Source organism: Salvelinus fontinalis, unplaced genomic scaffold, assembly GCF_029448725.1.
Source record: "Salvelinus fontinalis isolate EN_2023a unplaced genomic scaffold, ASM2944872v1 scaffold_0213, whole genome shotgun sequence".
Classification (NCBI taxonomy): Eukaryota; Metazoa; Chordata; class Actinopteri; order Salmoniformes; family Salmonidae; genus Salvelinus; species Salvelinus fontinalis.
In genome coordinates, this window is record NW_026600422.1 from 1 (window position 1) to 72089 (window position 72089).

At 47.0% G+C, this 72089-nt stretch overlaps 2 protein-coding genes across 9 annotated transcripts in view; one reads left to right on the top strand and one right to left on the bottom strand.

Moving 5' to 3' along the window:
- Positions 1 to 1196: 1196 nt before the first annotated feature.
- Positions 1197 to 41387, bottom strand: LOC129844730 (condensin complex subunit 3-like). Of its 5 annotated transcripts, none has more exons than XM_055912792.1 (12): positions 41281 to 41387; positions 40488 to 40604; positions 39917 to 40135; positions 27804 to 28032; positions 16897 to 17042; positions 15443 to 15527; positions 13551 to 13743; positions 13145 to 13294; positions 7077 to 7130; positions 4359 to 4499; positions 3502 to 3625; positions 1197 to 1499 (listed from the first exon to the last, which is right to left on the bottom strand). In XM_055912792.1, the coding sequence occupies exons 2-12, from the start codon at positions 40593 to 40595 to the stop codon at positions 1212 to 1214; spliced, it is 1737 nt and encodes a 578-aa protein (XP_055768767.1). In that variant the 5' UTR covers positions 40596 to 40604; positions 41281 to 41387; the 3' UTR covers positions 1197 to 1211. The 5 variants fall into 5 exon arrangements, with proteins under 5 accessions (XP_055768767.1, XP_055768768.1, XP_055768765.1 ...); XM_055912793.1 differs by lacking the exon at positions 41281 to 41387 and adding an exon at positions 40990 to 41115; XM_055912790.1 differs by lacking the exon at positions 41281 to 41387 and adding an exon at positions 40850 to 40953.
- Positions 41388 to 55197: 13810 nt separating this feature from the next.
- fam184b (family with sequence similarity 184 member B) overlaps positions 55198 to 72089 on the top strand; it is a 36074-nt gene continuing 19182 nt past the window's right edge. For 2 of the 4 annotated variants that reach the window (XM_055912779.1, XM_055912782.1), the window contains exons 1-10: positions 55198 to 55907; positions 59482 to 59652; positions 59753 to 60529; positions 62309 to 62444; positions 62767 to 62912; positions 63120 to 63653; positions 66008 to 66118; positions 66269 to 66385; positions 66581 to 66855; positions 70363 to 70480. In XM_055912779.1, the coding sequence (XP_055768754.1) occupies positions 55752 to 55907; positions 59482 to 59652; positions 59753 to 60529; positions 62309 to 62444; positions 62767 to 62912; positions 63120 to 63653; positions 66008 to 66118; positions 66269 to 66385; positions 66581 to 66855; positions 70363 to 70480 (2541 nt within the window). In that variant the 5' untranslated portion in view covers positions 55198 to 55751. The remainder of the gene's footprint in view (positions 55908 to 59481; positions 59653 to 59752; positions 60530 to 62308; positions 62445 to 62766; positions 62913 to 63119; positions 63654 to 66007; positions 66119 to 66268; positions 66386 to 66580; positions 66856 to 70362; positions 70481 to 72089) is intronic. The other 2 variants (XM_055912783.1, XM_055912781.1) reach the window with 2 other exon arrangements.

A 72089-nucleotide genomic window follows, 5' to 3' on the forward strand; every position in this document is an offset into this window, starting at 1 on the left:
AACGGCATCGTCGGTGAAGCTCAGAGGAGTGCGTCTATAATATCAAGTAAGTCATGAGGTTCTGCTCTCCGGAGGTAGAATACCTCATGATAAGCTATAGACCATATTATTTACCAAGAGTTTATATCTGCTCTCCGGAGGTAGAATACCTCATGATAAGCTATAGACCATATTATTTACCAGCAGAGTTTATATCTGCTCTCCGGAGGTAGAATACCTCATGATAAGCTATAGACCATATTATTTACCAAGAGAGTTTATATCTGCTCTCCGGAGGTAGAATACCTCGTAATAAGCTATAGACCATATTATTTACCAAGAGAGTTTATATCTGCTCTCCGGAGGTAGAATACCTCGTAATAAGCTATAGACCATATTATTTACCAAGAGAGTTTTATATCTGCTCTCCGGAGGTAGAATACCTCATGATAAGCTATAGACCATATTATTTACCAAGAGAGTTTATATCTGCTCTCCGGAGGTAGAATACCTCATGATAAGCTATAGACCATATTATTTACCAGCAGAGTTTATATCTGCTCTCCGGAGGTAGAATACCTCATGAAAAGCTATAGACCATATTATTTACCAAGAGTTTATATCTGCTCTCCGGAGGTAGAATACCTCATGATAAGCTATAGACCATATTATTTACCAAGAGAGTTTATATCTGCTCTCCGGAGGTAGAATACCTCGTAATAAGCTATAGACCATATTATTTACCAAGAGAGTTTTATATCTGCTCTCCGGAGGTAGATTACCTCATGATAAGCTATAGACCATATTATTTACCAACAGAGTTTATATCTGCTCTCCGGAGGTAGAATACCTCATGATAAGCTATAGACCATATTATTTACCAAGAGAGTTTTATATCTGCTCTCCGGAGGTAGATTACCTCATGATAAGCTATAGACCATATTATTTACCAACAGAGTTTATATCTGCTCTCCGGAGGTAGAATACCTCATGATAAGCTATAGACCATATTATTTACCAAGAGAGTTTTATATCTGCTCTCCGGAGGTAGATTACCTCATGATAAGCTATAGACCATATTATTTACCAACAGAGTTTATATCTGCTCTCCGGAGGTAGAATACCTCATGATAAGCTATAGACCATATTATTTACCAAGAGAGTTTATATCTGCTCTCCGGAGGTAGAATACCTCATAATAAGCTATAGACCATATTATTTACCAAGAGAGTTTATATCTGCTCTCCTGAGGTAGAATACCTCATGATAAGGATATTCTTTTGTAGAGAGAGGGAGAGGTAAAGGAGAGGGAATAGGAGAGAGGGGTAGAGGATGGAAAGAGGGAGGATTAGAGAGAGAAGAGAGAGGGAGAGGATGGAAAGAGGGAGGATTAGAGAGAGAATAAAGGAGAGATACAGCAGAGTGATTACCTTAACTTGTTTCCTGCGGTTCTCGTTCTCATCCAGCGGCTGTCTGACGACTACGATGGGCTCACGCACCTCCGAGATCGCCTCCGCCACCTGGCGCACACACACACACACACACACACACACACACACAAACACACACACAGGTTAACACTTTCACTACACCTTTATCTATTGTGAGAATGGGTTGAACCTGCAGTGAGTCTGTGGTCGTCAGATATTAGGGAAGTACTCGACTTGGGCAGGACTTTACCGGAGCTAAGAACCGAAACTTATTTTATTTCACCGTTATTTAACCAGGTAGGCTAGTTGAGAACAAGTTCTCATTTACAACTGCGACCTGGCCAAGATAAAGCAAAGCAGTGCGACACAAACAACAACACAGAGTTACACATGGAATAAACAAACGTACAGTCAATAACACAATAGAAAAATCTATATACAGTGTGTGCAAATGAGGTGAGATCAGGGAGGGTAAGGCAATAAAATAGGCCGTAGTGGGAAAATAACTACAATTTAGCATTTAAACACTGGAGTGATAGATGTGCAGAAGATGAGTGTGCAAGTAGAGATACTGGGGTGCGAAAGGAGAAAAAAAACAATATGGGGATGAGGTAGTTGGATGGGCTGTTTAGAGATGGGCTGTGTACAGCTGTAATGATCTGTAATCTGCTCTGACAGCTGATGCTTAAAGTCAGTGAGGGAGACTGGATGGGCTGTATAGAGATGGGCTGTGTACAGCTGTAATGATCTGTAATCTGCTCTGACAGCTGATGCTTAAAGTCAGTGAGGGAGACTGGATGGGCTGTATAGAGATGGGCTGTGTACAGCTGTAATGATCTGTAATCTGCTCTGACAGCTGATGCTTAAAGTCAGTGAGGGAGACTGGATGGGCTGTATAGAGATGGGCTGTGTACAGCTGTAATGATCTGTAATCTGCTCTGACAGCTGATGCTTAAAGTCAGTGAGGGAGACTGGATGGGCTGTATAGAGATGGGCTGTGTACAGCTGCAATGATCTGCTCTGACAGCTGATGCTTAAAGTCAGTGAGGGAGACTTTAAAATGGTTTTACTGCTACAACTCCTGTTACTCGTATAGAATATCAGCTCAAAGTTATTGTGGAGCTCCGCCCCCTAAATATAAACAGGACCAGCACCCAGAATGAGTACCGGTACCCATTTCAGTCCAAATCAAGTACCCCTAAAGTACCAGCACCCAACATGACTACCGGTACCCATTTCAGTCCAAATCAAGTACCCCTAAAGTACCAGCACCCAACATGACTACCGGTACCCATTTCAGTCCAAATCAAGTACCCCTAAAGTACCAGCACCCAACATGACTACCGGTACCCATTTCAGTCCAAAATCAAGCACCCCTAAAGTACCAGCACCCAACATGACTACCGGTACCCATTTCAGTCCAAATCAAGCACCCCTAAAGTACCAGCACCCAACATGACTACCGGTACCCATTTCAGTCCAAAATCAAGCACCCCTAAAGTACCAGCACCCAACATGACTACCGGTACCCATTTCAGTCCAAATCAAGCACCCCTAAAGTACCAGCACCCAACATGACTACCGGTACCCATTTCAGTCCAAATCAAGCACCCCTAAAGTACCAGCACCCAACATGACTACCGGTACCCATTTCAGTCCAAATCAAGCACCTCTAAAGTACCAGCACCCAACATGACTACCGGTACCCATTTCAGTCCAAATCAAGTACCCCTAAAGTACCAGCACCCAGAATGACTACCGGTACCCATTTCAGTCCAAATCAAGTACCCCTAAAGTACCAGCACCCAACATGACTACCGGTACCCATTTCAGTCCAAATCAAGTACCCCTAAAGTACCAGCACCCAGAATGACTACCGGTACCCATTTCAGTCCAAATCAAGTACCCCTAAAGTACCAGCACCCATCATGACTACCGGTACCCATTTCAGTCCAAATCAAGTACCCCTAAAGTACCAGCACCCAGAAGGACTACCGGTACCCATTTCAGTCCAAATCAAGCACTATATTAGGGTCAGTAGTTTCTCTGTGGTGTGTGTGTGTGTGTGTGTGTGTGTGTGTGTGTAACCTACGGTCTGAGTGCGTCTGTGATCGTCAGGTATCAGGGTCAGTAGTTTCTCCGTCAGCAGAGAGACCAGAGAGGCAGGAGTCTGAGGTAGGACCAGCATCTCCTGTAACACAGCCACCACACGCTTCCTATACACACACACACACACACATAAACACTTTCTGTAGCACCATATAAAAACAGACAGATAAGCCTGATTGACTTCCTGCCGGACTAGATGCACTGTCATTGAATCAACCAATGGTTGTGTACCTCGTTATCGACTGATACGTTAAATAGATCAGATTTACTAGATCATGTGATGTGGTTAGTTAATAGATCAGATTTACTAGATCATGTGATGTGGTTAGTTAATAGATCAGATTTACTAGATCATGTGATGTGGTTAGTTAATAGATCAGATTTACTAGATCATGTGATGTGGTTAGTTAATAGATCAGATTTACTAGATCATGTGATGTGGTTAGTTAATAGATCAGATTTACTAGATCATGTGATGTGATTAGTTAATAGATCAGATTTACTAGATCACGTGATGTATCTGATATGTTAATAGATCAGATTTACCAGGTCATCTGATATGTTAAATATATATCCAGGCGTCTGTAATGTGGTCAGGCAGGAACTCAACCACTGATGGCTACATTACCTCCCCCAAGCACCACCCATCACCTCCTCCACCCCCCCCCCCCCTCCTCCACCCATCCCCTACCCATAACCCCCTCCCCCCCCTCCTCCCCTACCCATACCCCCCCCCCCTCCTCCACCCACCCCCCCCTCCTCCACCCATCCCCTACCCATAACCCCCTCCCCCCCATCCCCTACCCATAACCCCCCCCCCTCCTCCCCCCATCCTCTCACCTTCCTCCCTCTTCATTGGTATCCAGACAGCCAGTGAGGTGGATGAGTTGTTGAGAGATAAATTCTTTAGTCATCACCTCCTCCAGCTGAGCAAAGTCTCCTTTCTGCTCTTCAGACAGCACCGGGACACGCTTCACATACCTGGTATTAAACAGTAATAACAGTTATAACGCTTCATATACCTGGTATAACACAGTAATAAGTTATAATACACTTCATATACCTGGTATTACACAGTAATAACAGTTATAACACTTCATATACCTGGTATTACACAGTAATAATAGTTATAACACACTTCATATACCTGGTATTACACATTAATAATAGTTATCACTTCATATACCTGGTATTACACAGTAATAACAGTTATAACGCTTCATATACCTGGTATAACACAGTAATAAGTTATAATACACTTCATATACCTGGTATTACAGTAATACTAGTTATAACACTTCATATACCTGGTATAACACAGTAATAAGTTATAATACACTTCATATACCTGGTATTACAGTAATACTAGTTATAACACTTCATATACCTGGTATAACACAGTAATAAGTTATAATACACTTCATATACCTGGTATTACACATTAATAACAGTTATAACACTTCATATACCTGGTATTACACATTACTAAGTTATAACACACTTCATATACCTGGTATTACAGTAATACTAGTTATAACACACTTCATATACCTGGTATTACACATGAATAATAGTTAACACTTCATATACCTGGTATAACACAGTAATAATAGTTAACACTTCATATACCTGGTATTACACAGTAATAATAGTTAACACTTCATACCTGGTATTACAGTAATACTAGTTATATAACACACTTCATATACCTGGTATTACACAGTAAAAAGTTATAACACTTCATATACCTGGTATTACACAGTAATAAGTTACAACACACTTCATAAACCTGATATTACACATTACTAGTTATAACACTTCATATACCTGGTATTACACAGTAATAATAGTTATAACACTTCACACTCACTGTCATGCCATGAAATGGGTTGAGGTTAGGGCTCTGTGCAGTTAAGTTCTTCCACACCGATGTCTACAAACCATCTCTGTATGGACCTCGCTTTGTGCACCGGGGCATTGTCATGCTGAAACAGGAAAGGGCCTTCCCCAGACTGTTGCCACAAAGTTGGAAGCACAGAATAGTCTAGAATGTCATTATATGCTGTAGCGTTAAGATTTCCCTTCACTGGAACTAAGGGGCCCGAACCATGAAAAACAGCCCCAGACCATTATTCTTCCTCCACCAAACTTTACAGTTGTCACTACGCATTCGGGCAGGTAGTTCTCCTGGCATCCACCAAACCCAGATTCGTCCCAAAAGACTGACAGATGGTGAAGCGTGATTAATCACTCCAGAGAACGTGTTTCCACTGCTCCAGAATCCAACGGCGGCCAGCTTTACACCACTCCATCCGACGCTTGGTATTGCTCATGGTGATCTTAGGCTTGTGTGCGGCTGCTCGGGCCATGGAAACCCATTTCATGAAGCTCCAAACTAACAGTTATTGTGCTGACGTTGCTTCCTGAGGCTGTTTGGAACTCGGTTGTAAGTGTTGCAACCGAGGACAGACGATTTTTACGAGCTTCGGCACTCAGTGTTCCCGTTCTGCGAGCTTGTGTGGTCTGCCACTTCGCGGTTGAGCCGTTGTTGCTCCTAGATGTCTCCACTTCACAATAACACCACTTACAGTTGACCAGGGCAGCTCTAGCAGGGCAGACATTTGACAAAGTGACTTGTTGGAAAGGTGGCATCCTATGACAGCGCCACGTTGAAAGTCACTGAGCTCTTCAGTAAGGCCATTCTACCACCAGTGTTTGTCTGTGGAGATTGCATGGCTGTGTGCTCGATTTTATACATCTGTCAGCAACAGGTGTGGCTGAACTAGCCAAATCCACCAATTTGAAGGGGTGTCCATTTACTACATAGTTAAATATCAGTTATACATTGAGTGTACAAAACATACATCAGTTATAACATGTTAACACCACTACACTGCCTTCATAGACCTGTTATAACATGTTAATCATGTAGGTATACATCAGTTATAACATGGTAACACCACTACACTGCCTTCATATACCTGTTATAACATGTTAACACTACACTGTCTTCATATACCAATTATAATATGTTAAAGTAGGTATACATCAGTTATAACCTGTTATAATATGTTAAAGTAGGTATACATCAGTTATAATATATTAAAGTAGGTATACATCAGTTATAACATGGTAACACCACTACACTGCCTTCATATACCTGTTATAACATGTTAACACTACACTGTCTTCATATACCAATTATAATATGTTAAAGTAGGTATACATCAGTTATAACCTGTTATAATATGTTAAAGTAGGTATACATCAGTTATAACCTGTTATAATATGTTAAAGTAGGTATACATCAGTTATAATATGGTAAAGTAGGTATACATCAGTTATAACATGTTAACACTACTACACTGCCTTCATATACCTGTTATAACATGTTAAAGTAGGTATACATCAGTTATAACATGTTATAATATGGTAAAGTAGGTATACATCAGTTATAACATGTTAACACTACTACACTGCCTTCATATACCTGTTATAACATGTTAAAGTAGGTATACATCAGTTATAACCTGTTAACACTACACTGCCTGGACAAACCTAGTAGTAATGCTTCTCTGGTTTGCAGACAGCACTGGCAGGCCCTTCACATATCTAGAGAGAACAGACGGGAGACAACGGACTGTATTCACAAAGATGCTCAGAGGAGGAGTATCTAGTCCATATCACTAGAATCTAACAGGCCAAAACTGATCCTGGATCAGAACTCCTACCCTGAGACAGGGGCCTGTCAGAGCCCTGATCCGGTCCATATCACTAGACTCTAACAGGCCAAAACTGATCCTAGATCAGAACTACTACCCTGAGACAGGGGCCTGTCAGAGCCCTGATCCGGTCCATATCACTAGAATCTAACAGGCCAAAACTGACGGTACTCTGATCCCACTCGGAGCCTCTTTGTGACCACAGGTCCAGCGGACGGTTGAAACATTGAACACGGTAACAATCTTCCCCTTTTCTCAGAGCTAGTTTGAGTTCTGCTAGTTACAGTCTTCAGACATCTCCCATCAGTCTGTCCTTAACATCTCTCCAGTCTACCTACATGCCTACCAGTCTAGTTTGAGTTCTGCTAGTTACAGTCTTCCTCTCCCATCAGTCTGTCCTTAACATCTCTCCAGTCTACCTACATGCCTACCAGTCTAGTTTGAGTCCTGCTAGTTACAGTCTTCATCTCCCATCAGTCTGTCCTTAACATCTCTCCAGTCTACCTACATGCCTACCAGTCTAGTTTGAGTCCTGCTAGTTACAGTCTTCCTCTCCCATCAGTCTGTCCTTAACATCTCTCCAGTCTACCTACATGCCTACCAGTCTAGTTTGAGTTCTGCTAGTTACAGTCTTCCTCTCCCATCAGTCTGTCCTTAACATCTCTCCAGTCTACCTACATGCCTACCAGTCTAGTTTGAGTTCTGCTAGTTACAGTCTTCCTCTCCCATCAGTCTGTCCTTAACATCTCTCCAGTCTACCTACATGCCTACCAGTCTAGTTTGAGTCCTGCTAGTTACAGTCTTCCTCTCCCATCAGTCTGTCCTTAACATCTCTCCAGTCTACCTACATGCCTACCAGTCTAGTTTGAGTTCTGCTAGTTACAGTCTTCCTCTCCCATCAGTCTGTCCTTAACATCTCTCCAGTCTACCTACATGCCTACCAGTCTAGTTTGAGTTCTGCTAGTTACAGTCTTCCTCTCCCATCAGTCTGTCCTTAACATCTCTCCAGTCTACCTACATGCCTACCAGTCTAGTTTGAGTCCTGCTAGTTACAGTCTTCCTCTCCCATCAGTCTGTCCTTAACATCTCTCCAGTCTACCTACATGCCTACCAGTCTAGTTTGAGTTCTGCTAGTTACAGTCTTCCTCTCCCATCAGTCTGTCCTTAACATCTCTCCAGTCTACCTACATGCCTACCAGTCTAGTTTGAGTTCTGCTAGTTACAGTCTTCCTCTCCCATCAGTCTGTCCTTAACATCTCTCCAGTCTACCTACATGCCTACCAGTCTAGTTTGAGTTCTGCTAGTTACAGTCTTCCTCTCCCATCAGTCTGTCCTTAACATCTCTCCAGTCTACCTACATGCCTACCAGTCTAGTTTGAGTTCTGCTAGTTACAGTCTTCCTCTCCCATCAGTCTGTCCTTAACATCTCTCCAGTCTACCTACATGCCTTCCAGTCTAGTTATCACTGGGACTAGCCTTAAAATACTGGTCCTATAGACCGACGATAGACTTGAGTCAGTGTTTCCCCAAACCTCTCCTCCAATAAACCCCCCGGGCCTGTCCAAGTATTTGATGTATTCCACGACTAGCAAAGCTGAGGTGGTCTGGGAAAGGGTTGTGGGGGGTACTGGCTGGAGGAACATCCAGGAGAGGGTAGGGAAAGTTGACATATGTGATGTGTTATATGGGATGTAGTGGTAGTCTTACCCGTAGTCAGGGTGATGTAGTGGTAGTCTTACCCGTAGTCAGGGTGATGTAGTGGTGGTCTTACCCGTAGTCAGGGTGATGTAGTGGTAGTCTTACCCGTAGTCAGGGTGATGTAGTGGTGGTCTTACCCGTAGTCAGGGTAATGTAGTGGTAGTCTTACCCGTAGTCAGGGTGATGTAGTGGTGGTCTTACCCGTAGCCAGGGTGATGTAGTGGTGGTCTTACCCGTAGCCAGGGTGATGTAGTGGTGGTCTTACCCGTAGTCAGGGTGATGTAGTGGTAGTCTTACCCGTAGTCAGGGTGATGTATGGGATGTAGTGGTGGTCTTACCCGTAGTCAGGGTGATGTAGTGGTAGTCTTACCCGTAGTCAGGGTGATGTAGTGGTAGTCTTACCCGTAGTCAGGGTGATGTAGTGGTAGTCTTACCCGTAGTCAGGGTGATGTAGTGGTGGTCTTACCCGTAGTCAGGGTGATGTAGTGGTAGTCTTACCCGTAGTCAGGGTGATGTAGTGGTAGTCTTACCCGTAGTCAGGGTGATGTAGTGGTAGTCTTACCCGTAGTCAGGGTGATGTAGTGGTGGTCTTACCCGTAGTCAGGGTGATGTAGTGGTGGTCTTACCCGTAGTCAGGGTGATGTATGGGATGTAGTGGTGGTCTTACCCGTAGTCAGGGTGATGTAGTGGTGGTCTTACCCGTAGTCAGGGTGATGTATGGGATGTAGTGGTAGTCTTACCCGTAGTCAGGGTGATGTAGTAGTAGTCTTACCCGTAGTCAGGGTGATGTATGGGATGTAGTGGTGGTCTTACCCGTAGTCAGGGTGATGTGGTAGTAGTCTTACCCGTAGTCAGGGTGATGTATGGGATGTAGTGGTGGTCTTACCCGTAGTCAGGGTGATGTGGTAGTAGTCTTACCCGTAGACAGGGTGATGTATGGGATGTAGTGGTGGTCTTACCCGTAGTCAGGGTGATGTGGTAGTAGTCTTACCCGTAGTCAGGGTGATGTATGGGATGTAGTGGTGGTCTTACCCGTAGTCAGGGTGATGTATGGGATGTAGTGGTGGTCTTACCCGTAGTCAGGGTGATGTAGTAGTAGTCTTACCCGTAGTCAGGGTGATGTGGTAGTAGTCTTACCCGTAGTCAGGGTGATGTATGGGATGTAGTGGTGGTCTTACCCGTAGTCAGGGTGATGTATGGGATGTAGTGGTGGTCTTACCCGTAGTCAGGGTGATGTATGGGATGTAGTGGTGGTCTTACCCGTAGTCAGGGTGATGTAGTGGTGGTCTTACCCGTAGTCAGGGTGATGTAGTAGTAGTCTTACCCGTAGTCAGGGTGATGTATGGGATGTAGTGGTGGTCTTACCCGTAGTCAGGGTGATGTAGTGGTAGTCTTACCCGTAGTCAGGGTGATGTAGTGGTGGTCTTACCCGTAGTCAGGGTGATGTAGTGGTGGTCTTACCCGTAGTCAGGGTGATGTAGTGGTGGTCTTACCCGTAGTCAGGGTGATGTAGTGGTAGTCTTACCCGTAGTCAGGGTGATGTAGTGGTGGTCTTACCCGTAGTCAGGGTGATGTATGGGATGTAGTGGTAGTCTTACCCGTAGTCAGGGTGATGTATGGGATGTAGTGGTAGTCTTACCCGTAGTCAGGGTGATGTAGTGGTAGTCTTACCCGTAGTCAGGGTGATGTAGTGGTGGTCTTACCCGTAGTCAGGGTGATGTAGTGGCGGTCTTACCCGTAGTCAGGGTGATGTAGTGGCGGTCTTACCCGTAGTCAGGGTGATGTAGTAGTAGTCTTACCCGTAGTCAGGGTGATGTATGGGATGTAGTGGTGGTCTTACCCGTAGTCAGGGTGATGTATGGGATGTAGTGGTGGTCTTACCCGTAGTCAGGGTGATGTATGGGATGTAGTGGTGGTCTTACCCGTAGTCAGGGTGATGTATGGGATGTAGTGGTGGTCTTACCCGTAGTCAGGGTGATGTAGTGGTGGTCTTACCCGTAGTCAGGGTGATGTAGTAGTAGTCTTACCCGTAGTCAGGGTGATGTATGGGATGTAGTGGTGGTCTTACCCGTAGTCAGGGTGATGTAGTGGTAGTCTTACCCGTAGTCAGGGTGATGTAGTGGTGGTCTTACCCGTAGTCAGGGTGATGTAGTGGTGGTCTTACCCGTAGTCAGGGTGATGTAGTGGTGGTCTTACCCGTAGTCAGGGTGATGTAGTGGTAGTCTTACCCGTAGTCAGGGTGATGTAGTGGTGGTCTTACCCGTAGTCAGGGTGATGTATGGGATGTAGTGGTAGTCTTACCCGTAGTCAGGGTGATGTATGGGATGTAGTGGTAGTCTTACCCGTAGTCAGGGTGATGTAGTGGTAGTCTTACCCGTAGTCAGGGTGATGTAGTGGTGGTCTTACCCGTAGTCAGGGTGATGTAGTGGCGGTCTTACCCGTAGTCAGGGTGATGTAGTGGCGGTCTTACCCGTAGTCAGGGTGATGTAGTAGTAGTCTTACCCGTAGTCAGGGTGATGTATGGGATGTAGTGGTGGTCTTACCCGTAGTCAGGGTGATGTAGTGGTGGTCTTACCCGTAGTCAGGGTGATGTAGTGGTAGTCTTACCCGTAGTCAGGGTGATGTAGTGGTAGTCTTACCCGTAGTCAGGGTGATGTAGTGGTGGTCTTACCCGTAGTCAGGGTGATGTATGGGATGTAGTGGTGGTCTTACCCGTAGTCAGGGTGATGTAGTGGTGGTCTTACCCGTAGCCAGGGTGATGTAGTGGTGGTCTTACCCGTAGCCAGGGTGATGTAGTGGAAGTCTTACCCGTAGTCAGGGTGATGTAGTGGTAGTCTTACCCGTAGTCAGGGTGATGTAGTGGTAGTCTTACCCGTAGTCAGGGTGATGTAGTGGTAGTCTTACCCGTAGTCAGGGTGATGTAGTGGTGGTCTTACCCGTAGTCAGGGTGATGTATGGGATGTAGTGGTGGTCTTACCCGTAGTCAGGGTGATGTAGTGGTGGTCTTACCCGTAGCCAGGGTGATGTAGTGGAAGTCTTACCCGTAGTCAGGGTGATGTAGTGGTAGTCTTACCCGTAGTCAGGGTGATGTAGTGGTAGTCTTACCCGTAGTCAGGGTGATGTAGTGGTGGTCTTACCCGTAGTCAGGGTGATGTATGGGATGTAGTGGTGGTCTTACCCGTAGTCAGGGTGATGTAGTGGTAGTCTTACCCGTAGTCAGGGTGATGTAGTGGTGGTCTTACCCGTAGTCAGGGTGATGTATGGGATGTAGTGGTGGTCTTACCCGTAGTCAGGGTGATGTAGTGGTGGTCTTACCCGTAGTCAGGGTGATGTAGTGGTGGTCTTACCCGTAGTCAGGGTGATGTAGTGGTGGTCTTACCCGTAGTCAGGGTGATGTAGTGGTAGTCTTACCCGTAGTCAGGGTGATGTATGGGATGTAGTGGTGGTCTTACCCGTAGTCAGGGTGATGTATGGGATGTAGTGGTGGTCTTACCCGTAGTCAGGGTGATGTATGGGATGTAGTGGTGGTCTTACCCGTAGTCAGGGTAATGTAGTGGAGGTCTTACCCGTAGTCAGGGTGATGTAGTGGTAGTCTTACCCGTAGTCAGGGTGATGTAGTGGTAGTCTTACCCGTAGTCAGGGTGATGTAGTGGTGGTCTTACCCGTAGTCAGGGTGATGTAGTGGTGGTCTTACCCGTAGTCAGGGTGATGTAGTGGTGGTCTTACCCGTAGTCAGGGTGATGTAGTGGTGGTCTTACCCGTAGTCAGGGTGATGTAGTGGTGGTCTTACCCGTAGTCAGGGTGATGTAGTGGTGGTCTTACCCGTAGTCAGGGTGATGTAGTGGTGGTCTTACCCGTAGTCAGGGTGATGTAGTGGTGGTCTTACCCGTAGCCAGGGTGATGTAGTGGTGGTCTTACCCGTAGTCAGGATGATGTAGTGGTGGTCTTACCCGTAGTCAGGGTGATGTAGTGGTGGTCTTACCCGTAGTCAGGGTGATGTAGTGGTGGTCTTACCCGTAGTCAGGGTGATGTAGTGGTGGTCTTACCCGTAGTCAGGGTGATGTAGTGGTGGTCTTACCCGTAGTCAGGGTGATGTAGTGGTGGTCTTACCCGTAGTCAGGGTGATGTAGTGGTGGTCTTACCCGTAGTCAGGGTGATGTAGTGGTGGTCTTACCCGTAGTCAGGGTGATGTAGTGGTGGTCTTACCCGTAGAGGTAGTCAGAGAAGATAGCAGCCTCTGGCAGCAGCTTCTCCAACATCTCCTCTCCTTCATCTCCTTTAGTCTTAATGAACTCACACAGAGCTCTCCAGTACAACACGCCCTCACAGGACAGAGACCCAGCCGGGACCAGCATCCTACAGAGACACACAGTCAGTGTGTGAGAGTCAGCCAGCCAGTCAGCCAGCCAGCCAGCCAGTCAGTCAGTCAGTCAGCCGGTCAGTCAGCGTGTGTGAATGAGTGAGCGAGCAGGGCGGTGGTGCAGCAGCTGGTCCTGAGGGGGGTGTGTGTGTGTGTGTGTGTGTGTGTGTGTGTGTGTGTGTGTGTGTGTGTGTGTGTGTGTGTGTGTGTGTGTGTGTGTGTGTGTGTGTGTGTGTGTGTGTGTGTGTGTACCTGTTGTCCAGCTGGAGGCGGTGGTCCAGCAGCTGGTCCTGAGGTGTGTGTGTGAACAGAGCGGTCAGTGTGTCCAGGGCGGTCTGAGAGCAGTTCTCTACATCCAGTTTGTGTAACAGCTCCAACACGTCACCCTGGAGCAGATTCAGCCAGGCTGGGAGGAGACGGACCTGCACCACCTCCCTCACCGAGTCTACAACACAGACAGACACACAACGAAAATGTATAGCGGGCGGGTGGGTTTAAGAGGGGGTCTGTTTACCTCGTCGTAAACAGACCAATTGGCCGACGAGGTAAACGGACCAATTGGCCGACGAGGTAAACGGACCAATTGGCCGACGAGGTAAACGGACCAATTGGCCGACGAGGTAAACGGACCAATTGGCCGACGAGGTAAACGGACCAATTGGCCGACGAGGTAAACGGACCAACTGGCCGACGAGGTAAACGGACCAACTGGCCGACGAGGTAAACGGATCCACAAGCCGACGAGGTAAACGGATCCACAAGCCGACGAGGTAAACGGATCCACAAGCCGACGAGGTAAACGGATCCACAAGCCGACGAGGTAAACGGATCCACAAGCCGACGAGGTAAACGGATCCACAAGCCGACGAGGTAAACGGATCCACAAGCCGACGAGGTAAACGGATCCACTAGCCGACGAGGTAAACGGATCCACTAGCCGACGAGGTAAACGGATCCACTAGCCGACGAGGTAAACGGATCCACTAGCCGACGAGGTAAACGGATCCACTAGCCGACGAGGTAAACGGATCCACTAGCCGACGAGGTAAACGGATCCACTAGCCGACGAGGTAAACGGATCCACTAGCCGACGAGGTAAACGGATCCACTAGCCGACGAGGTAAACGGATCCACTAGCCGACGAGGTAAACGGATCCACTAGCCGACGAGGTAAACGGATCCACTAGCCGACGAGGTAAACGGATCCACTAGCCGACGAGGTAAACGGATCCACTAGCCGACGAGGTAAACGGATCCACTAGCCGACGAGGTAAACGGACCAACAAGCCGACGAGGTAAACGGACCAACTAGCCGACGAGGTAAACGGACCAACTAGCCGACGAGGTAAACGGATCAACTAGCCGACGAGGTAAACGGATCAACTAGCCGACGAGGTAAACAGATCAACTAGCCGACGAGGTAAACAGATCAACTAGCCGACGAGGTAAACAGATCAACTAGCCGACGAGGTAAACAGATCAACTAGCCGACGAGGTAAACAGATCAACTAGCCGACGAGGTAAACAGATCAACTAGCCGACGAGGTAAACAGATCAACAAGCCGACGAGGTAAACAGATCAACTAGCCGACGAGGTAAACAGATCAACTAGCCGACGAGGTAAACAGATCAACTAGCCGACGAGGTAAACAGACCAACTAGCCGACGAGGTAAACAGACCAACTAGCCGACGAGGTAAACAGACCAACTAGCCGACGAGGTAAACAGACCAACTAGCCGACGAGGTAAACAGACCAACTAGCCGACGAGGTAAACAGACCAACTAGCCGACGAGGTAAACAGACCAACTAGCCGACGAGGTAAACAGACCAACTAGCCGACGAGGTAAACAGACCAACTAGCCGACGAGGTAAACAGATCAACAAGCAGACGAGGTAAACAGATCTATTCTACGGGCTTGTCAAGTTGTTCTAGTCATTAGTCCTTTTGTTTGCAGAGGAAAAGTCCATGGAACGGTTCTAGCATCTTCAAAGTGCGCCTCGGGAAGAAATATTATTTCATGGTCCATCTTTTTTTTTTTGCGTGGACGCAATGATTTTCCCGCGGTACAGCGCCACAGCCAAATGATTGCAGCGGAAACACTGACACACAGAGTTGTAGACAGAGTGACAGTGTGTGTGTACCTGCGGCATCGTGGAGACCCTGCTGCAGCAGACTGACCCTCTGGGCGATACTCAGAGCTCTGATGTGGACCTTGTCTGCCAGAACCTGAAACACACACAGTCATTAACAACTTTACATTTAAACTGGGTTCAGGTCTGTAAGGCCCGTTTAGTGTGTGTTTAAACTGGGTTCAGGTCTGTAAGGCCAGTTTAGTGTGTGTTTAAGCTGGGTTCAGGTCTGTAAGGCCAGTTTAGTGTGTGTTTAAGCTGGGTTCAGGTCTGTAAGGCCAGTTTAGTGTGTTTAAACCGGGTTCAGGTCTATAAGGCCAGTTTAGTGTGTGTTTAAACTGGGTTCAGGTCTGTAAGGCCAGTTTAGTGTGTGTTTAAACTGGGTTCAGGTCTGTAAGGCCAGTTTAGTGTGTGTTTAAACTGGGTTCAGGTCTGCAAGGCCAGTTTAGTGTGTGTTTAAACTGGGTTCAGGTCTGTAAGGCCAGTTTAGTGTGTGTTTAAACTGGGTTCAGGTCTGTAAGGCCAGTTTAGTGTGTGTTTAAGCTGGGTTCAGGTCTGTAAGGCCCGTTTAGTGTGTTTAAACTGGGTTCAGGTCTGTAAGGCCAGTTTAGTGTGTGTTTAAGCTGGGTTCAGGTCTGTAAGGCCAGTTTAGTGTGTTTAAGCTGGGTTCAGGTCTGTAAGGCCAGTTTAGTGTGTTTAAGCTGGGTTCAGGTCTGTAAGGCCAGTTTAGTGTGTGTTTAAACTGGGTTCAGGTCTGTAAGGCCAGTTTAGTGTGTGTTTAAACTGGGTTCAGGTCTGTAAGGCCAGTTTAGTGTGTGTTTAAACTGGGTTCAGGTCTGTAAGGCCAGTTTAGTGTGTGTTTAAGCTGGGTTCAGGTCTGTAAGGCCAGTTTAGTGTGTTTAAGCCGGGTTCAGGTCTGTAAGGCCAGTTTAGTGTGTGTTTAAGCTGGGTTCAGGTCTGTAAGGCCAGTTTAGTGTGTGTTTAAGCCGGGTTCAGGTCTGTAAGGCCAGTTTAGTGTGTGTTTAAACTGGGTTCAGGTCTGTAAGGCCAGTTTAGTGTGTGTTTAAACTGGGTTCAGGTCTAAGGCCAGTTTAGTGTGTGTGTGTACCTGGTAAGCCAGTTTAGTGTGTGTGTGTACCTGGTAAGCCAGTTTAGTGTGTGTGTGTGTGTGTGTGTGTGTGTGTGTGTGTGTGTGTGTGTGTGTGTGTGTGTGTGTGTGTGTGTGTGTGTGTGTGTGTACGTGTGTGTGTGTGTGTGTGTGTACGTGTGTGTGTACGTGTGTGTGTACGTGTGTGTGTACGTGTGTGTGTACGTGTGTGTGTACGTGTGTGTGTACGTGTGTGTGTACGTGTGTGTGTGTGTGTGTGTGTGTGTGTGTGTGTGTGTGTGTGTGTGTGTGTGTGTGTGTGTGTGTGTGTGTGTGTGTGTGTGTGTGTGTGTGTGTGTGTGTGTGTGTGTGTGTGTACCTGGTAAGCCAGTTTGCGGACACTCTCCTTGACGTCTCTGGTGCGTTTCAGTATCTTGGGGAGGGTGAGAGAGGAGGGGGCGATGCAGGACAGAACGGCTCGACGAACCTCCGGGTTGGAATCATTCTCCAAGATCAACAGATAGGCTGGACGAGAGGAGAACGAGAGACAGAGAGAGAGACAGAGAGAGAAACAGAGAGAGAAGAGAGGAGAAGAGAGGAGAACGAGAGGAGAAGAGAGGAGAAGAGAGGAGAAGAGAGGAGAAGAGAGAGGAGAGGAGAACGAGAGACAGAGAGAGAGACAGAGAGAGGAGAACGAGAGGAGAGGAGAGGAGAGGAGAAGAGAGGAGAAGAGAGGAGAAGAGAGGAGAACGAGAGGAGAACGAGAGGAGAACGAGAGGAGAACGAGAGGAGAACGAGAGGAGAACGAGAGGAGAACGAGAGGAGAGGAGAACGAGAGACAGAGAGAGAGACAGAGAGAGGAGAAGAGAGGAGAACGAGAGGAGAGGAGAGGAGAACGAGAGACAGAGAGAGACAGATTGTGAGTGACCGGACCCAGACAGTGTGTTGTAGTAGTACCAGTACCATTAACAGTGGTGGTTCTGTAGTCTAGTCGTGACCAGAGAGGTCTGGACCCAGTGTGTTGTAGTAGTACCAGTACCATTAACAGTGGTGGTTCTGTAGTCTAGTCGTGACCAGAGAGGTCTGGACCCAGTGTGTTGTAGTAGTACCAGTACCATTAACAGTGGTGGTTCTGTAGTCTAGTCGTGACCAGAGAGGTCTGGACCCAGTGTGTTGTAGTAGTACCAGTACCATTAACAGTGGTGGTTCTGTAGTCTAGTCGTGACCAGAGAGGTCTGGACCCAGTGTGTTGTAGTAGTACCGGTACCATTAACAGTGGTGGTTCTGTAGTCTAGTCGTGACCAGAGAGGTCTGGACCCAGTGTGTTGTAGTAGTACCAGTACCATTAACAGTGGTGGTTCTGTAGTCTAGTCGTGACCAGAGAGGTCTGGACCCAGTGTGTTGTAGTAGTACCAGTACCATTAACAGTGGTGGTTCTGTAGTCTAGTCGTGACCAGAGAGGTCTGGACCCAGTGTGTTGTAGTAGTACCAGTACCATTAACAGTGGTGGTTCTGTAGTCTAGTCGTGACCAAAGAGGTCTGGACCCAGTGTGTTGTAGTAGTACCGGTACCATTAACAGTGGTGGTTCTGTAGTCTAGTCGTGACCAGAGAGGTCTGGACCCAGTGTGTTGTAGTAGTACCAGTACCATTAACAGTGGTGGTTCTGTAGTCTAGTCGTGACCAGAGAGGTCTGGACCCAGTGTGTTGTAGTAGTACCAGTACCATTAACAGTGGTGGTTCTGTAGTCTAGTCGTGACCAGAGAGGTCTGGACCCAGACAGTGTGTTGTAGTAGTACCAGTACCATTAACAGTGGTGGTTCTGTAGTCTAGTCGTGACCAGAGAGGTCTGGACCCAGTGTGTTGTAGTAGTACCGGTACCATTAACAGTGGTGGTTCTGTAGTCTAGTCGTGACCAGAGAGGTCTGGACCCAGTGTGTTGTAGTAGTACCAGTACCATTAACAGTGGTGGTTCTGTAGTCTAGTCGTGACCAGAGAGGTCTGGACCCAGTGTGTTGTAGTAGTACCGGTACCATTAACAGTGGTGGTTCTGTAGTCTAGTCGTGACCAGAGAGGTCTGGACCCAGTGTGTTGTAGTAGTACCGGTACCATTAACAGTGGTGGTTCTGTAGTCTAGTCGTGACCAGAGAGGTCTGGACCCAGTGTGTTGTAGTAGTACCAGTACCATTAACAGTGGTGGTTCTGTAGTCTAGTCGTGACCAGAGAGGTCTGGACCCAGTGTGTTGTAGTAGTACCAGTACCATTAACAGTGGTGGTTCTGTAGTCTAGTCGTGACCACAGAGGTCTGGACCCAGTGTGTTGTAGTAGTACCAGTACCATTAACAGTGGTGGTTCTGTAGTCTAGTCGTGACCAGAGAGGTCTGGACCCAGTGTGTTGTAGTAGTACCGGTACCATTAACAGTGGTGGTTCTGTAGTCTAGTCGTGACCAGAGAGGTCTGGACCCAGTGTGTTGTAGTAGTACCAGTACCATTAACAGTGGTGGTTCTGTAGTCTAGTCGTGACCAGAGAGGTCTGGACCCAGTGTGTTGTAGTAGTACCGGTACCATTAACAGTGGTGGTTCTGTAGTCTAGTCGTGACCAGAGAGGTCTGGACCCAGTGTGTTGTAGTAGTACCGGTACCATTAACAGTGGTGGTTCTGTAGTCTAGTCGTGACCAGAGAGGTCTGGACCCAGTGTGTTGTAGTAGTACCAGTACCATTAACAGTGGTGGTTCTGTAGTCTAGTCGTGACCAGAGAGGTCTGGACCCAGTGTGTTGTAGTAGTACCAGTACCATTAACAGTGGTGGTTCTGTAGTCTAGTCGTGACCAGAGAGGTCTGGACCCAGTGTGTTGTAGTAGTACCAGTACCATTAACAGTGGTGGTTCTGTAGTCTAGTCGTGACCAGAGAGGTCTGGACCCAGTGTGTTGTAGTAGTACCAGTACCATTAACAGTGGTGGTTCTGTAGTCTAGTCGTGACCAGAGAGGTCTGGACCCAGTGTGTTGTAGTAGTACCAGTACCATTAACAGTGGTGGTTCTGTAGTCTAGTCGTGACCAGAGAGGTCTGGACCCAGACAGTGTGTTGTAGTAGTACCAGTACCATTAACAGTGGTGGTTCTGTAGTCTAGTCGTGACCAGAGAGGTCTGGACCCAGTGTGTTTGTAGTAGTACCGGTACCATTAACAGTGGTGGTTCTGTAGTCTAGTCGTGACCAGAGAGGTCTGGACCCAGTGTGTTGTAGTAGTACCAGTACCATTAACAGTGGTGGTTCTGTAGTCTAGTCGTGACCAGAGAGGTCTGGACCCAGACAGTGTGTTTGTAGTAGTACCGGTACCATTAACAGTGGTGGTTCTGTAGTCTAGTCGTGACCAGAGAGGTCTGGACCCAGTGTGTTGTAGTAGTACCAGTACCATTAACAGTGGTGGTTCTGTAGTCTAGTCGTGACCAGAGAGGTCTGGACCCAGTGTGTTGTAGTAGTACCAGTACCATTAACAGTGGTGGTTCTGTAGTCTAGTCGTGACCAAAGAGGTCTGGACCCAGACAGTGTGTTTGTAGTAGTACCGGTACCATTAACAGTGGTGGTTCTGTAGTCTAGTCGTGACCAGAGAGGTCTGGACCCAGTGTGTTGTAGTAGTACCAGTACCATTAACAGTGGTGGTTCTGTAGTCTAGTCGTGACCAGAGAGGTCTGGACCCAGTGTGTTGTAGTAGTACCGGTACCATTAACAGTGGTGGTTCTGTAGTCTAGTCGTGACCAGAGAGGTCTGGACCCAGTGTGTTGTAGTAGTACCGGTACCATTAACAGTGGTGGTTCTGTAGTCTAGTCGTGACCAGAGAGGTCTGGACCCAGTGTGTTGTAGTAGTACCAGTACCATTAACAGTGGTGGTTCTGTAGTCTAGTCGTGACCAGAGAGGTCTGGACCCAGTGTGTTGTAGTAGTACCGGTACCATTAACAGTGGTGGTTCTGTAGTCTAGTCGTGACCAGAGAGGTCTGGACCCAGTGTGTTGTAGTAGTACCAGTACCATTAACAGTGGTGGTTCTGTAGTCTAGTCGTGACCAGAGAGGTCTGGACCCAGTGTGTTGTAGTAGTACCGGTACCATTAACAGTGGTGGTTCTGTAGTCTAGTCGTGACCAGAGAGGTCTGGACCCAGTGTGTTGTAGTAGTACCAGTACCATTAACAGTGGTGGTTCTGTAGTCTAGTCGTGACCAGAGAGGTCTGGACCCAGTGTGTTTGTAGTAGTACCAGTACCATTAACAGTGGTGGTTCTGTAGTCTAGTCGTGACCAGAGAGGTCTGGACCCAGTGTGTTGTAGTAGTACCAGTACCATTAACAGTGGTGGTTCTGTAGTCTAGTCGTGACCAGAGAGGTCTGGACCCAGTGTGTTGTAGTAGTACCGGTACCATTAACAGTGGTGGTTCTGTAGTCTAGTCGTGACCAGAGAGGTCTGGACCCAGTGTGTTGTAGTAGTACCAGTACCATTAACAGTGGTGGTTCTGTAGTCTAGTCGTGACCAGAGAGGTCTGGACCCAGTGTGTTGTAGTAGTACCGGTACCATTAACAGTGGTGGTTCTGTAGTCTAGTCGTGACCAGAGAGGTCTGGACCCAGTGTGTTGTAGTAGTACCGGTACCATTAACAGTGGTGGTTCTGTAGTCTAGTCGTGACCAGAGAGGTCTGGACCCAGTGTGTTGTAGTAGTACCAGTACCATTAACAGTGGTGGTTCTGTAGTCTAGTCGTGACCAGAGAGGTCTGGACCCAGTGTGTTGTAGTAGTACCGGTACCATTAACAGTGGTGGTTCTGTAGTCTAGTCGTGACCAGAGAGGTCTGGACCCAGTGTGTTGTAGTAGTACCGGTACCATTAACAGTGGTGGTTCTGTAGTCTAGTCGTGACCAGAGAGGTCTGGACCCAGTGTGTTGTAGTAGTACCAGTACCATTAACAGTGGTGGTTCTGTAGTCTAGTCGTGACCAGAGAGGTCTGGACCCAGTGTGTTTGTAGTAGTACCAGTACCATTAACAGTGGTGGTTCTGTAGTCTAGTCGTGACCAGAGAGGTCTGGACCCAGTGTGTTTGTAGTAGTACCAGTACCATTAACAGTGGTGGTTCTGTAGTCTAGTCGTGACCAGAGAGGTCTGGACCCAGTGTGTTTGTAGTAGTACCAGTACCATTAACAGTGGTGGTTCTGTAGTCTAGTCGTGACCAGAGAGGTCTGGACCCAGTGTGTTTGTAGTAGTACCAGTACCATTAACAGTGGTGGTTCTGTAGTCTAGTCGTGACCAGAGAGGTCTGGACCCAGTGTGTTGTAGTAGTACCAGTACCATTAACAGTGGTGGTTCTGTAGTCTAGTCGTGACCAGAGAGGTCTGGACCCAGTGTGTTGTAGTAGTACCAGTACCATTAACAGTGGTGGTTCTGTAGTCTAGTCGTGACCAGAGAGGTCTGGACCCAGTGTGTTGTAGTAGTACCAGTACCATTAACAGTGGTGGTTCTGTAGTCTAGTCGTGACCAGAGAGGTCTGGACCCAGTGTGTTGTAGTAGTACCAGTACCATTAACAGTGGTGGTTCTGTAGTCTAGTCGTGACCAGAGAGGTCTGGACCCAGTGTGTTGTAGTAGTACCAGTACCATTAACAGTGGTGGTTCTGTAGTCTAGTCGTGACCAGAGAGGTCTGGACCCAGTGTGTTGTAGTAGTACCAGTACCATTAACAGTGGTGGTTCTGTAGTCTAGTCGTGACCAGAGAGGTCTGGACCCAGTGTGTTGTAGTAGTACCAGTACCATTAACAGTGGTGGTTCTGTAGTCTAGTCGTGACCAGAGAGGTCTGGACCCAGTGTGTTTGTAGTAGTACCAGTACCATTAACAGTGGTGGTTCTGTAGTCTAGTCGTGACCAGAGAGGTCTGGACCCAGTGTGTTGTAGTAGTACCAGTACCATTAACAGTGGTGGTTCTGTAGTCTAGTCGTGACCAGAGAGGTCTGGACCCAGTGTGTTGTAGTAGTACCAGTACCATTAACAGTGGTGGTTCTGTAGTCTAGTCGTGACCAGAGAGGTCTGGACCCAGTGTGTTGTAGTAGTACCAGTACCATTAACAGTGGTGGTTCTGTAGTCTAGTCGTGACCAGAGAGGTCTGGACCCAGTGTGTTGTAGTAGTACCAGTACCATTAACAGTGGTGGTTCTGTAGTCTAGTCGTGACCAGAGAGGTCTGGACCCAGTGTGTTGTAGTAGTACCAGTACCATTAACAGTGGTGGTTCTGTAGTCTAGTCGTGACCAGAGAGGTCTGGACCCAGTGTGTTGTAGTAGTACCAGTACCATTAACAGTGGTGGTTCTGTAGTCTAGTCGTGACCAGAGAGGTCTGGACCCAGACAGTGTGTTGTAGTAGTACCAGTACCATTAACAGTGGTGGTTCTGTAGTCTAGTCGTGACCAGAGAGGTCTGGACCCAGTGTGTTGTAGTAGTACCAGTACCATTAACAGTGGTGGTTCTGTAGTCTAGTCGTGACCAGAGAGGTCTGGACCCAGTGTGTTGTAGTAGTACCAGTACCATTAACAGTGGTGGTTCTGTAGTCTAGTCGTGACCAGAGAGGTCTGGACCCAGTGTGTTGTAGTAGTACCAGTACCATTAACAGTGGGACATTGGTGGTTCTGTAGTCTAGTCGTGACCAGAGGTCTGGACCCAGACAGTGTGTTGTAGTAGTACCAGTACCATTAACAGTGGTGGTTCTGTAGTCTAGTCGTGACCAGAGAGGTCTGGACCCAGTGTGTTGTAGTAGTACCAGTACCATTAACAGTGGTGGTTCTGTAGTCTAGTCGTGACCAGAGAGGTCTGGACCCAGTGTGTTGTAGTAGTACCAGTACCATTAACAGTGGTGGTTCTGTAGTCTAGTCGTGACCAGAGAGGTCTGGACCCAGACAGTGTGTTGTAGTAGTACCAGTACCATTAACAGTGGTGGTTCTGTAGTCTAGTCGTGACCAGAGAGGTCTGGACCCAGACAGTGTGTTGTAGTAGTACCAGTACCATTAACAGTGGTGGTTCTGTAGTCTAGTCGTGACCAGAGAGGTCTGGACCCAGTGTGTTGTAGTAGTACCAGTACCATTAACAGTGGTGGTTCTGTAGTCTAGTCGTGACCAGAGAGGTCTGGACCCAGTGTGTTGTAGTAGTACCAGTACCATTAACAGTGGTGGTTCTGTAGTCTAGTCGTGACCAGAGAGGTCTGGACCCAGTGTGTTGTAGTAGTACCAGTACCATTAACAGTGGTGGTTCTGTAGTCTAGTCGTGACCAGAGAGGTCTGGACCCAGACAGTGTGTTGTAGTAGTACCAGTACCATTAACAGTGGTGGTTCTGTAGTCTAGTCGTGACCAGAGAGGTCTGGACCCAGTGTGTTGTAGTAGTACCGGTACCATTAACAGTGGTGGTTCTGTAGTCTAGTCGTGACCAGAGAGGTCTGGACCCAGTGTGTTGTAGTAGTACCAGTACCATTAACAGTGGTGGTTCTGTAGTCTAGTCGTGACCAGAGAGGTCTGGACCCAGTGTGTTGTAGTAGTACCAGTACCATTAACAGTGGTGGTTCTGTAGTCTAGTCGTGACCAGAGGTCTGGACCCAGTGTGTTGTAGTAGTATCAGTACCATTAACAGTGCTGGTTCTGTAGTCTAGTCGTGACCAGAGAGGTCTGGACCCAGTGTGTTGTAGTAGTACCAGTACCATTAACAGTGGTGGTTCTGTAGTCTAGTCGTGACCAGAGAGGTCTGGACCCAGTGTGTTGTAGTAGTACCAGTACCATTAACAGTGGTGGTTCTGTAGTCTAGTCGTGACCAGAGAGGTCTGGACCCAGTGTGTTGTAGTAGTACCAGTACCATTAACAGTGGTGGTTCTGTAGTCTAGTCGTGACCAGAGGTCTGGACCCAGTGTGTTGTAGTAGTACCAGTACCATTAACAGTGGTGGTTCTGTAGTCTAGTCGTGACCAGAGAGGTCTGGACCCAGACAGTGTGTTGTAGTAGTACCAGTACCATTAACAGTGGTGGTTCTGTAGTCTAGTCGTGACCAGAGAGGTCTGGACCCAGTGTGTTGTAGTAGTACCAGTACCATTAACAGTGGTGGTTCTGTAGTCTAGTCGTGACCAGAGAGGTCTGGACCCAGACAGTGTGTTGTAGTAGTACCAGTACCATTAACAGTGGTGGTTCTGTAGTCTAGTCGTGACCAGAGAGGTCTGGACCCAGTGTGTTGTAGTAGTACCAGTACCATTAACAGTGGTGGTTCTGTAGTCTAGTCGTGACCAGAGAGGTCTGGACCCAGTGTGTTGTAGTAGTACCGGTACCATTAACAGTGGTGGTTCTGTAGTCTAGTCGTGACCAGAGAGGTCTGGACCCAGACAGTGTGTTGTAGTAGTACCAGTACCATTAACAGTGGTGGTTCTGTAGTCTAGTCGTGACCAGAGAGGTCTGGACCCAGTGTGTTGTAGTAGTACCAGTACCATTAACAGTGGTGGTTCTGTAGTCTAGTCGTGACCAGAGAGGTCTGGACCCAGACAGTGTGTTGTAGTAGTACCAGTACCATTAACAGTGGTGGTTCTGTAGTCTAGTCGTGACCAGAGAGGTCTGGACCCAGTGTGTTGTAGTAGTATCAGTACCATTAACAGTGGTGGTTCTGTAGTCTAGTTGTGACCAGAGAGGTCTGGACCCAGTGTGTTGTAGTAGTACCAGTACCATTAACAGTGGTGGTTCTGTAGTCTAGTCGTGACCAGAGAGGTCTGGACCCAGTGTGTTGTAGTAGTACCAGTACCATTAACAGTGGTGGTTCTGTAGTCTAGTCGTGACCAGAGAGGTCTGGACCCAGTGTGTTGTAGTAGTACCAGTACCATTAACAGTGGTGGTTCTGTAGTCTAGTCGTGACCAGAGAGGTCTGGACCCAGTGTGTTGTAGTAGTACCAGTACCATTAACAGTGGTGGTTCTGTAGTCTAGTCGTGACCAGAGAGGTCTGGACCCAGTGTGTTGTAGTAGTACCGGTACCATTAACAGTGGTGGTTCTGTAGTCTAGTCGTGACCAGAGAGGTCTGGACCCAGTGTGTTGTAGTAGTACCAGTACCATTAACAGTGGTGGTTCTGTAGTCTAGTCGTGACCAGAGAGGTCTGGACCCAGTGTGTTGTAGTAGTACCAGTACCATTAACAGTGGTGGTTCTGTAGTCTAGTCGTGACCAGAGAGGTCTGGACCCAGTGTGTTGTAGTAGTACCAGTACCATTAACAGTGGTGGTTCTGTAGTCTAGTCGTGACCAGAGAGGTCTGGACCCAGTGTGTTGTAGTAGTACCAGTACCATTAACAGTGGTGGTTCTGTAGTCTAGTCGTGACCAGAGAGGTCTGGACCCAGTGTGTTGTAGTAGTACCAGTACCATTAACAGTGGTGGTTCTGTAGTCTAGTCGTGACCAGAGAGGTCTGGACCCAGTGTGTTGTAGTAGTACCAGTACCATTAACAGTGGTGGTTCTGTAGTCTAGTCGTGACCAGAGAGGTCTGGACCCAGTGTGTTGTAGTAGTACCAGTACCATTAACAGTGGTGGTTCTGTAGTCTAGTCGTGACCAGAGAGGTCTGGACCCAGTGTGTTGTAGTAGTACCGGTACCATTAACAGTGGTGGTTCTGTAGTCTAGTCGTGACCAGAGAGGTCTGGACCCAGTGTGTTGTAGTAGTACCAGTACCATTAACAGTGGTGGTTCTGTAGTCTAGTCGTGACCAGAGAGGTCTGGACCCAGTGTGTTGTAGTAGTACCAGTACCATTAACAGTGGTGGTTCTGTAGTCTAGTCGTGACCAGAGAGGTCTGGACCCAGTGTGTTGTAGTAGTACCAGTACCATTAACAGTGGTGGTTCTGTAGTCTAGTCGTGACCAGAGAGGTCTGGACCCAGTGTGTTGTAGTAGTACCAGTACCATTAACAGTGGTGGTTCTGTAGTCTAGTCGTGACCAGAGAGGTCTGGACCCAGTGTGTTGTAGTAGTACCGGTACCATTAACAGTGGTGGTTCTGTAGTCTAGTCGTGACCAGAGAGGTCTGGACCCAGTGTGTTGTAGTAGTACCGGTACCATTAACAGTGGTGGTTCTGTAGTCTAGTCGTGACCAGAGAGGTCTGGACCCAGTGTGTTGTAGTAGTACCGGTACCATTAACAGTGGTGGTTCTGTAGTCTAGTCGTGACCAGAGAGGTCTGGACCCAGTGTGTTGTAGTAGTACCGGTACCATTAACAGTGGTGGTTCTGTAGTCTAGTCGTGACCAGAGAGGTCTGGACCCAGTGTGTTGTAGTAGTACCGGTACCATTAACAGTGGTGGTTCTGTAGTCTAGTCGTGACCAGAGAGGTCTGGACCCAGTGTGTTGTAGTAGTACCAGTACCATTAACAGTGGTGGTTCTGTAGTCTAGTCGTGACCAGAGAGGTCTGGACCCAGTGTGTTGTAGTAGTACCAGTACCATTAACAATGGTGGTTCTGTAGTCTAGTCGTGACCAGAGAGGTCTGGACCCAGTGTGTTGTAGTAGTACCAGTACCATTAACAGTGGTGGTTCTGTAGTCTAGTCGTGACCAGAGAGGTCTGGACCCAGTGTGTTGTAGTAGTACCGGTACCATTAACAGTGGTGGTTCTGTAGTCTAGTCGTGACCAGAGAGGTCTGGACCCAGTGTGTTGTAGTAGTACCGGTACCATTAACAGTGGTGGTTCTGTAGTCTAGTCGTGACCAGAGAGGTCTGGACCCAGTGTGTTGTAGTAGTACCGGTACCATTAACAGTGGTGGTTCTGTAGTCTAGTCGTGACCAGAGAGGTCTGGACCCAGTGTGTTGTAGTAGTACCGGTACCATTAACAGTGGTGGTTCTGTAGTCTAGTCGTGACCAGAGAGGTCTGGACCCAGTGTGTTGTAGTAGTACCGGTACCATTAACAGTGGTGGTTCTGTAGTCTAGTCGTGACCAGAGAGGTCTGGACCCAGTGTGTTGTAGTAGTACCAGTACCATTAACAGTGGTGGTTCTGTAGTCTAGTCGTGACCAGAGAGGTCTGGACCCAGTGTGTTGTAGTAGTACCAGTACCATTAACAATGGTGGTTCTGTAGTCTAGTCGTGACCAGAGAGGTCTGGACCCAGTGTGTTGTAGTAGTACCAGTACCATTAACAGTGGTGGTTCTGTAGTCTAGTCGTGACCAGAGAGGTCTGGACCCAGTGTGTTGTAGTAGTACCAGTACCATTAACAGTGGTGGTTCTGTAGTCTAGTCGTGACCAGAGAGGTCTGGACCCAGTGTGTTGTAGTAGTACCAGTACCATTAACAGTGGGACATTGGTGGTTCTGCGGTTCCTGTAGTCGAGCCATGGCCAGAGAGGCTTGGATCCTGACGTTGGGGAACTTGTCTGTGACTCGGACCAACATGGCCTGGTGGATACCGTCAAAAAGGTCATCGTCGATCTGGGCGTTCTCCGCCATGCTGCCTAGCAACTTGTTGATCAGCTGACACACACGGAACCTCACCGCGTGGCTGTTGGCCTTGTGGGACTGGAGGGGGGGGGGGGGGGGGGGGGCACTTGGGTTAGCAGCAGAGAAGTAGCATCAAGACCTTGACTACTGACGTTGTAGACGTCCTGATCAGTCCAGGGGTACCATCAGAGTAGTGTTGTCATGACACCAGTATCACCAGACTAAAACAATACTACACGTACAGGACTTCATGGTCCTTTAAGAACCTGTATTTATATCAGATCAAAGCAAAACAAAACTGACAGACTTCCAGAGCTTTGTCGGATCCTACGACCACACGTAGTGCTACTGAACCAGCAGACCTAGACCCTGTCACACTGAACCAGCAGACCTAGACCCTGTCACACTGAATCAGCAGACCTAGACACTGTCACACTGAACCAGCAGACCTAGACCCTGTCACACTGAATCAGCAGACCTAGACACTGTCACACTGAACCAGCCAAGACGTAGTGCTACTGAACCAGCAGACCTAGACCCTGTCACACTGAACCAGCAGACCTAGACCCTGTCACACTGAACCAGCAGACCTAGACACTGTCACACTGAACCAGCAGACCTAGACCCTGTCACACTGAACCAGCAGACCTAGACACTGTCACACTGAACCAACAGACCTAGACCCTGTTACACTGAACTAGCAGACCTAGACACTGTCACACTGAACCAGCAGACCTAGACACTGTCACACTGAACCAGCAGACCTAGACACTGTCACACTGAACCAGCAGACCTAGACACTGTCACACTGAACCAGCAGACCTAGACACTGTCACACTGAACCAGCAGACCTAGACACTGTCACACTGAACCAGCAGACCTAGACACTGTCACACTGAACCAGCAGACCTAGACACTGTCACACTGAACCAGCAGACCTAGACACTGTCACACTGAACCAGCAGACCTAGACACTGTCACACTGAACTAGCAGACCTAGACACTGTCACACTGAACCAGCAGACCTAGACACTGTCACACTGAACCAGCAGACCTAGACACTGTCACACTGAACTAGCAGACCTAGACACTGTCACACTGAACTAGCAGACCTAGACCCTGTCACACTGAACCAGCAGACCTAGACACTGTCACACTGAACTAGCAGACCTAGACACTGTCACACTGAACCAGCAGACCTAGACCCTGTTACACTGAACCAGCAGACCTAGACACTGTCACACTGAACCAGCAGACCTAGACACTGTCACACTGAACCAGCAGACCTAGACCCTGTCACACTGAACCAGCAGACCTAGACACTGTCACACTGAACCAGCAGACCTAGACACTGTCACACTGAACCAGCAGACCTAGACACTGTCACACTGAACCAGCAGACCTAGACACTGTCACACTGAATCAGCAGACCTAGACACTGTCACACTGAACCAGCAGACCTAGACACTGTCACACTGAACCAGCAGACCTAGACCCTGTTACACTGAACCAGCAGACCTAGACCCTGTCACACTGAACCAGCAGACCTAGACACTGTCACACTGAACTAGCAGACCTAGACACTGTCACACTGAACTAGCAGACCTAGACACTGTCACACTGAACTAGCAGACCTAGACAGTCACACTGAACCAGCAGACCTAGACCCTGTCACACTGAACCAGCAGACCTAGACACTGTCACACTGAACCAGCAGACCTAGACCCTGTCACACTGAACCAGCAGACCTAGACCCTGTCACACTGAACTAGCAGACCTAGACCCTGTCACACTGAATCAGCAGACCTAGACACTGTCACACTGAATCAGCAGACCTAGACCCTGTCACACTGAACCAGCAGACCTAGACACTGTCACACTGAACCAGCAGACCTAGACACTGTCACACTGAACCAGCAGACCTAGACACTGTCACACTGAACCAGCAGACCTAGACACTGTCACACTGAACCAGCAGACCTAGACACTGTCACACTGAACTAGCAGACCTAGACCCTGTCACACTGAACCAGCAGACCTAGACACTGTCACACTGAACTAGCAGACCTAGACACTGTCACACTGAACTAGCAGACCTAGACCCTGTCACACTGAACCAGCAGACCTAGACCCTGTCACACTGAACCAGCAGACCTAGACACTGTCACACTGAACCAGCAGACCTAGACACTGTCACACTGAACCAGCAGACCTAGACACTGTCACACTGAACCAGCAGACCTAGACACTGTCACACTGAACCAGCAGACCTAGACACTGTCACACTGAACCAGCAGACCTAGACACTGTCACACTGAACCAGCAGACCTAGACACTGTCACACTGAACCAGCAGACCTAGACACTGTCACACTGAACCAGCAGACCTAGACACTGTCACACTGAACCAGCAGACCTAGACACTGTCACACTGAACCAGCAGACCTAGACACTGTCACACTGAACCAGCAGACCTAGACACTGTCACACTGAACCAGCAGACCTAGACACTGTCACACTGAACCAGCAGACCTAGACACTGTCACACTGAACCAGCAGACCTAGACACTGTCACACTGAACCAGCAGACCTAGACACTGTCACACTGAACCAGCAGACCTAGACACTGTCACACTGAACCAGCAGACCTAGACCCTGTTACACTGAATCAGCAGACCTAGACACTGTCACACTGAACCAGCAGACCTAGACACTGTCACACTGAACCAGCAGACCTAGACCCTGTCACACTGAACCAGCAGACCTAGACACTGTCACACTGAACCAGCAGACCTAGACACTGTCACACTGAACCAGCAGACCTAGACACTGTCACACTGAACCAGCAGACCTAGACACTGTCACACTGAATCAGCAGACCTAGACCCTGTCACACTGAATCAGCAGACCTAGACCCTGTCACACTGAACCAGCAGACCTAGACCCTGTTACACTGAACCAGCAGACCTAGACACTGTCACACTGAACTAGCAGACCTAGACCCTGTTACACTGAACCAGCAGACCTAGACCCTGTTACACTGAACCAGCAGACCTAGACACTGTTACACTGAATCAGCAGACCTAGACCCTGTTACACTGAACCAGCAGACCTAGACCCTGTTACACTGAATCAGCAGACCTAGACCCTGTCACACTGAACCAGCAGACCTAGACCCTGTTACACTGAACCAGCAGACCTAGACACTGTCACACTGAACTAGCAGACCTAGACCCTGTCACACTGAACCAGCAGACCTAGACCCTGTTACACTGAACCAGCAGACCTAGACCCTGTTACACTGAACCAGCCAAGACGTAGTGGTACTGAACCAGCAGACCTAGACCCTGTCACACTGAACGAGGAGCCAAGACGTAGTGGTACTGAACCAGCAGACCTAGACCCTGTTACACTGAACCAGCCAAGACGTAGTGGTACTGAATCAGCAGACCTAGACCCTGTCACACTGAACCAGCCAAGACGTAGTGGTACTGAACCAGCAGACCTAGACCCTGTCTCACTGAACCAGCCAAGACGTAGTGGTACTGAATCAGCAGACCTAGACCCTGTCTCACTGAACCAGCAGACCTAGACCCTGTCTCACTGAACCAGCAGACCTAGACCCTGTTACACTGAACCAGCCAAGTCGTAGTGGTACTGAACCAGCAGACCTAGACCCTGTCTCACTGAACCAGCCAAGACGTAGTGGTACTGAATCAGCAGACCTAGACCCTGTCTCACTGAACCAGCAGACCTAGACCCTGTCTCACTGAACCAGCAGACCTAGACCCTGTTACACTGAACCAGCAGACCTAGACCCTGTCTCACTGAACCAGCCAAGACGTAGTGGTACTGAACCAGCAGACCTAGACCCTGTCTCACTGAACCAGCAGACCTAGACCCTGTCTCACTGAACCAGCCAAGACGTAGTGGTACTGAACCAGCAGACCTAGACCCTGTCTCACTGAACCAGCAGACCTAGACCCTGTCTCACTGAACCAGCCAAGATGTAGTGGTACTGAATCAGCAGACCTAGACCCGGTTACACTGAACCAGCCAAGACGTAGTGGTACTGAATCAGCAGACCTAGACCCTGTTACACTGAACCAGCCAAGACGTAGTGGTACTGAACCAGCAGACCTAGACCCTGTCTCACTGAACCAGCAGACCTAGACCCTGTCTCACTGAACCAGCCAAGATGTAGTGGTACTGAATCAGCAGACCTAGACCCTGTTACACTGAACCAGCAGACCTAGACACTGTTACACTGAATCAGCAGACCTAGACCCTGTTACACTGAACCAGCAGACCTAGACCCTGTTACACTGAATCAGCAGACCTAGACCCTGTCACACTGAACCAGCAGACCTAGACCCTGTCACACTGAACCAGCAGACCTAGACACTGTCACACTGAACTAGCAGACCTAGACCCTGTCACACTGAACCAGCAGACCTAGACCCTGTTACACTGAACCAGCAGACCTAGACCCTGTTACACTGAACCAGCCAAGACGTAGTGGTACTGAACCAGCAGACCTAGACCCTGTCACACTGAACGAGGAGCCAAGACGTAGTGGTACTGAACCAGCAGACCTAGACCCTGTCTCACTGAACCAGCCAAGACGTAGTGGTACTGAATCAGCAGACCTAGACCCTGTCACACTGAACCAGCCAAGACGTAGTGGTACTGAACCAGCAGACCTAGACCCTGTCTCACTGAACCAGCCAAGACGTAGTGGTACTGAATCAGCAGACCTAGACCCTGTCTCACTGAACCAGCAGACCTAGACCCTGTCTCACTGAACCAGCAGACCTAGACCCTGTTACACTGAACCAGCCAAGTCGTAGTGGTACTGAACCAGCAGACCTAGACCCTGTCTCACTGAACCAGCCAAGACGTAGTGGTACTGAATCAGCAGACCTAGACCCTGTCTCACTGAACCAGCAGACCTAGACCCTGTCTCACTGAACCAGCAGACCTAGACCCTGTTACACTGAACCAGCAGACCTAGACCCTGTCTCACTGAACCAGCCAAGACGTAGTGGTACTGAACCAGCAGACCTAGACCCTGTCTCACTGAACCAGCAGACCTAGACCCTGTCTCACTGAACCAGCCAAGACGTAGTGGTACTGAACCAGCAGACCTAGACCCTGTCTCACTGAACCAGCAGACCTAGACCCTGTCTCACTGAACCAGCCAAGATGTAGTGGTACTGAATCAGCAGACCTAGACCCTGTTACACTGAACCAGCCAAGACGTAGTGGTACTGAACCAGCAGACCTAGACCCTGTTACACTGAACCAGCCAAGACATAGTGGTACTGAACCAGCAGACCTAGACCCTGTCTCACTGAACCAGCAGACCTAGACCCTGTCTCACTGAACCAGCCAAGATGTAGTGGTACTGAATCAGCAGACCTAGACCCTGTTACACTGAACCAGCAGACCTAGACCCTGTCTCACTGAACCAGCCAAGACGTAGTGGTACTGAACCAGCAGACCTAGACCCTGTCTCACTGAACCAGCAGACCTAGACCCTGTTACACTGAACCAGCCAAGTCGTAGTGGTACTGAACCAGCAGACCTAGACCCTGTCTCACTGAACCAGCAGACCTAGACCCTGTCTCACTGAACCAGCCAAGACATAGTGGTACTGAACCAGCAGACCTAGACCTTGTCTCACTGAACCAGCCAAGACGTAGTGGTACTGAATCAGCAGACCTAGACCCTGTCTCACTGAACCAGCAGACCTAGACCCTGTCTCACTGAACCAGCAGACCTAGACCCTGTCACACTGAAACAGCCAAGACGTAGTGGTACTGAACCAGCAGACCTAGACCCTGTCTCACTGAGCCAGCCAAGATGTAGTGGTACTGAACCAGCAGACCTAGACCCTGTCACACTGAACCAGCAGACCTAGACACTGTCACACTGAACCAGCAGACCTAGACCCTGTCACACTGAATCAGCAGACCTAGACACTGTCACACTGAACCAGCCAAGACGTAGTGCTACTGAACCAGCAGACCTAGACCCTGTCACACTGAACCAGCAGACCTAGACCCTGTCACACTGAACCAGCAGACCTAGACCCTGTCACACTGAACCTGCAGACCTAGACCCTGTCACACTGAACCAGCAGACCTAGACCCTGTCACACTGAACCAGCAGACCTAGACACTGTCACACTGAACCAGCAGACCTAGACACTGTCACACTGAACCAGCAGACCTAGACACTGTCACACTGAACCAGCAGACCTAGACACTGTCACACTGAACCAGCAGACCTAGACACTGTCACACTGAACCAGCAGACCTAGACACTGTCACACTGAACCAGCAGACCTAGACACTGTCACACTGAACCAGCAGACCTAGACACTGTCACACTGAACCAGCAGACCTAGACACTGTCACACTGAACCAGCAGACCTAGACACTGTCACACTGAACCAGCAGACCTAGACACTGTCACACTGAACTAGCAGACCTAGACCCTGTCACACTGAACCAGCAGACCTAGACACTGTCACACTGAACTAGCAGACCTAGACACTGTCACACTGAACCAGCAGACCTAGACACTGTCACACTGAACCAGCAGACCTAGACACTGTCACACTGAACCAGCAGACCTAGACACTGTCACACTGAACCAGCAGACCTAGACACTGTCACACTGAACCAGCAGACCTAGACACTGTCACACTGAACCAGCAGACCTAGACACTGTCACACTGAACCAGCAGACCTAGACCCTGTCACACTGAACCAGCAGACCTAGACACTGTCACACTGAACCAGCAGACCTAGACACTGTCACACTGAACCAGCAGACCTAGACACTGTCACACTGAACCAGCAGACCTAGACACTGTCACACTGAACTAGCAGACCTAGACCCTGTCACACTGAATCAGCAGACCTAGACACTGTCACACTGAACCAGCAGACCTAGACCCTGTCACACTGAACCAGCAGACCTAGACACTGTCACACTGAACCAGCAGACCTAGACACTGTCACACTGAACCAGCAGACCTAGACACTGTCACACTGAACCAGCAGACCTAGACACTGTCACACTGAACCAGCAGACCTAGACACTGTCACACTGAACTAGCAGACCTAGACCCTGTCACACTGAACCAGCAGACCTAGACACTGTCACACTGAACTAGCAGACCTAGACACTGTCACACTGAACTAGCAGACCTAGACCCTGTCACACTGAACCAGCAGACCTAGACCCTGTCACACTGAACCAGCAGACCTAGACACTGTCACACTGAACCAGCAGACCTAGACACTGTCACACTGAACCAGCAGACCTAGACACTGTCACACTGAACCAGCAGACCTAGACACTGTCACACTGAACCAGCAGACCTAGACACTGTCACACTGAACCAGCAGACCTAGACACTGTCACACTGAACCAGCAGACCTAGACACTGTCACACTGAACCAGCAGACCTAGACACTGTCACACTGAACCAGCAGACCTAGACACTGTCACACTGAACCAGCAGACCTAGACACTGTCACACTGAACCAGCAGACCTAGACACTGTCACACTGAACCAGCAGACCTAGACACTGTCACACTGAACCAGCAGACCTAGACACTGTCACACTGAACCAGCAGACCTAGACACTGTCACACTGAACCAGCAGACCTAGACACTGTCACACTGAACCAGCAGACCTAGACACTGTCACACTGAACCAGCAGACCTAGACACTGTCACACTGAACCAGCAGACCTAGACACTGTCACACTGAACCAGCAGACCTAGACACTGTCACACTGAACCAGCAGACCTAGACCCTGTTACACTGAATCAGCAGACCTAGACACTGTCACACTGAACCAGCAGACCTAGACACTGTCACACTGAACCAGCAGACCTAGACCCTGTTACACTGAACCAGCAGACCTAGACACTGTCACACTGAACCAGCAGACCTAGACACTGTCACACTGAACCAGCAGACCTAGACACTGTCACACTGAACCAGCAGACCTAGACACTGTCACACTGAATCAGCAGACCTAGACCCTGTCACACTGAATCAGCAGACCTAGACCCTGTCACACTGAACCAGCAGACCTAGACCCTGTTACACTGAACCAGCAGACCTAGACACTGTCACACTGAACTAGCAGACCTAGACCCTGTTACACTGAACCAGCAGACCTAGACCCTGTTACACTGAACCAGCAGACCTAGACACTGTTACACTGAATCAGCAGACCTAGACCCTGTTACACTGAACCAGCAGACCTAGACCCTGTTACACTGAATCAGCAGACCTAGACCCTGTCACACTGAACCAGCAGACCTAGACCCTGTTACACTGAACCAGCAGACCTAGACACTGTCACACTGAACTAGCAGACCTAGACCCTGTCACACTGAACCAGCAGACCTAGACCCTGTTACACTGAACCAGCAGACCTAGACCCTGTTACACTGAACCAGCCAAGACGTAGTGGTACTGAACCAGCAGACCTAGACCCTGTCACACTGAACGAGGAGCCAAGACGTAATGGTACTGAACCAGCAGACCTAGACCCTGTCTCACTGAACCAGCCAAGACGTAGTGGTACTGAATCAGCAGACCTAGACCCTGTCACACTGAACCAGCCAAGACGTAGTGGTACTGAACCAGCAGACCTAGACCCTGTCTCACTGAACCAGCCAAGACGTAGTGGTACTGAATCAGCAGACCTAGACCCTGTCTCACTGAACCAGCAGACCTAGACCCTGTCTCACTGAACCAGCAGACCTAGACCCTGTTACACTGAACCAGCCAAGTCGTAGTGGTACTGAACCAGCAGACCTAGACCCTGTCTCACTGAACCAGCAGACCTAGACCCTGTCTCACTGAACCAGCAGACCTAGACCCTGTTACACTGAACCAGCAGACCTTGACCCTGTCTCACTGAACCAGCCAAGACGTAGTGGTACTGAACCAGCAGACCTAGACCCTGTCTCACTGAACCAGCAGACCTAGACCCTGTCTCACTGAACCAGCCAAGACGTAGTGGTACTGAACCAGCAGACCTAGACCCTGTCTCACTGAACCAGCAGACCTAGACCCTGTCTCACTGAACCAGCCAAGATGTAGTGGTACTGAATCAGCAGACCTAGACCCTGTTACACTGAACCAGCCAAGACGTAGTGGTACTGAATCAGCAGACCTAGACCCTGTTACACTGAACCAGCCAAGACGTAGTGGTACTGAACCAGCAGACCTAGACCCTGTCTCACTGAACCAGCAGACCTAGACCCTGTCTCACTGAACCAGCCAAGATGTAGTGGTACTGAATCAGCAGACCTAGACCCTGTCTCACTGAACCAGCCAAGACGTAGTGGTACTGAACCAGCAGACCTAGACCCTGTCTCACTGAACCAGCAGACCTAGACCCTGTTACACTGAACCAGCCAAGTCGTAGTGGTACTGAACCAGCAGACCTAGACCCTGTCTCACTGAACCAGCAGACCTAGACCCTGTCTCACTGAACCAGCCAAGACATAGTGGTACTGAACCAGCAGACCTAGACCCTGTCTCACTGAACCAGCCAAGACGTAGTGGTACTGAACCAGCAGACCTAGACCCTGTCTCACTGAACCAGCCAAGACGTAGTGGTACTGAATCAGCAGACCTAGACCCTGTCTCACTGAACCAGCAGACCTAGACCCTGTCTCACTGAACCAGCAGACCTAGACCCTGTCACACTGAACCAGCCAAGACGTAGTGGTACTGAACCAGCAGACCTAGACCCTGTCTCACTGAACCAGCCAAGATGTAGTGGTACTGAACCAGCAGACCTAGACCCTGTCTCACTGAACCAGCCAAGACGTAGTGGTACTGAACCAGCAGACCTAGACCCTGTTACACTGAACCAGCCAAGACGTAGTGGTACTGAACCAGCAGACCTAGACCCTGTTACACTGAACCAGCCAAGACGTAGTGGTACTGAACCAGCAGACCTAGACCCTGTATCACTGAACCAGCCAAGACGTAGTGGTACTGAACCAGCAGACCTAGACCCTGTATCACTGAACCAGCCAAGACGTAGTGGTACTGAACCAGCAGACCTAGACCCTGTCTCACTGAACCAGCCAAGACGTAGTGGTACTGAACCAGCAGACCTAGACCCTGTTACACTGAACCAGCCAAGACGTAGTGGTACTGAACCAGCAGACCTAGACCCTGTATCACTGAACCAGCCAAGACGTAGTGGTACTGAACCAGCAGACCTAGACCCTGTCTCACTGAACCAGCCAAGACGTCCGGACAATCGTTTATGACTTATGAATTTGCCCACGACTTGGAATTTTTGTCTAGGACGGCAAAATCGTGGCATAAGACGGCTAAAATCGTAGTCTTTGGGGGTCTTTAGATAGATTACTAGCTACTAAGTTAGCAAACCAAATGCACAACTCCAGAGCATTTAGCACGTTAGACAGTTAACTTAATAGTTAAGATATTTAGCTACATAACGTGCTACATAACAAGGCTCAGGCCTCTCCTCATTGCTGTGCTTGTAAATAAGCACGTGACAACGCGTCACAAGGCTCAGGCCTCTCCTCATAGCACGTGACAGCGCCTCACAAGGCTCAGGCCTCTCCTCATAGCACGTGACAGCGCCTCACAAGGCTCAGGCCTCTCCTCATAGCACGTGACAGCGCCTCACAAGGCTCAGGCCTCTCCTCATAGCACGTGACAGCGCCTCACAAGGCTCAGGCCTCTCCTCATAGCACGTGACAGCGCCTCACAAGGCTCAGGCCTCTCCTCATAGCACGTGACAGCGCCTCACAAGGCTCAGGCCTCTCCTCATAGCACGTGACAGCGCCTCACAAGGCTCAGGCCTCTCCTCATAGCACGTGACACCGCCTCACAAGGCTCAGGCCTCTCCTCATAGCACGTGACACCGCCTCACAAGGCTCAGGCCTCTCCTCATAGCACGTGACAGCGCCTCACAAGGCTCAGGTCTCTCCTCATCGTTGTGCTTGTAAATAAGCACGTGACACCGCCTCACAAGGCTCAGGCCTCTCCTCATAGCACGTGACAGCGCCTCACAAGGCTCAGGCCTCTCCTCATAGCACGTGACAGCGCCTCACAAGGCTCAGGCCTCTCCTCATAGCACGTGACAGCGCCTCACAAGGCTCAGGTCTCTCCTCATAGCACGTGACAGCGCCTCACAAGGCTCAGGCCTCTCCTCATAGCACGTGACAGCGCCTCACAAGGCTCAGGCCTCTCCTCATAGCACGTGACAGCGCCTCACAAGGCTCAGGCCTCTCCTCATAGCACGTGACAGCGCCTCACAAGGCTCAGGCCTCTCCTCATAGCACGTGACAGCGCCTCACAAGGCTCAGGCCTCTCCTCATAGCACGTGACACCGCCTCACAAGGCTCAGGCCTCTCCTCATAGCACGTGACACCGCCTCACAAGGCTCAGGCCTCTCCTCATAGCACGTGACAGCGCCTCACAAGGCTCAGGTCTCTCCTCATCGTTGTGCTTGTAAATAAGCACGTGACAGTGCCTCACAAGGCTCAGGCCTCTCCTCATTGTTGTGCTTGTAAACAAGCACGTGACTGGGGACTACAGGTGAGCTTCATAATGAAACATTATGGTGACAGGTGAGCTTCATAATGAAACATTATTCGTGACAGGTGAAATGAAAAATGTTATCTGCTTTATATCTCCTGACGTATTTCACAAGTTGACTGCAAATATTTACTTTTTTTTTTTTTTTTACTACCTACAAATATTCAAATGTATAAAATAAAAAAATGTATTGTTTCAACGGTATTGAAAAAATTTTATGTGGATATTTACAAATACCCCGGGTATACGGTATACCACCCTAGCCTACTACCACAGGGCCCTGGTTCAAACCAATGCAGTACATAAGAGATAGTTTGGGACTCAGAGTTGTAGTACCTCCAACAGGAAGTTGAACATGTAACTGAGGAAGGGGTTCTCGTCCTCTTCTTCATCGTCCTCTTCCTCTCCTCCCTCGGTGGAAGGCGTCTGGAAGCTGGTGGAGAATTTGGAGACGAACTCTATGACGTTTTCCACAGCCGGTTCTCTCTTGTACACGATCATGGCGTGCTTCAGGTACTGGAAAAACTCCTCGTGGAACAATGTCTTGTCCTCCAACTAGAGACGGGACAGAGAGACAGACACACAGGAAACAGGTTGGGTGGTTCTCTTGCTGGTAATAGAAAGAGGATTAACAGAAACAGTGATTTAAACATGTGTGTGTCACTATGTGTGTTTACACCTTATTGTACAGTATGTGTGTGTGTGTGTACCATGGGAGTTTTTCCTAGCCACCGTGCTTCTACACCTGCATTGCTTGCCGTTTGTGGTTTTAGGCTGGGTTTCTGTATAGCACTTTGTGACATCGGCTGATGCAAAATGGGCTTTATAAATACATTTGATTGATTGATTAGGTGTGTGTTTACAGGTGTGTTTGTGTGTTTACAGGTGTGTTTACAGGCGTGTGTACCTTGTTGTACGTGTTCTTGAGACTGGCCACCAGTTTAGCCTTGTTATTGTGTCCTTTCTGAGCGCGCTGAAACGCCTCTTTTATCGCCAACTCACTTTCCCCAGTCATCTTTCTCTCCTGAAGAAACAAAACCGACAGTTAGCTACAACCTTATCATTCAAACACAGGTATAAACTACACTAGCGTTAAACCAAACTAGCATTAAACTACACTAGTTGGCTTGTTAGCATACAAAAAAAGACAATAAGCCTAGTTAACGTATTAAACAATGAAGGGAAGTAGTCGAGGTATGTGACTGGAAAATTGGGTTAAACATCCAACAACAAGCACTGTTTGTAGCTATTCGACGTTAATTTAGCTACCTGGTATTTAGCTACCATAGCCAACGTCGTAGCAGCTGTAGCAGCTACAGTATTAATGACGTTGGCCATCTAGCTCTAGTTTCAATTAGCGAAACTTTCTTCAAATGACCCCATTTCACTATTCCAGACGAATATCTCACCCGTCCTCTTCGGCTAGAATAGTTCTCACATAAAGTCCTCTATTATGCAATAATTAACTGTTTTAAAAGCTAATAATAGCTAGCTAGCTAACGTTTCTCTCCTTCCAGCCACTCCTCAAGCTCCCTACGGACACACTGAGGCAGAAAAACATTGTCTCAACAGTACCAAAGAGGTTGGAAACGGGGATGACACGTCTCACAAAAGCATTAATATTGCCAATAAAGTTTATTTAGTAAATAAATAACATTTAACAGATAAAAAAATAAATTGAGATTTCCGTTTGTTCTTACTTGTTATTGACAACTCGCGCTGCTTGTCGTGTCTGCGTCTGCCGCCCGTTTTCAAATTTAACTGCCAGTCTCGCGAGAGGGGAGATTTATGTTGACTACGTCATTCCCCTTCTTTTTTATTTAATTTAGTTTTATTTCCCCTTTATTTAACCAGGTAGGCCAGTTGAGAACTACGATCTGGCCAAGATAAAGCAAAGCAGTGCGACACAAACAACACAGAGTTACACATTTATCACTCCAGTGTTAATCTGCTAAATTGTAATTACTTCGCTACTATGGCCTATTTAATGCCTTACCACCTCACGCCATTTGCACACACTGTATATAGACTTTTTTTCTATTGTGTTATTGATTGTACTCTTGTTTATTCCATGTGTAACTCTGTGTTGTTGTTTCTGTCGCACTGCTTTGCTTTATTCTTGGCCAGGTCGCAGTTGTAAATGAGAACTTGTTCTCAACTAGCTTACCTGGTTAAATAAAGGTGAAATAAAATTAAAATAAAACACATGAAATAAACAAACGCACAGTCAATAACACAATAGAAGAAAAAAAAGGTTCTATCCAGCTCCTTGTAAAAAATATTTGCCCTCTCCCTCGTCATGTGGCTTTCCGACCTTTCACAAGTCGGACTGTGAATTGCTTCTTCTTCTTTTTTTTATTACAAAAAAATGGGAAATAGTTAATTGCACCACCATCTAACCCTAAATACACACCACTATCCCCAACAAACCCATCACCTCTTCCCACTACTCTGGCCCTAACAGATCCTACACCGGCCATCGGCCTGGGAGGAAGGAAACACTTCTCTCAACCCCCCCCCCCCCCCCCCCAACCCCCCCCCCCCCCCCCCCCCCCGTAGTTCATACTATAATCTCTGACACGCCCAAAACATTCTCTACTGCTGCTTTCACCAAATCAATCTTCTGGGATGTCCACTCCATCTGTGAGATACAATGAATTACCACAAATAACACATGATTGGGGCGGCAGGTAAGCCTAGCGGTTAGAGGAGGCAGGTAGCCTAGTGGTTAGAGGAGGCAGGTAGCCTAGCGGTTAGAGGAGGCAGGTAGCCTAGCGGTTAGAGGAGGCAGGTAGCCTAGTGGTTAGAGGAGGCAGGTAGCCTAGCGGTTAGAGGAGGCAGGTAGCCTAGCGGTTAGAGGAGGCAGGTAGCCTAGCGGTTAGAGGAGGCAGGTAGCCTAGCGGTTAGAGGAGACAGGTAGCCTAGCGGTTAGAGGAGGCAGGTAGCCTAGCGGTTAGAGGAGACAGGTAGCCTAGCGGTTAGAGGAGGCAGGTAGCCTAGCGGTTAGAGGAGGCAGGTAGCCTAGTGGTTAGAGGAGGCAGGTAGCCTAGCGGTTAGAGGAGGCAGGTAGCCTAGTGGTTAGAGGAGGCAGGTAGCCTAGCGGTTAGAGGAGGCAGGTAGCCTAGTGGTTAGAGGAGGCAGGTAGCCTAGTGGTTAGAGGAGGCAGGTAGCCTAGCGGTTAGAGGAGGCAGGTAGCCTAGTGGTTAGAGGAGGCAGGTAGCCTAGTGGTTAGAGGAGGCAGGTAGCCTAGCGGTTAGAGGAGGGGCAGGTAGCCTAGTGGTTAGAGGGGGCAGGTAGCCTAGTGGTTAGAGGAGGCAGGTAGCCTAGTGGTTAGAGGAGGCAGGTAGCCTTGTGGTTAGAGGAGACAGGCTGGCCTAGCGGTTAGAGGAGGCAGGTAGCCTAGTGGTTAGAGGAGGCAGGTAGCCTAGCGGTTAGAGGAGGCAGGTAGCCTAGTGGTTAGAGGAGGCAGGTAGCCTAGCGGTTAGAGGAGGCAGGTAGCCTAGTGGTTAGAGGAGGCAGGTAGCCTAGCGGTTAGAGGAGGCAGGTAGCCTAGTGGTTAGAGGAGGCAGGTAGCCTAGCGGTTAGAGGAGGCAGGTAGCCTAGTGGTTAGAGGAGGCAGGTAGCCTAGTGGTTAGAGGAGGCAGGTAGCCTAGCGGTTAGAGGAGGCAGGTAGCCTAGTGGTTAGAGGAGGCAGGTAGCCTAGTGGTTAGAGGAGGCAGGTAGCCTAGCGGTTAGAGGAGGGGCAGGTAGCCTAGTGGTTAGAGGGGGCAGGTAGCCTAGTGGTTAGAGGAGGCAGGTAGCCTAGTGGTTAGAGGAGGCAGGTAGCCTTGTGGTTAGAGGAGACAGGCTGGCCTAGTGGTTAGAGGAGGCAGGTAGCCTAGTGGTTAGAGGAGGCAGGTAGCCTAGTGGTTAGAGGTGGCAGGTAGCCTAGTGGTTAGAGGAGGCAGGTGGCCTAGTGGTTAGAGGAGACAGGTAGCCTAGTGGTTAGAGGAGGCAGGTAGTCTAGTGGTTAGAGGAGACAGGTAGCCTAGTGGTTAGAGGAGGCAGGTAGTCTAGTGGTTAGAGGAGGCAGGTGGCCTAGTGGTTAGAGGAGGCAGGTAGCCTAGTGGTTAGAGGAGGCAGGTAGCCTAGCGGTTAGAGGAGGCAGGTAGCCTAGCGGTTAGAGGAGGCAGGTAGCCTAGTGGTTAGAGGAGGCAGGTAGCCTAGTGGTTAGAGGAGGCAGGTAGCCTAGTGGTTAGAGGATTGGGCCAGTAATCGGGAAGGTTGCTGGATCAAATCCCCGAGCTGACAAGGTATAAATCTGTCGTTCTGTCCCTGAACAAGGCAGTTAACCCACTGTTCCCCGGTAGGCCGTTATTGTAAATAAGAATAAGTTCTTAACTGACTTGCCTAGTTAATAAAAAAATAAAAAATGAATTTGAAGAAATCTGTACTAGGTAAAATTTCTACTCATCCTCTCTGGCTATCTGGCTCTCTCTCTCTTCAGGCCTTCTCTCAAAAACCCCTGTAGTTTTTCTGTTTCAGTTGTTTGAAAAATGCAAAATTCTCCAACTTATGTATGGGGGGTTAAGCCCCTCTCAAGACCACCCCCCCAGCCATCCACACCTAGTACTTTGTGCCTCCTCCGAATTTTAGGGGTGCGTGTGTAACAGATGTATAAAGTTAAACTGTTACACATGACACCCATAAAAGCACTATAGCGGGTTCGGAACATAGGCCCTCAGAGAATAGCAAATATAACCCCCTTCACCCCCCCAATGGACATTTATCCGCCTGGGCCTCTCTCATCCTGCCCCCCATAATGGACATTTATCCGCCTGGGCCTCTCTCATCCTGCCCCCCATAATGGACATTTATCCGCCTGGGCCTCCCTCATCCTGCCCCCCACAATGGACATTTATCCGCCTGGGCTTCCCTCATCCTGCCCCCCAAAATGGACATTTATCCGCCTAGGCCTCCCTCACCCTGCCCCCCACAATGGATATTTATCCGCCTGGGCCTCCCTCATCCTGCCCCCCATAATGGACATTTATCCGCCTGGGCCTCCCTCATCCTGCCCCCCATAATGGACATTTATCCGCCTGGGCCTCCCTCATCCTGCCCCCCATAATGGACATTTATCTGCCTCGGCCTCGCCGCCAATGGACATTTATCTGCCTGGGCCTCCCTCACCCTGCCCCTCACAATGGACATTTATCCTCCCTGCCCTCGCCGCCAATGGACATTTATCTGCCTGCCCCATTCACCGCCCTGCCCCTCACAATGGACATTTATCCGCCTGGGCCTCCACCGCCCTGCCCCTCACAATGGACATTTATCCACCTGGGCCTCCACCGCCATGCCCCTCACAATGGACATTTATCTGCCTGCAAGATATGAGCTGAGACTACCATAAATAAATTATTTTCTGAAATGTGATATTTACTTACTTTTCTATTTTGAGTAAGCCTAGGTTCTTAACACAGGTTAATGTTTATAAACGAGAACAAGGGAGCTCTGAATACTAAACATCTGGCTAGAGAAGTGGAAAAATAAAACCCCATAACAGCCCTGATACTATCAGTCTATGTAGTAATAATAACAGATACTATCGGTCTATGTAGTAATAACAGATACTATCGGTCTATGTAGTAATAATAACAGATACTATCGGTCTATGTAGTAATAACAGATACTATCGGTCTATGTAGTAGTAATAACAGATACTATCGGTCTATGTAGTAGTAATAACAGATACTATCGGTCTATGTAGTAGTAATAACAGATACTATCGGTCTATGTAGTAATAACAGATACTATCGGTCTATGTAGTAGTAATAACAGATACTATCGGTCTATGTAGTAATAACAGATACTATCGGTCTATGTAGTAGTAATAACAGATACTATCGGTCTATGTAGTAATAACAGATACTATCGGTCTATGTAGTAATAATAACAGATACTATCGGTCTATGTAGTAATAACAGATACTATCGGTCTATGTAGTAGTAATAACAGATACTATCGGTCTATGTAGTAATAACAGATACTATCGGTCTATGTGGTAATAACAGATACTATCGGTCTTTGTAGTAGTAATAACAGATACTATCGGTCTATGTAGTAATAATAACAGATACTATCGGTCTATGTAGTAATAATAACAGATACTATCGGTCTATGTAGTAGTAATAACAGATACTATCAGTCTATGTAGTAGTAATAACAGATACTATCGGTCTATGTAGTAGTAATAACAGATACTATCGGTCTATGTAGTAATAACAGATACTATCGGTCTATGTAGTAATAATAACAGATACTATCGGTCTATGTAGTAATAACAGCCCTGATACTATCGGTCTATGTAGTAATAATAACAGATACTATCGGTCTATGTAGTAGTAATAACAGCCCTGATACTATCGGTCTATGTAGTAATAATAACAGATACTATCGGTCTATGTAGTAGTAATAACAGATACTATCGGTCTATGTAGTAGTAATAACAGATACTATCGGTCTATGTAGTAATAATAACAGATACTATCGGTCTATGTAGTAGTAATAACAGACCTGATACTATCGGTCTATGTAGTAATAACAGATACTATCGGTCTATGTAGTAGTAATAACAGATACTATCGGTCTATGTGGTAATAACAGATACTATCGGTCTATGTGGTAATAACAGATACTATCGGTCTATGTAGTAATAATAACAGATACTATCGGTCTATGTAGTAATAATAACAGATACTATCGGTCTATGTAGTAATAATAACAGATACTATCGGTCTATGTAGTAGTAATAACAGATACTATCGGTCTATGCAGTAGTAATAACAGATACTATCGGTCTATGTAGTAATAACAGATACTATCGGTCTATGTAGTAGTAATAACAGATACTATCGGTCTATGTAGTAGTAATAACAGATACTATCAGTCTATGTAGTAATAATAACAGATACTATCGGTCTATGTAGTAGTAATAACAGATACTATCGGTCTATGTAGTAATAATAACAGATACTATCGGTCTATGTAGTAATAACAGATACTATCGGTCTATGTAGTAGTAATAACAGATACTATCGGTCTATGTAGTAGTAATAACAGATACTATCGGTCTATGTAGTAGTAATAACAGATACTATCGGTCTATGTAGTAATAACAGATACTATCAGTCTATGTAGTAATAATAACAGATACTATCGGTCTATGTAGTAGTAATAACAGATACTATCGGTCTATGTAGTAATAACAGATACTATCGGTCTATGTAGTGATAATAACAGATACTATCGGTCTATGTAGTAGTAATAACAGATACTATCGGTCTATGTAGTAATAATAACAGATACTATCGGTCTATGTAGTAGTAATAACAGATACTATCTGTCTCTGTAGTAATAACAGATACTATCGGTCTATGTAGTAGTAATAACAGATACTATCGGTCTATGTAGTAGTAATAACAGATACTATCGGTCTATGTAGTAGTAATAACAGATACTATCGGTCTATGTAGTAGTAATAACAGATACTATTGGTCTATGTAGTAATAATAACAGATACTATCGGTCTATGTAGTAATAACAGATACTATCGGTCTATGTAGTAGTAATAACAGATACTATCGGTCTATGTAGTAGTAATAACAGATACTATCTGTCTCTGTAGTAATAACAGATACTATCGGTCTATGTAGTAGTAATAACAGATACTATCGGTCTATGTAGTAGTAATAACAGATACTATCGGTCTATGTAGTAGTAATAACAGATACTATCGGTCTATGTAGTAGTAATAACAGATACTATCAGTCTATGTAGTAGTAATAACAGATACTATCGGTCTATGTAGTAGTAATAACAGATACTATCGGTCTATGTAGTAGTAATAACAGATACTATCAGTCTATGTAGTAGTAATAACAGATACTATCGGTCTATGTAGTAGTAATAACAGATACTATCGGTCTATGTAGTAGTAATAACAGATACTATCGGTCTATGTAGTAATAATAACAGATACTATCGGTCTATGTAGTAATAACAGATACTATCGGTCTATGTAGTAGTAATAACAGATACTATCGGTCTATGTAGTAATAACAGATACTATCGGTCTATGTAGTAATAACAGATACTATCGGTCTATGTAGTAATAACAGATACTATCGGTCTATGTAGTAATAACAGATACTATCGGTCTATGTAGTAGTAATAACAGATACTATCGGTCTATGTAGTAATAATAACAGATACTATCGGTCTATGTAGTAATAACAGATACTATCGGTCTATGTAGTAGTAATAACAGATACTATCGGTCTATGTAGTAGTAATAACAGATACTATCGGTCTATGTAGTAGTAATAACAGATACTATCGGTCTATGTAGTAGTAATAACAGATACTATCGGTCTATGTAGTAGTAATAACAGATACTATCGGTCTATGTAGTCGGTCTATGTAGTAGTAATAACAGATACTATCGGTCTATGTAGTAGTAATAACAGATACTATCGGTCTATGTAGTAGTAATAACAGATACTATCGGTCTATGTAGTAATAATAACAGATACTATCGGTCTATGTAGTAGTAATAACAGATACTATCGGTCTATGTAGTAATAATAACAGATACTATCGGTCTATGTAGTAATAACAGATACTATCGGTCTATGTAGTAGTAATAACAGATACTATCGGTCTATGTAGTAGTAATAACAGATACTATCGGTCTATGTAGTAGTAATAACAGATACTATCGGTCTATGTAGTAATAACAGATACTATCAGTCTATGTAGTAATAATAACAGATACTATCGGTCTATGTAGTAGTAATAACAGATACTATCGGTCTATGTAGTAATAACAGATACTATCGGTCTATGTAGTGATAATAACAGATACTATCGGTCTATGTAGTAGTAATAACAGATACTATCGGTCTATGTAGTAATAATAACAGATACTATCGGTCTATGTAGTAGTAATAACAGATACTATCTGTCTCTGTAGTAATAACAGATACTATCGGTCTATGTAGTAGTAATAACAGATACTATCGGTCTATGTAGTAGTAATAACAGATACTATCGGTCTATGTAGTAGTAATAACAGATACTATCGGTCTATGTAGTAGTAATAACAGATACTATTGGTCTATGTAGTAATAATAACAGATACTATCGGTCTATGTAGTAATAACAGATACTATCGGTCTATGTAGTAGTAATAACAGATACTATCGGTCTATGTAGTAGTAATAACAGATACTATCTGTCTCTGTAGTAATAACAGATACTATCGGTCTATGTAGTAGTAATAACAGATACTATCGGTCTATGTAGTAGTAATAACAGATACTATCGGTCTATGTAGTAGTAATAACAGATACTATCGGTCTATGTAGTAGTAATAACAGATACTATCGGTCTATGTAGTAGTAATAACAGATACTATCAGTCTATGTAGTAGTAATAACAGATACTATCGGTCTATGTAGTAGTAATAACAGATACTATCGGTCTATGTAGTAATAACAGATACTATCAGTCTATGTAGTAGTAATAACAGATACTATCGGTCTATGTAGTAGTAATAACAGATACTATCGGTCTATGTAGTAGTAATAACAGATACTATCGGTCTATGTAGTAATAATAACAGATACTATCGGTCTATGTAGTAATAACAGATACTATCGGTCTATGTAGTAGTAATAACAGATACTATCGGTCTATGTAGTAATAACAGATACTATCGGTCTATGTAGTAATAACAGATACTATCGGTCTATGTAGTAATAACAGATACTATCGGTCTATGTAGTAATAACAGATACTATCGGTCTATGTAGTAGTAATAACAGATACTATCGGTCTATGTAGTAATAATAACAGATACTATCGGTCTATGTAGTAATAACAGATACTATCGGTCTATGTAGTAGTAATAACAGATACTATCGGTCTATGTAGTAGTAATAACCGATACTATCGGTCTATGTAGTAGTAATAACAGATACTATCGGTCTATGTAGTAGTAATAACAGATACTATCGGTCTATGTAGTAATAATAACAGATACTATCGGTCTATGTAGTCGGTCTATGTAGTAGTAATAACAGATACTATCGGTCTATGTAGTAATAACAGATACTATCGGTCTATGTAGTAATAACAGATACTATCGGTCTATGTAGTAATAATAACAGATACTATCGGTCTATGTAGTAGTAATAACAGATACTATCGGTCTATGTAGTAGTAATAACAGATACTATCGGTCTATGTAGTAATAACAGATACTATCGGTCTATGTAGTAGTAATAACAGATACTATCGGTCTATGTAGTAGTAATAACAGATACTATCGGTCTATGTAGTAGTAATAACAGATACTATCGGTCTATGTAGTAGTAATAACAGATACTATTGGTCTATGTAGTAGTAATAACAGATACTATCGGTCTATGTAGTAGTAATAACAGATACTATCGGTCTATGTAGTAGTAATAACAGATACTATCGGTCTATGTAGTAATAATAACAGATACTATCGGTCTATGTAGTAGTAATAACAGATACTATCGGTCTATGTAGTAATAACAGATACTATCGGTCTATGTAGTAATAACAGATACTATCGGTCTATGTAGTAGTAATAACAGATACTATCGGTCTATGTAGTAATAACAGATACTATCGGTCTATGTAGTAGTAATAACAGATACTATCGGTCTATGTAGTAATAACAGATACTATCGGTCTATGTAGTAGTAATAACAGATACTATCGGTCTATGTAGTAGTAATAACAGATACTATCGGTCTATGTAGTAATAACAGATACTATCGGTCTATGTAGTAGTAATAACAGATACTATCGGTCTATGTAGTAGTAATAACAGATACTATCGGTCTATGTAGTAGTAATAACAGATACTATCGGTCTATGTAGTAGTAATAACAGATACTATCGGTCTATGTAGTAGTAATAACAGATACTATCGGTCTATGTAGTAGTAATAACAGATACTATCGGTCTATGTAGTAGTAATAACAGATACTATCGGTCTATGTAGTAGTAATAACAGATACTATCGGTCTATGTAGTAATAATAACAGATACTATCGGTCTATGTAGTAATAACAGATACTATCGGTCTATGTAGTAGTAATAACAGATACTATCGGTCTATGTAGTAGTAATAACAGATACTATGTCTGTTGTTTCCTGGCTGTGAAGGCCAGGCTGTCTGTCTGCCTGTCTGTTGTTTCCTGGCTGTGAAGGCCTGTCTGCCTGTCTGTTGTTTCTGGGCTGTGAAGACCTGTCTGCCTGTCTGTTGTTTCTGGGCTGTGAAGGCCTGTCTGCCTGTCTGTTGTTTCCTGGCTGTGAAGGCCTGTCTGCCTGTCTGTTGTTTCTGGGCTGTGAAGGCCTGTCTGCCTGTCTGTTGTTTCCTGTCTGTGAAGGCCAGGCTGTCTGTCTGCCTGTCTGTTGTTTCCGGGCTGTCTGTCTGCCTGTCTGCCTGTCTGTTGTTTCCTGGCTGTGAAGGCCAGGCCGCCTGTCTGTCTGTTGTTTCCGGGCTGGGAAGGCCAGGCCGCCTGTCTGTCTGTCTGTCTGTTGTTTCCGGGCTGGGAAGGCCAGGCCGTCTGTCTGTCTGTCTGCCTGTCTGTTGTTTCCGGGCTGGGAAGGCCAGGCCGTCTGTCTGTCTGTCTGTCTGCCTGTCTGTTGTTTCCTGGCTGTGAAGGCCAGGCCGCCTGTCTGTCTGTTGTTTCCGGGCTGGGAAGGCCAGGCCGTCTGTCTGTCTGTCTGTCTGTTGTTTCCGGGCTGGGAAGGCCAGGCCGTCTGTCTGTCTGTCTGCCTGTCTGTTGTTTCCGGGCTGGGAAGGCCAGGCCGTCTGTCTGTCTGCCTGTCTGTCTGTCTGTCTGCCTGTCTGTTGTTTCCGGGCTGTGCAGGCCAGGCCGTCTGTCTGTCTGCCTGTCTGTCTGCCTGTCTGTTGTTTCCGGGCTGGGAAGGCCAGGCCGTCTGTCTGTCTGCCTGTCTGTCTGTCTGTCTGCCTGTCTGTTGTTTCCGGGCTGTGCAGGCCAGGCCGCCTGTCTGTCTGTTGTTTCCGGGCTGTGCAGGCCAGGCCGTCTGTCTGTCTGCCTGTCTGTCTGCCTGTCTGTTGTTTCCGGGCTGTGCAGGCCAGGCCGCCTGTCTGTCTGTTGTTTCCGGGCTGGGAAGGCCAGGCCGTCTGTCTGTCTGTCTGTCTGTCTGTCTGTCTGCCTGTCTGTTGTTTCCGGGCTGTGCAGGCCAGGCTGTCTGCCTGTCTGTCTGTTGTTTCCGGGCTGTGCAGGCCAGGCTGTCTGTCTGCCTGTCTGTTGTTTCCGGGCTGTGCAGGCCGCAGCTGTTCGCTCGCTGGCAGCTGGTAAGGAATGGAGGTCATAACAGAACACACCCGTGGGAAGGGCACGAGGCTCCACTCTGTCTCTGCTCACCAAACCACTGCCTTTATTTAGGTCAGCAGCGGGAACTTGAGGATGTATAGAGGCAGACAGGCAGACAGATAGAATAGTAATGGCTATAAAGCAGCTTGTATGCACTCGGGCTCCCGAGTGGCGCGGCGGTCTAAGGCACTCAGTGCTAGAGGCGTCACTACAGACACCCTGGTTCAAATCCAGGCTGTATCACAACCCAACTGTGATTGGGAGTCCCATAGGGTGGCGTACAATTGGCCCAGTGTCGTCCAGGTGTAGGCCTGTCGTTGTAAATAAACATTTGTTCTTAAAACTGACGTGCCTAGTTAAATAAAGGTTCATTAAAAAAAAATTGATGCATTTAGGCCTAGGATATTAACCTGCCGCACATGGGTGTCCTACAGATGTAGCATCTTAATTTGAGGCAAAATAATCATGCAGCAACAGAAGATGTGAATTATTATGTGGATATATAACCAATGGACATGTTTTGTAGAGGTTCATACATGTTTCGTTAGTGTAAGTCTGACATTTTAAAATTAAAATTACAAACTTTAGAAGCCTTTTGCAACCTTGAATATACTACTATTTTACATTTCCTGCAGTGCAGGAAGATTCTCAGCAACAAAATAGTGATCAAATTAAGATTCCTACATCTGTATGTAGGGCTATATCTAGGATATTAACCCGCTGTGCATTGACCTCCTACAGGACTAGATCTAGGATAGAATGTGATACAGGGTAGAATGTGATTTAGGGTAGAATGTGATACAGGATAGAATGTGATACAGGATAGAATGTGATATAGGATAGAATGTGATATAGGACAGAATGTGATACAGGGTAGAATGTGATACAGGGTAGAATGTGATACAGGGTAGAATGTGATACACGATAGATTGTGATATAGGGTAGAATGTGATACAGGATAGAATGTGATACAGGATAGAATGTGATACAGGATAGAATGTGATACACGGTAGAATGTGATATAGGGTAGAATGTGATACACGGTAGAATGTGATACACGGTAGATTGTGATATAGGGTAGAATGTGATACAGGGTAGAATGTGATACAGGGTAGAATGTGATACAGGGTAGAATGTGATACACGGTAGAATGTGATACACGGTAGATTGTGATACAGGGTAGAATGTGATACAGGGTAGAATGTGATACAGGGTAGAATGTGATACACGGTAGATTGTGATACACGGTAGATTGTGATACAGGGTAGAATGTGATACAGGGTAGAATGTGATACAGGGTAGAATGTGATACAGTGTAGAATGTGATACAGTGTAGAATGTGATACAGGATAGAATGTGATACAGGGTAGAATGTGATACAGGGTAGAATGTGATACAGGGTAGAATGTGATACAGGATAGAATGTGATACACGGTAGATTGTGATATAGAATAGAATGTGATACACGGTAGATTGTGATATAGGGTAGAATGTGATACAGGATAGAATGTGATACAGGGTAGAATGTGATACAGGATAGAATGTGATACAGGATAGAATGTGATACAGGGTAGATTGTGATACAGGGTAGAATGTGATACACGATAGATTGTGATACAGGGTAGAATGTGATATAGGATAGAATGTGATACAGGGTAGAATGTGATACAGGGTAGATTGTGATACAGGGTAGAATGTGATACACGATAGATTGTGATATAGGGTAGAATGTGATACAGGATAGAATGTGATACAGGGTAGATTGTGATACAGGGTAGAATGTGATACACGATAGATTGTGATATAGGGTAGAATGTGATACAGGATAGAATGTGATACAGGATAGAATGTGATACAGGATAGAATGTGATACAGGGTAGAATGTGATACAGGGTAGAATGTGATACAGGATAGAATGTGATACAGGATAGAATGTGATACAGGGTAGAATGTGATACAGGGTAGATTGTGATACAGGATAGAATGTGATACAGGGTAGATTGTGATACAGGGTAGAATGTGATACAGGGTAGAATGTGATACACGGTAGATTGTGATTTAGGGTAGATTGTGATACAGGATAGAATGTGATATAGGGTAGAATGTGATACAGGGTAGAATGTGATACAGGATAGAATTTGATACAGGATAGAATGTGATACAGGATAGAATGTGATATAGGATAGAATGTGATACAGGATAGAATGTGATACAGGATAGAATGTGATACACGGTAGATTGTGATACAGGATAGAATGTGATACAGGGTAGAATGTGATACAGGATAGAATGTGATACAGGGTAGAATGTGATACAGGGTAGAATGTGATACAGGGTAGAATGTGATACAGGGTAGAATGTGATACAGGACAGAATGTGATACAGGGTAGAATGTGATACAGGATAGAATGTGATATAGGATAGAATGTGATACAGGATAGAATGTGATACAGGGTAGAATGTGATACAGGGTAGAATGTGATACAGGACAGAATGTGATACACGGTAGATTGTGATATAGGATAGAATGTGATACAGGACAGATTGTGATACAGGATAGAATGTGATACAGGGTAGAATGTGATACAGGGTAGATTGTGATATAGGATAGAATGTGATACACGATAGAATGTGATACACGATAGATTGTGATACACGGTAGAATGTGATACAGGACAGAATGTGATACAGGGTAGATTGTGATACAGGGTAGATTGTGATACAGGGTAGAATGTGATACACGGTAGAATGTGATACAGGATAGAATGTGATACAGGGTAGAATGTGATACAGGGTAGATTGTGATACAGGGTAGAATGTGATACAGGGTAGAATGTGATACAGGGTAGAATGTGATACAGGGTAGATTGTGATACAGGGTAGAATGTGATACAGGGTAGAATGTGATATAGGATAGAATCCATTGTGAATTAATACTTTGATAGAGGCTATACTGGGCCTAGTGAATAGGTCTACAATAATAAATATGGACTTATTAAACAGACTCATCATCTGAATAGGCAGGGAGTTCACCTGCAAATACTCATGATGAATCCATGCAATAAGTCAATTGATTCATTAAAAAGCCTTTCATCCTGGGTGTGTGCGTGTGTGTGTTTGTGTGAGTGTGTGCGCGTGCGTGTGTTTTGTGTGTGTGTGGACCGACACTACAGCAAAACCGGGGAGGGGCGTAGCAGCACTGCAGCGCTCTGCTCAAGAGGGAGAGCGAGAGCTGTCTACGGTAATGTTCCATACGCCCTCTCCGCCCCTGCTGCTCAAGAGGGAGAGCGAGAGCTGTCTACGGTAATGTTCCATACGCCCTCTCCGCCCCTGCTGCTCGAGAGACAGGTGGTCGGGACACATGCCTTCATCCTCGAGCGCTCCCCGGTTAAAATAAGAAAACAAATCGGTTGACAAGACAGCGGTGGGACTGCTGTCGTGAGGCAAGCGCGTCCCTGATGGAATTGGAGCCGGTGACCTCCGCGCAGCGAGCACCGGGCAGAGGAGAGAGAGGGGAAAGCAAGTTGGCGAGAGAATCTCACCGATTTACGTTTACGTTTCTCACCATGACTATTGCGCTGGCTGCTTTTCCGCCACAGCGGAGGGGATTGTTATTCACTTACAGAAGGAAGAAACACACAAACCTCTGAGGCAAACCGTAGAGCGAGCATTACCGGGAATTTCCTTTTGTTCCATTATTCGTTTGGATCCTAATAGCTGGTGGAAGTTGTCTCGTGAGGGTTATGATGGCTTCGGGTACTGGTAAAGCCCCGCAGCTCCCCGGCCCAGGCTCCGGTAGCCTTAACGGGACTGCAGCAGACTTACCGAACATAGAACAGGAGCTTTATGATTATCAGATGCATGGCAAGATGTGCAAGAAGATAGCTCAGCTAACCAAGGTATGAGACAGGGGAGATAATCAAGGTATGAGACAGGGGAGATAACCAAGGTATGAGACAGGGGAGATAACCAAGGTATGAGACAGGGGAGATAACCAAGGTATGAGACAGGGGAGATAGAAGATATAGCTCAGATAACCAAGGTATGAGACAGATAAAAGGTAAGACTGGACAGAGAGAGAGATAAAGATAGCTCAGCTAGGTAAGACTGGACAGAGAGAGAGATAAAGATAGCTCAGCTAGGTAAGACTGGACAGAGAGAGAGAGATAAAGATAGCTCAGCTAGGTAAGACTGGACAGAGAGATAGATAAAGATAGCTCAGCTAGGTAAGACTGGATAGAGAGAGAGATAAAGATAACTCAGCCAGGTAAGACTGGATAGAGAGAGAGATAAAGATAACTCAGCCAGGTAAGACTGGACAGAGAGATAGATAAAGATAACTCAGCTAGGTAAGACTGGACAGAGAGATAGATAAAGATAACTCAGCTAGGTAAGACTGGACAGAGAGATAGATAAAGATAGCTCAGTTAGGTAAGACTGGACAGAGAGATAGCTCAGTTAGGTAAGACTGGACAGAGAGAGAGATAAAGATAGCTCAGCTAGGTAAGACTGGACAGAGAGAGAGATAAAGATAGCTCAGCTAGGTAAGACTGGACAGAGAGATAGATAAAGATAGCTCAGCTAGGTAAGACTGGACAGAGAGAGAGATAAAGATAGCTCAGCTAGGTAAGACTGGACAGAGAGATAGCTCAGCCAGGTAAGATTGGACAGAGAGATAGCTCAGCCAGGTAAGACTGGACAGAGAGAGAGATAGAGATAGCTCAGTCAGGGCAGTTGCCTGCTGCTCATGACAATGCTGTGATGGCTTCTCCATCTTCCCCCTGGCACGTCCACTCCCTCTGTGTGTAGATGACATTCAGTGTGTGTGTGTGTGTGTGTGTGTAGGTGACAATCAGTGTGTGTGTGTGTGTGTGTAGGTGACAATCAGTGTGTGTGTGTGTGTGTAGGTGACAATCAGTGTGTGTGTGTGTGTGTAGGTGACATTCAGTGTGTGTGTGTGTGTGTAGGTGACAATCAGTGTGTGTGTAGGTGACAATCAGTGTGTGTGTGTGTGTAGGTGACAATCAGTGTGTGTGTGTGTGTGTGTAGGTGAGTGGTGCCTGAAGTCTGACTGGTCAGCGTTTGTGTCTGTGTGTATTAGAATTGATGTTCATCAGCACTGGTAGGCTGGCCCTGTCTGTCTGTCTGTCTGTCTGTCTGTCTGTCTGTCTGTCTGTCTGTCTGTCTGTCTGTCTGTCTGTCTGCCTGCCTGCCTGTCTCTGTCTGCCTGCCTGTCTGTCTGCCTGTTTGTCTGCCTGTCTGTCTGTCTGCCTGTCTGTCTGTCTGCCTGTTTATCTGTCTGCATGCCTGCCTGCCTGCCCGTCTGTCTGTCGGTCCGCCTGTCTGCCTGTCGGTCTGCCTGCCTGTCGGTCCGCCTGTCTGTGTCTGTCTGTCTGTCTGTCTGTCCGCCTGTCTGCCTGTCTGTCTGCCTATTTTAAATGAAACATTATAAAGTCTTAATGAAGCCTTCCTGAACCCATTATAATACCTCTATAGATCCTTCATAGATCCCTCAGAACCAATGATCTCTTCTAAAAAGCCTGGGAGTAGTGATCCATTCTCCTGGTGGAGTAGTGATCCGTTCTCCTGGTGGAGTAGTGATCCGTTCTCCTGGTGGAGTAGTGATCCGTTCTCCTGGTGGAGTAGTGATCCGTTCTCCTGGTGGAGTAGTGATCCGTTCTCCTGGTGGAGTAGTGATCCGTTCTCCTGGTGGAGTAGTGATCCGTTCTCCTGGTGGAGTAGTGATCCGTTCTCCTGGTGGAGTAGTGATCCGTTCTCCTGGTGGAGTAGTGATCCGTTCTCCTGGTGGAGTAGTGATCCGTTCTCCTGGTGGAGTAGCGATCCGTTCTCCTGGTGGAGTAGTGATCCGTTCTCCTGGTGGAGTAGTGATCCGTTCTCCTGGTGGAGTAGTGATCCGTTCTCCTGGTGGAGTAGTGATCCGTTCTCCTGGTGGAGTAGTGATCCGTTCTCCTGGTGGAGTAGTGATCCGTTCTCCTGGTGCAGGAAACAAGCACTGCTGTTTCTATTGGCTCATAGTGTTGCTGTTAGAAGGTCTGTTTCTATTGGCTGATAGTGTTGTTGTTAGAAGGTCTGTTTCTATTGGCTGATAGTGTTGGTGTTAGAAGGTGGGGCTGTTTCTATTGGCTGATAGTGTTGTTATTAGAAGGTGGTGGTCTGTTTCTATTGGCTGATAGTGTTGGTGTTAGAAGGTGGGGCTGTTTCTATTGGCTCATAGTGTTGGTGTTAGAAGGTGGTGGGCTGTTTCTATTGGCTCATAGTGTTGGTGTTAGAAGGTCTGTTTCTATTGGTTGATAGTGTTGCTGTTAGAAGGTGGTGGTCTGTTTCTATTGGCTGATAGTGTTGTTATTAGAAGGTCTGTTTCTATTGGTTGATAGTGTTGCTGTTAGAAGGTGGTGGTCTGTTTCTATTGGCTGATAGTGTTGCTATTAGAAGGTCTGTTTCTATTGGCTGATAGTTTTGCTATTAGAAGGTCTGTTTCTATTGGCTGATAATGTTGCTATTAGAAGGTGTTGGTCTGTTTCTATTGGCTGATAGTGTTGCTATTAGATGGTGTTTGGGTCCATGTTATACGGTATGAAGGAGGACAGAGAGCCTGGTAGGTGACCTAATACTACAGAAGGTCCATGTTATACGGTATGAAGGAGGACAGAGAGCCTGGTAGGTGACCTAATACTACAGAAGGTGTTTGGGTCCATGTTATACGGTATGAAGGAGGACAGAGAGCCTGGTAGGTGACCTAATACTACAGAAGGTGTTTGGGTCCATGTTATACGGTATGAAGGAGGACAGAGAGCCTGGTAGGTGACCTAATACCTAATACTACCGATGGTATTTGGGTCCATGTTAGTGGACGTTAGTTATTGGGTAATAGTGTCTAGGCTGGCTTCACTAAAGCCTCTGGGAGAGAGGGGGGGTGAGGGGGGGGGGGGGGGGGGGTGAGAGGGGGGGGGGGTGAGAGGGGTGACACGCGCGGAATGTCTGACAGTGCTGTGCCAGCCGTGTACCGCAGACAGAGAGGCGTCACCATAAAATCCGCCTCGCTTGTACACACACACACACACACACACACACACACACACACACACACACACACACACACACACACACACACACACACACACACACACACACACACACACACACACACACCACACACACACACACACACACACACACACACACACACACACACACACACACACACACACACACCCCTCCCTCCCTCCCTCCCTCCGCTCCAGAGGGTAAGTGAGTCGTCCGGGTCAGTTCTAGTCTCTGATAACACTGGGAGGACACTGTAGATATACTACAGACATCCTGAAGGACTTCTAGTAACGAGCGATTATAAAACATACGGCAACTGATTGATCAATATGTATTCTTGAACCTGAATATGGATCTCCTTCCTCTCGTCTTCCTCTCGTCCTCCCCTCTGTTTAATCAAAACGTCAGGTGATATATTCTCTGAACACTAAGAATGAAGAGCAGGAGGCGGCCCTTCAGACCGTCAGCCACGCCCGCCAGGAAGAGCTGAGGCGGGTTACCACGGAGACGTGTACCGAGGGGGAGGAGTCGGTAGTGCTTAGGACACGCCTCTCAGAGCTGCAGGAAACTCTTGCTCAGGTACCACGTCTGTCCGTCCAACATGTCCATCTATCACCCAGTCTGTTCCAGTGTGGATCTCCACATGTTAAACTAACTGTGTGTGTCTCTACACCTCCAGGTTCAGGCAGACTTTGAGAACTACCGTGTCCAGGCAGAGGAGAGGGATCGTGGGGTAGAGGCAGAGCTGAGGAGGGACTATGAGGAAAAGCTCCAGGCTCTGGAGCTGGAGAGACAAGAGGCCCAGACCCAACTCAACACGGCCCACGACGAGAGCCTCCGGCTGGGGAGAGAACTGGAGACGGCTGGGGAGGCAGCACAGTGCCTGGAGGTCCAATGTGACGAACTACGGAGGAAAGGAGAAGAGGAGCGAGGGAAGGGGAAGGAGGAGGAGACAGAGAGAATGCTACTCCTCTCGGAGGAGGTGAAGACTCTGAGGAAAGGGAAGGAGCAAGCGGAGGAAGAGAGGGAGAGAGCAGTGAGAGAGGAGAGGGAGAGAGCAGTGAGAGAGGAGAGGGAGGAGTGGGAGAGGGAGAGAGCAGTGAGAGAGGAGAGGGAGAGAGCAGTGAGAGAGGAGAGGGAGAAGTGGGAGAGGGAGAGAGCAGTGAGAGAGGAGAGGGAGAAGTGGGAGAGGGAGAGAGCAGTGAGAGAGGAGAGGGAGAAGTGGGAGAGGCGGATGAAGGAGGTGACAGAGGAGAAGGAGGAGTTGAAGAGGAGCATGGAGGAGGCGTGCAGGGAGGAGAGACGGCAGTGGGAGGAGAGAGAGGAGGTGGAGAAGAGAGGGATGAGTACAGTACTGAGAGAGAGGGTGAGGAAGGCGGAGGGAGAGATGGAGGGCAGTCTGCAGCGACTCAACGAGAGCAAGAGACACGCTGCCAAACTACAGGACAGAATACAGGTACTCGCCCTAACCCCTAACCCTAACCTAACCCCTAAACCTAACTCTGAACCTAACCCCTAACCCTAATTCTAACCCTAACTCTAAACCTAACCCCTAAGCCTAATTCTAACCCTAACCCCTAGGCCTAATTCTAACCCTAACTCTAAACCTAACCCCTAGGCCTAATTCTAACCCTAACTCTGAACCTAACCCCTAATCCTAATTCTAACCCTAACTCTGAACCTAACCCCCAAGCCTAAAATAGCACTTTTCCTTGTGGGGAAAATGTCCTCCTTGTTTTGCTATCATTTTGATGACTCCTGGTACCCACAGTGATCGTCAAACCCCCCCCCCCCCACCACCACACACAGGCCCTGGATGAATAGAGAGTGATTCCTAGTCAAACCAACCCCCCCCCCCACACACACACACACACACACACACACACAGGCCCTGGATGAATAGAGAGTGATTCCTAGTCAAACCAAACAGACCCAACCCCCCCCCCCCCACACACACACACACAGGCCCTGGATGAATAGAGAGTGATTCCTAGCCAACCCAACCCCCCCCCCCCCCCACCACACACAGGCCCTGGATGAATAGAGAGTGATTCCTAGTCTTTATATAGCCAGTGATGCTGTCACATAGTTTCCTGTGTATTCATCCTTCCAGCCCTGCTGCTGGTGGTTTCCCTGTGTGAACCTCACCCTCTACTTCCTGTTTCCCTGTGTGAACCTCACCCCCTACTTCCTGTTTCCCTGTGTGAACCTCACCCTCTACTTCCTGTTTCACTGTGTGAACCCCACCCTCTACTTCCTGTTTCCCTGTGTGAACCCCACCCTCTACTTCCTGTTTCCCTGTGTGAACCCCACCCTCTACTTCCTGTTTCCCCGTGTGAACCTCACCCTCTACTTCCTGTTTCCCTGTGTGAACCCCACCCTCTACTTCCTGTTTCACTGTGTGAACCTCACCCTCTACTTCCTGTTTCACTGTGTGAACCCCACCCTCTACTTCCTGTTTCACTGTGTGAACCCCACCCTCTACTTCCTGTTTCCCTGTGTGAACCCCTCCCTCTACTTCCTGTTTCCCTGTGTGAACCCCACCCTCTACTTCCTGTTTCCCCATGTGAACCTCACCCTCTACCTCCTGTTTCCCTGTGTGAACCTCACCCTCTAACTCCTGTTTCCATGTGTGAACCTCACCTTATACTTCCTGTTTCCCTGTGTGGACCTCACCCTCTACTTCCTGTTTCCCTGTGTGAACCTCACCCTCTACCTCCTGTTTCCCTGTGTGAACCACACCCTCTACTTCCTGTTTCCCTGTGTGAACCTCACCCTCTACCTCCTGTTTCCATGTGTGAACCTCACCTTATACTTCCTGTTTCCCTGTGTGAACCTCACCCTCTACTTCCTGTTTCCCCGTGTGAACCTCACCCTCTACTTCCTGTTTCCCTGTGTGAACCTCACCCTCTACTTCCTGTTTCCCTGTGTGAACCTCACCCTCTACTTCCTGTTTCCCTGTGTGAACCTCACCCTCTACTTCCTGTTTCCCTGTGTGAACCTCACCCTCTACTTCCTGTTTCCCTGTGTGAACCTCACTCTCTACTTCCTGTTTCCCTGTGTGAACCTCACCCTCTACTTCCTGTTTTCCTGTGTGAACCTCACTCTCTACTTCCTGTTTCTCTGTGTGAACCTCACCCTCTACTTCCTGTTTCCCTGTGTGAACCTCACCCTCTACTTCCTGTTTCCCTGTGTGAACCTCACTCTCTACTTCCTACCATCTCTCTCTCTCTAGGACCTGGAGGAGGAGTTGGAGTCGGGGAGGAGGCGTGTCTCGGAGGCAGAGGGTGGAGCTAAGAGGGCATGGGAGGAGTTAGTTGTGGCCAAAGAGAGACTACTGCTGCAGGAGGAGGAGCTGCAGAGCAAATCAGGTAATCAATCAACCAATCAATCAATTAATACTTTAATATATAAATACATTAATAAAACAATCTAAGAATCAATTAATCAATTAATACATCAATAGATTAATAAAACAATCTATGAATCAATCAACCAATTATTCACTCAATCAATCAAACAATCAATCAACCAATCACTCAATCTATTAATCAATAAATCAATCAACCAACCATTCAATAATCAATCAATCAATAAAGGAGTTTAAAATGTAATGTGTATGTCCTTCTGTGAACGTATTTGTGCATTCCGTGTGTGTGTGTGTGTGTGTGTGTGTGTGTGTGTGTGCGTCAGAGGAGCTGCTGAGTCGTGGTGTGTGTGAGGGGTGTGTGTGTGTGAACGTGGAGGAGTTGAAAGGTCAGGTGAACAAACTGCAGAGCAGGAACAGAGAGCTGGAGTTACAGAGCAGAAACCACGACCACGCCAGGCAGATACGCCAGGTACACACACACACACACACACACACACACACACACACACACACACACACACACACACACACACACACACACACACACACACACACACACACACACACACACACACACACACACACACACACACACACACCAACTTTGAATGAAACCCAGTAATGAGACAACATTCTGACCGTGTGTGTGTGTGTGTGCGTGTGTGTGTGTGTCCAGCATGCGGAGGCCCTGGCTAGTCTGCGTTCTGAGATGGTGAGGGCTCAGTCCGAGGAGCTCCGGAGAGAACGGAAACACGCAGAGGTGGAGAAGAAACAAATGCAGAAAGAGATGGAGGAAGAGAGAGACAAACTGCAGAAAGAAAGAGAAGAAGAGAGACACAGACTGCAGAAAGAAAGAGAAGAAGAGAGAGACAAACTGCAGAAAGAAAGAGAAGAAGAGAGAGACAGACTGCAGAAAGAAAGAGAAGAAGAGAGAGAACGCCTGCAGAAAGAGATAGAAGAGGTGAAAGGAAGAGTGACAACCCAGATGGAAGGAAACACGGAGCTAGTGGAGGAGGAGAGAGAGAGTCTGAACCAGGAGAAGAAGAAATTGGCAGAGCAGGCGGAAGTAGAGAGAAAGCGATTGAAGGATCAGGCGGAGGAGGAAAGAAAGCGATTGAAGGATCAGGTGAAGAGAGCGATTGAAGAGGTGATGAGGAAACATGCAGCTGAGCTTCACAACGCCCAGGAAGCACTGAGGAGAAACCAAGAGGTAACACACGACGGAGACAGCTAGTCTGAGTCCCAGATAGAACCAGGAAGCACTGAGGAGAAACCAAGAGGTAACACACCACGGAGACAGCTAGTCTGAGTCCCAGATAGAACCAGGAAGCACTGAGGAGAAACCAAGAGGTAACACACCACGGAGACAGCTAGTCTGAGTCCCAGATAGAACCAGGAAGCACTGAGGAGAAACCAAGAGGTAACACACGACGGAGACAGCTAGTCTGAGTCCCAGATAGAACCAGGAAGACATTACAGACAGCTAGTCTGACTGGGTCCCAGACAGAACCAGAAAGACATTACAGATAGCTAGTCTGAGTCCCAGATAGAACCAGGAAGACATTACAGACAGCTAGTCTGACTGGGTCCCAGACAGAACCAGAAAGACATTACAGACAGCTAGTCTGACTGGGTCCCAGACAGAACCAGAAAGATATTACAGACAGCTCGTCTGAGTCCCAGACAGAACCAGGAAGACATTACAGACAGCTAGTCTGACTGGGTCCCAGACAGAACCAGGAAGACATTACAGACAGCTAGTCTGAGTCCCAGACAGAACCAGAAAGACATTACAGACAGCTAGTCTGAGTCCCAGACAGAACCAGAAAGACATTACAGACAGCTAGTCTGAGTCCCAGACAGAACCAGAAAGACATTACAGACAGCTAGTCTGACTGGGTCCCAGACAGAACCAGAAAGACATTACAGACAGCTAGTCTGACTGGGTCCCAGACAGAACCAGGAAGACATTACAGACAGCTAGTCTGACTGGGTCCCAGACAGAACCAGAAAGACATTACAGACAGCTAGTCTGACTGGGTCCCAGACAGAACCAGAAAGACATTACAGACAGCTAGTCTGACTGGGTCCCAGACAGAACCAGAAAGACATTACAGACAGCTAGTCTGACTGGGTCCCAGACAGAACCAGGAAGACATTACAGACAGCTAGTCTGACTGGGTCCCAGACAGAACCAGAAAGACATTACAGACAGCTAGTCTGACTTGGTCCCAGACAGAACCAGAAAGACATTACAGACAGCTAGTCTGACTGGGTCCCAGACAGAACCAGAAAGACATTACAGACAGCTAGTCTGACTGGGTCCCAGACAGAACCAGGAAGACATTACAGACAGCTAGTCTGAGTCCCGGACAGAACCAGAAAGACATTACAGACAGCTAGTCTGAGTCCCAGACAGAACCAGAAAGACATTACAGACAGCTAGTCTGACTGGGTCCCAGACAGAACCAGAAAGACATTACAGACAGCTAGTCTGACTGGGTCCCAGACAGAACCAGGAAGACATTACAGACAGCTAGTCTGAGTCCCAGACAGAACCAGAAAGACATTACAGACAGCTAGTCTGACTGGGTCCCAGACAGAACCAGGAAGACATTACAGACAGCTAGTCTGACTGGGTCCCAGACAGAACCAGGAAGACATTACAGACAGCTAGTCTGACTGGGTCCCAGACAGAACCAGAAAGACATTACAGACAGCTAGTCTGACTGGGTCCCAGACAGAACCAGAAAGACATTACAGACAGCTAGTCTGAGTCCCAGACAGAACCAGAAAGACATTAGACAGCTAGTCTGACTGGGTCCCAGACAGAACCAGAAGGACATTACAGACAGCTAGTCTGAGTCCCAGACCAAACCAGAAAGACATTACAGACAGCTAGTCTGAGTCCCAGACAGAACCAGAAAGACATTACAGACAGCTAGTCTGACTGGGTCCCAGACAGAACCAGAAAGACATTACAGACAGCTAGTCAGAGTCCCAGACAGAACCAGAAAGACATTACAGACAGCTAGTCTGACTGGGTCCCAGACAGAACCAGAAAGACATTACAGACAGCTAGTCTGAGTCCCAGACAGAACCAGAAAGACATTACAGACAGCTAGTCTGACTGGGTCCCAGACAGAACCAGAAAGACATTACAGACAGCTAGTCTGAGTCCCAGACAGAACCAGAAAGACATTACAGACAGCTAGTCTGACTGGGTCCCAGACAGAACCAGAAAGACATTACAGACAGCTAGTCTGAGTCCCAGACAGAACCAGAAAGACATTACAGACAGCTAGTCTGAGTCCCAGACAGAACCAGAAAGACATTACAGACAGCTAGTCTGACTGGGTCCCAGACAGAACCAGAAAGACATTACAGACAGCTAGTCTGACTGGGTCCCAGACAGAACCAGAAAGACATTACAGACAGCTAGTCAGAGTCCCAGACAGGACCAGAAAGACATTACAGACAAAGGAGTTCCCGTCTGGGAGTTCCCGTCTGTTACAGACGGGCCTCACAGACAACCACTGCGGTGTGTGTGTGTGTGTGTGTCAGCAGGTGTGTGTACGTGTGCAGGAGGAGAGGAGGAGCAGTGAAGAGGTATGTCGAAGGCTGGAGACTGAGAGGGAGGAGCTTAGAGACCAGCTGCAGCAGGCAACCAATCAGGTGAGAGAGGCTTGGCCTTGACTCCCATCAAGGACTCAGACTCTCCTTTGATACACAAACCACATACTGTACTGACAACATTCTGACCGTGTGTGTGTGTGTGTGTGTGTGTGTGTGTGTGTGTGTGTGTGTGTGTGTGTGTGTGTGTAGATCTGGCGTTTGGAAGGTGTCATACAGCAGCAAAGTCAGGGGTGTGTGGCCTCTGAAACTCCTCCCACCTGCGGAATCCACTGTTCCCACCTCCGAGAGGATCTACAACACATACAGGTTACACACACACACACACACACACACACACACACACACACACACACTTAAATTGAACAGATTGGTGTCTAAATCACAGATTAGTGTTGATTGGTTTTTCAATCTCTGCTGTGTGTGATGGATGGTGTGTGTGTGTGGTTGTGTGTGTGTGTGGTTGTGGTTGTGTGTGTGTGTGTGGTTGTGTGTGTGTGTCAGGAAGAGATGGAGCGGCAGAGAGAGAGTTACCAGAGGGAGATGACAGGCCTGAGAACAGACAAACAGAGACTGGAGGAGAAGGTTCTAGAGCTCAACCGACAGAACCAAGAGAACACAGACACAAACGTTCTAGAACACAGCCAAGAGAACACAGACAGAAACGTTCTAGAACACAACCAAGAGAGCACAGACAGAAACGTTCTAGAACACAACCAAGAGAACACAGACACAAACGTTCTAGAACACAACCAAGAGAACACAGACGAGAGAATCCGGTAGGTTGGAAAACTTTAAACAACGACAAAACACTATTCACCTTATGATGCCTCGCCCACATGACCCAGTTCCTGATCCAACCTAGATCTTCAACCTAGATTTTCAACCTAGAGCTTCAACCTAGAGCTTCAACCTAGATCTTCAACCTAGATCTTCAACCTAGATCTCCAACCTAGATCTTCAACCTAGATCTCCAACCTAGATCTTCAACCTAGATCTCCAACCTAGATCTCCAACCTAGATTTTCAACCTAGATCTCCAACCTAGATCTCCAACCTAGATCTCCAACCTAGATCTCCAACCTAGATCTTCAACCTAGATCTCCAACCAGATCTCCAACCTAGATCTTCAACCTAGATCTTCAACCTAGATCTTCAACCTAGATCTCCAACCTAGATCTTCAACCTAGATCTTCAACCTAGATCTCCAACCTAGATCTTCAACCTAGATCTTCAACCTAGATCTCCAACCTAGATCTTCAACCTAGATCTCCAACCTAGATCTCCAACCTAGATCTCCAACCTAGATCTTCAACCTAGATCTTCAACCTAGATCTTCAACCTAGATCTCCAACCTAGATCTCCAACCTAGATTTTCAACCTAGATCTCCAACCTAGATCTCCAACCTAGATCTTCAACCTAGATCCAACATAACCAGACAAGGTAAAAATCTGTCGTTCTGCCCCTGAACAAGGCAGTTAACCCACTGTTCCCCGGTAGGCCGTCATTGAAAATAAGAATTTGTTCTTAACTGACTTGCCTAGTTAAATAAAGGTAAAATAAAAAAAATATTATTTTCCTACTTTCAGCCCATCCACAAACAAGCAAAACTTCATTAGATATCAATGAAATTTGGCAAAACTATGGAATAACGTGCACAGAATTTGAAAGGTATGTTAATTCTATGTTGAGGATTTTTTTGTTGAAAGAATCAAAAAGTTCCCTTTTACTCGGTCACTCAGTTTAACATACTATGGGGAGTCAACGCGTTTTTAGTTTTCTTCAGGGTAATGTGATTGGTCGTTGACTGCCCATGGTATGTTATACCCCGTTTCCTCCTACAGGGAACAGTAGTTATAGTCAGAACTGTACAGATTTATTTCACGTAGTATAAGCACTTGGAAGCTTACGTTCATTAGCATTAGCATTCTCATAGAGAATGACTGGCGGTGTTAGCTAGTTAGCATATTAGACTGTATCTAATGGTCGTTATACATAGTCTGTATCCCTTATCAATCAAAGATCAATGCTTGAAATAGCAATGTTGTTAGACACAGAATATCAATGACAAAAGACAGAAACGGAGGCGAAATGTTTTATGACGATAACATTAGGATATTTGCAATCTGTTGCGCCACGAAGCTAACGAGCTAACACCGCCAGTCATTCTCTATGAGAATGCTAATGCTAACGAATGTTAGTTTCTGAGTGCTTTTGCTACGTGAAAACAAACGTTAGAATTTGTTCAATAATTCTCCTCAATATAGAATTGACATATATTTAAAATTCTGTGCACGCTTTCTAATAGTTTTGACAAATTTAAATCACATTTAAGAATGTTTTGCTTGTTTGTGGAAAACAAATAAATTGGATGCCCCCTTGTTTTTAATTAAATTTTACCTTTAACCTTTATTTAATTATTATAATTATTTAATATTTATTTGTGTTGATTTTAACCTTTATTTAATTAGGCAAGTCAGTTAAGAACAAATTCTTATTTACAATGACCCTTGATGACAGTCAGATGTGGTAAACAGATGAGCTCTAATATATTGGCACCCTTGATGACAGTCAGATGGACCACAATGTTGTTGTTTTTTAAACTGGTTGAATGTTTATTTGTACCCTGTAGCTGTGGGCATCTACAACTTACCCCAGGTGTTTATTTGTACCCCGTGGGCATCTACAACTTACCCCAGGTGTTTATTTGTACCCTGTAGCTGTGGGCATCTACAACTTACCCCAGGTGTTTATTTGTACCCCGTAGCTGTGGGCATCTACAACTTACCCCAGGTGTTTATTTGTACCCCGTGGGCATCTACAACTTACCCCAGGTGTTTATTTGTACCCTGTAGCTGTGGGCATCTACAACTTACCCCAGGTGTTTATTTGTACCCCGTAGCTGCGGGCATCTACAACTTACCCCAGGTGTTTATTTGTACCCTGTAGCTGTGGGCATCTACAACTTACCCCAGGTGTTTATTTGTACCCCGTAGCTGTGGGCATCTACAACTTACCCCAGGTGTTTATTTGTACCCTGTAGCTGTGGGCATCTACAACTTACCCCAGGGGTTTATTTGTACCCTGTAGCTGTGGGCATCTACAACTTACCCCAGGTCGCAGTTATAAATGAGAACTTGTTCTCAACTAGCTTACCAGGTTAAATAAAGGTGAAAATAAAAAACATAAATTACACAGTCAATTAGAATTACCTGCCTTCAATCAAAGGATTTTTTTTTGTTTTACTTTGAAGTGAAAAATCAAAAATGTTGAGTTAGGAAACCAAGTGTTTCTTTCAATTTCAACTGATTTTTAGAAGGAATGGTGAATCATGTAAAAGGTGTCAATATTTAACCTTTATTTAACTAGGCAAGTCAGTTAAGAACAAATTCTTATTTACAATGACGGCCTACCAGGGAACAGTGGGTTAACTGCCTTGTTCAGGGGCAGAACGACAGATTTTTACCTTGTCATCTCGGGGGATTCGATCTAGCAACCTTTATGGTTACTGGCCCAACGTTCTAACCACTAGGCTACCTGCCGCCCCTCCACTCTAACCACTAGGCTACCTGCCGCCCCTCCAATCTAACCACTAGGCTACCTGCCGCCCCTCCACTCTAACCACTAGGCTACCTGCCACCTCTAACCACTAGGCTACCTGCCGCCCCTCCACTCTAACCACTAGGATACCTGCCGCCCCTCCAATCTAACCACTAGGCTACCTGCCGCCCCTCCACTCTAACCACTAGGCTACCTGCCGCCCCTCCAATCTAACCACTAGGCTACCTGCCGCCCCTCCAATCTAACCACTAGGCTACCTGCCTCCTCTAACCACTAGGCTACCTGCCGCCCCTCCAATCTAACCACTAGGCTACCTGCCGCCCCTCCACTCTAACCACTAGGCTACCTGCCGCCCCTCCAATCTAACCACTCTAGGCTACCTGCCGCCCCTCCAATCTAACCACTAGGCTACCTGCCGCCCCTCCAATCTAACCACTAGGCTACGTGCCGCCCCTCCAATCTAACCACTAGGCTACCTGCCGCCCCTCCAATCTAACCACTAGGCTACCTGCCGCCCCTCCAATCTAACCACTAGGCTACCTGCCTCCTCTAACCACTAGGCTACCTGCCGCCCCTCCAATCTAACCACTAGGCTACCTGCCGCCACACTGTTGTTGCCAGGGGGTCATAAGGTGAATAGACTTATATTCTGCAGTGTGGTAACACATTTTTACATATTGTGTGTGTGTGTGTGTGTGTGTGTGTGTGTGTGTGTGTGTCTCCAGGTCAGAGTGTGAGGAGCGCCTGAGGGCGGAGCTTAAGGCGGAGCTTGATGCGGCTGTTGCCACGAGCAACCAGAGAGAGCAGGAGCTGCAGACTCAACTAGCCGATCTCCAATCACAGGTAATCTACTCAACTAGCCAATCACCAATCACAGATTATCTACTCAACTAGTCAATCACCAATCACAGATTATCTACTCAACTAGCCAATCACCAATCACAGATTATCTACTCAACTAGTCAATCACCAATCACAGATTATCTACTCAACTAGTCAATCACCAATCACAGATTATCTACTCAACTAGCCAATCACCAATCACAGATTATCTACTCAACTAGTCAATCACCAATCACAGATTATCTACTCAACTAGCCAATCACCAATCACAGATTATCTACTCAACTAGTCAATCACCAATCACAGATTATCTACTCAACTAGTCAATCACCAATCACAGATTATCTACTCAACTAGTCAATCACCAATCACAGATTATCTACTCAACTAGTCAATCACCAATCACAGATTATCTACTCAACTAGTCAATCACCAATCACAGATTATCTACTCAACTAGCCAATCACCAATCACAGGTAGTCTACTCAACTAGTCAATCACCAATCACAGATTATCTACTCAACTAGTCAATCACCAATCACAGATTATCTACTCAACTAGTCAATCACCAATCACAGGTATTCTACTCAACTAGCCAATCACCAATCACAGATTATCTACTCAACTAGCCAATCACCAATCACAGGTAGTCTACTCAACTAGTCAATCACCAATCACAGATTATCTACTCAACTAGTCAATCACCAATCACAGGTAATCTACTCAACTAGCCAATCACCAATCACAGATTATCACGAGGAGCTTCACTAACCACAGATCTAGGATCTGCTCTAACTCACTATTGATCTGAGATGTCTGGGGGGGGGGGGGGGGGGGGGGGGGGGATCTGCTCTAACCTCACTATTGATCTGAGATGTCTGGAGGGGATCTGCTCTAACCTCACTATTGATATGAGATGTCTGGAGGGGATCTGATCTAACCTCACTATTGATCTGAGATGTCTGGGAGGGATCTGATCTAACCTCACTATTGATCTGAGATGTCTGGGGGGGGGGGGGGGGTCTGATCTAACCTCACTATTGATCTGAGATGTCTGGGGGGGGGGGGGATCTGATCTAACCTCACCATTGATCTGTGATGTCTGGGGGGGATCTGTTCTAACCTCACTATTGATCTGAGATGTCTGGGGGGATCTGATCTAACCTCACTATTGATCTGAAATGTCTGGGGAGGATCTGATCTAACCTCACTATTGATCTGAGATGTCTGGAGGGGATCTGTTCTAACCTCACTATTGATCTGAGATGTCTGGGGGGATCTGATCTAACCTCACTATTGATCTGAGATGTCTGTGGGGGGGGATCTGATCTAACCTCACTATTGATCTGTGATGTCTGGGGGGGATCTGTCCTAACCTCACTATTGATCTGAGATGTCTGTGGGAGGGATCTGTTCTAACCTCACTATTGATCTGAGATGTCTGTGGGAGGGATCTGTTCTAACCTCACTATTGATCTGAGATGTCTGGAGGGATCTGATCTAACCTCACTATTGATCTGAAATGTCTGTGGGGGGGGGGGGATCTGATCTAACCTCACTATTGATCTGAAATGTCTTGCGGGGGGATCTGATCTAACCTCACTATTGA

Bases quoted from the DNA above. Each gene is read 5' to 3' on its own strand.
- LOC129844730 (XM_055912790.1), bottom strand. From the start codon at position 40,918: ATGGCCAACGTCATTAATACTGTAGCTGCTACAGCTGCTACGACGTTG. The intron at 15,528-16,896 runs GTACACACACAC...TGTGTGTTTCAG, and splicing joins TCCGCAAACTGGCTTACCAG to GTTCTGGCAGACAAGGTCCA. The intron at 13,295-13,550 runs GTACACACACAC...GTGTCTCTGTAG, and splicing joins CGCCTCCAGCTGGACAACAG to GATGCTGGTCCCGGCTGGGT.